Below are 72,089 nucleotides of genomic sequence, written 5' to 3'. Positions count from 1 at the left end.
GTCTCTTCTTTTAGAATTGTAAATCATTTAGGTTCCATATTTAAAATTATGATCAATTTACAGATAATTTCTTTGTGAAAGATGAAAAGTCTGTGTTTACTTTTTGTTTTGTTTGCAGATGGACTTCCAATTATATAGCACCATTTGTTAAAAAAAAAAACTAAGCTTTCTACACTGGATTGATTCTTCAACAAAAAATAAACTGACTCTATTTGTATGGCTCCATTTCTAGGCTATCTGTTCTAATAACCTATATGCCTGTTATTTTACCAATACCATGCTATTTTGATTACTATAGCCTTATCATACATACTGAAATCAAGTAATTTATATCATTCTATCATCCTACTTTGTTATTCTTCTTCAGTATTGTATTGGCTATTTTCTCTTCACAGTAACTTTGGAATCAATTTGTCAAATAATTGATAACAATATTATGTCTTACAATCAGTGAACATATACTATGTGCCTACTTATTTAGATTTTTGTTTTTTTATCAGAGTTCTTAGTTTTCACATATAGATTCTATGCATGTTTTAGACACACTTACTTTTTTTATCTTTTCCATTTACTTTTTCATAGTAATGCTTTATTTTTTGATGAAGCTGTGCTCATTTTTTAGTTCCAGGAGTTATTTGTAGATTTTTTGTAATTTTTTAAAATAACAAAATTATGTAATCCACGAAAAGGACAGTTTTAACTCTTCCTTTGCAATCTCTCTATGTTTTCTTTCCTTTAATTTTGTCTTATTATACTAGCTAGTATTTTAGTATAGTTTTGAATAGGAGTAGGGAAAGAACACACTTTCTGTGTTCTAAAATATTAGGGGAAAATTGTCAAATTTCTCACCATTACTTATAATTTTTGTGGATATTCTTTATCTAGTTGAAGAAGTTCCCCTGTTTTCCCAGTTTGATCATTGCTTTGATTATTAATGGGTGTTAAAATTGTCAAGTACTATTTTTTATGCATCAGTGGTTATAAGTATACAATTTTTGCCTCTTAATATGGTATACCATTGCATAGATTGATTTTTGAATGTTGAACGATCCTTGTATTCCAGGACTACATCTCATTTGGGTTTAGTATATAATGATTTTAGACATCATTGGATGCAATTTAGTAATAAGTTGAATCCAATTTATTAATAAATTTATTGATGGTTTTTGCATCTATGTTCATGTTCATTCCAGGGAATTCATCCATTTCATTTAGTTTATCAGTATTGGTCTCTACATTTCCATTCCTGTCATGTCTTTATCATGTTCTGTTTTTAGAAAAATGCTAGTTTCATAAAATACATTTGGAAGTGTTTCTTCTGCTATAATTTCTGGAAGAGATTGTGGAGAATTGGTATAATTTATTTCTTAAATGTTTGGTAGAATTCACCAATCCAGGCCTTGCATTATCTGTTTTGGAGTGGTATTAATTATTTATGCCATTTATTTAGTTGACATATATCTATTCAAATAATCTATTTTTCCATGTGTGGACTTTGCTAGGTTTTGTATTACAAGGAAATGGTCCAGAGTTTGTTCTATGGAAGGGCCATATATGCAAAGCAACCCCCAAATGCCAGAGGAGACAAGAAACCAAAGGAGGCAGGCAAATCCAGTTTGTTGGTATTGGTTGATTTATTAAGGGAACTTATAGACAAAAGCATGGTCTTGGGGCAGCCATCTGGCAGGTAGATCTCTGCACTGTCACTCCCCAGACAAGGCTCATATACCGTAGGAAAAGAGTATGTGCTCTAGAGTTACAATTAAAGGTGACCCTCCAGAACAGGCAAGAGTGCTATGAGCTTCATAGCCTTTAATTTGTGTGATAACATCAAGGTTGCTTTGTTCTTACACTAGGGACAGTAAATAATGTAGGAATCAGGAGGCATATATGGAATTAATTGGAGGTCAACATGGCATATTAACATCCAAGACAGAGTCACTTTTGTCTCCATGGAGTTCATAATATATATTTTTATTATGTTCTTAATACCAATGGTCTCAGTAATGATGACACTCTTTCTTTACTGGTATTATTAACCGTAATGTGTGCTTTCTCTCTTTTTTTTTCTTGGTTAGTCTGGCATAATTACTAATTTTATCAATCTTTTCAAAGAAGCAGCTTTTGGTTTCATTGACTTTCTTGAAATATTTTCTATTTTATTGATTTCTGCTTTCGTTTTTATTACTTGATTTCTTCTGCTTGCTTTAGGTTTAAATTGCTCTTCTTTATCTAGTTTCCTAAATTGAAAAATTAGCATATAGATTTTATATCTTTTCCCTTTTCTAATATATGCTCTTGGTGCTATACATTTCCCTCTAAACACTGTTTTTAATACATCCCACTATTATATCTTCTGAAACTGCCCCACAGTTCTTAGAAGCTTTTTTTCTTTTTGTTTTTCATTTTATTTTCATTTTGCATTTCTATTGGGGTAGATTCTGTGGACCTACTATCAAGCTCACTTATTATTTTATTTAACTTTGTCTAGCCCACTTATGAGCCATTAAAGCATTTCTTTCTGCTCTTAGAATTTTCCTCTGTTAAGGACTAAATGTGTGTTCCTTCAAAATTCATACTTTACAACCTTAACTCTTAATATGATAATATTCAGAAACAGGGCCTGTAGGAGATATAGAGTTGGATGAATTCATAAGAGTGGGTCCCTCATGCAGGAATTATTACTCTTATAAGCAAAGACACAAGAGAGCTTGTTAGTTCTCTCTCTCTCTCTGTCTCTCTTAACCATATGATAACACAGCACAGAGGACATTTGCAAGATAGAAATAACCCTCAACAGAAACTTAATTGGCTCCACATTTATCTTAGACTTCCAAGCCTCTGGAAGTGTAAGAAATTAAATTATATTGTGTAAATCACACAGTCTATGGTATTTTATTATGGCAGCCTGAACACACTAACACAGGTTTCTGTACTGGGAGCGAGTGCTGATGTATTAGAACAAATGCCTAAAAATTTGCAACTGTTTTTAGAGTGGATAATGACTAGAAACTAAAAGAGTTCTTAGGTACTAAGAATTCTAAAAATATGAATGTTAAGGGTGATTCTGCTGAGGTCTCAGATGGAAATAAATAAAATCTTATTGGGAACTTGAGGAAAGTCAATCCTTGTTATAACGTGGCAAAAAAAAACTTGACTGAACTGTGTTCTAATGTTTTGTGGAAGGTAGAATTTGCAAGTGATGAAATTAGATATTTAGCTAAGAAAATTTATAAGTAAAGTGTTGAAGGAGTGACTTGGTTCCTCCTGGACGGTTGTCATAAAGCGTGAGGGTAGTAAGATGGATTGAAGAAAAAACTGCTAAGCAAAAAAAGAACAGACCTTGAAGATTTCAAAAATAATCTGCCCATCAATATCATAAGCAAAAAAAAAAAAAAAAGAGAGAGAGAGAGAGAAAGCCTATCCTGAAGATCACCTAAGGATGTGGCTGCACTATTACTTGATAAATAATTTGTAGGATTATACGAGCAGAAACACTGCCAGTCTGAATTGGAGGGGATGGAGACAGAATGAAACAAATGAAGGCTGTTGGACTTCTTGGATTTTACAGGATGTGACAGTAGAGCCATTTGGCTGCAAATGTGCACTGTTCTTCAAGAGAGAAAAAAATGACTTCAAATGTGACTCAGAGATTACCACGGCCACTACCTTATGGTTAACAGGAGGTTTGGTTGTGGGACAGCCCTTCGCGGGTTTTGGATCTGGGCCACCCAGCATCTTGGGGCCTGGCCTCCACCTCATAGAGCCTTGGGGTTTTCACCCCTGCTTAACAAAGCCATGGAGGCAGGGCCATGGTCCCAGTGGGCACAGAAGTTGACACCACCTCTCAGCTGGACTACAGGACAGAATATCAAGCCAAAAGAATTATTCTCATGATTTAAGATATAATGTAATTTGCTTTGCTAGGTTTTGGACTTGCTTGACTCCTGTCACCCCTTCCTTCCTTCTTATATCTCCCTTTTGAAATGAGAATGTCTACCCAATGCATATCTCATCATGATATTTTGAAAGCATAAAATTCATCTGGTTTCACTGGTTCACATATGGAGACAAAACTTATGTCAGGATAAATTCTACCAGGAGCCTCACCCATACCCAATTTATATGATACTTAAATGAGAATTTGGACTTTAGGCTTTAAGGGTGCTACTGGAATGAGTTAAGAATTTGGGGGCTGTTAAGATGCAATATATGTATTTTGTATGTGAGAAGGACATGAATTTTGGGTGGCCAGGGGCAGAATGTTAGGGATTAAGAATTTGTGTCCCTAAAATTTCATAAGTTGGAGCCCTAACCTCCAGTGTGATGTATTTGGAAATTGAGTCTTCAGGAGATAACTAGGGTTAGACAAGCTCATGAGGATGGGGCACTCATGCTGGGATTAATAACCCAATAAGAAGACAGGCCAGAGGGTGCTCTCTTGCAAATGCATTTGCAAGACAGAAGAAAGCCCTCGCTAGTAACAAAATGGACCATCCCCTTTATTTTGGACTTCCCAGTGTCCATATCTCTTTTTAAAAAGTTAATTTCTGTGGTTTAAGGCACCCAGTGCATGGCATTTTTTTATGGCAGCCCAAGCTGAAAAACACATCTTCTCTTTGCTTACATTTTCTGCTTATGCCATTAGCACTGCTAACATGTTAATCACAGATCAATTCCCTCTTTGATATTTGCAATGTTGGTGTCATACACATGTCTGCTTTCGATTTTTGTTTTCTCTCTTCAGACTGTTTTCCCTTGCCATTGGATATCCTTTTAGGTTTTTGTTGTCAGCTAGACATGTTATGTAGGGTAAGAGAGGTAAAGTGATTTTAGAGTTTGAATTTATATAATTATTCCTAGGAGTTGGTCTTTACTCTTTGCTCTTGTTGTAGGTGCCAAAGGCGTCAAGTTTTACTATTGTTTTGTTTGCTTGTTTTTCCTCTCGACTTTGGGCAACTCTAAGTACTTCCCAGAGAGAGTCTGCTTACATCACTTTTTCAGTTTTAATTTACTATTACTATACTGAAGACCCGCTGGTGCGATGGTAAGGTGTGATGGAGGAGAAGCATTCTATAGTATTATTATTAAACCTCAGATTTTCAATCGGCCTGTGTTTCTGTGCTGCAGCCTTCATAAAAGTTTTTCTAGTGGTATAGCCCACACACATATAGACTTACACACACCCAGACACATGCACACATACACATGCATGCATGTGCACACACACCACTCTTTCTTGAGATGTGAAGGCAAAAATAAAAGAATTTCTTTCTTCTATATGAGGAAAGCTTCTGGTAAAGAATTTTTCCGGGAAGAGGCTTTTGTTTTGCAGAATGCTCTGAGCAAATTTCACAATGATGAAATTTTCATCACTTTTCTTCCCCTGCTTGAGCCAGAAGAAGAACTTTCTCAGCTCTTCTTCATGAGAACATGTTGGGATCTTGGACATAAAACCCATGAATAAGTGGTGCTCCTTTTAAGACAACAATCCCAGAAGCCTTTCTCTATCATGTTAGTCCACACTCAGCCTCCTCCAGCAGTTTGCCGAAATTCCCATTTGAATGCCTCCTCCTGCTAAGGTCCCAATATCTTCTAAGCCACAAAAGTAGCTCAGGATGCCACCCTTTGGAATTGGCTGCCTCTCCAGAGTTTAGAGTGACTGTTGGCTCTGCCAACTCGGGTGTCTGATGGATCCAAGAAAAGCTGCTGATTCTCATCTGTTCAGCATTTACTTATTACAGAAACAGGAGTGCTGACTTCTACACTATTTCTTGTCAGAGCAAAATTCAATTCCCTGTATTACTTTCTAAAAATATTTCCATTTTCTACATATTTTGCCTCAACTCATCATTTGTAGATTTCATAGAGGAATTCAACCTTCATTTGATTCAATGTTAGTGTATCGCTTGTTGATACTACTTCATAAACTCATCTGTGTACCAACTTCAAGCATAAACAAAATGTTTCCCATCAAATAGAGATACATACTTAAGTCTTGTCTTGTATACCTTATACCCCTCTTTGAAATAGTAATCAGAAGTCATTCACTAATATAGAGACTATATACACAAATAATTCTAGCATAATTAAAACAACAAAAACATATTTACAATCTAATAATCTTGTAGCAGTTTTTAATGTTATCTTTTGCTGCTAGTTTATCATTTGACAGCTTCTGTACAATTGGAGAAATTGCCTCTCATGCACACTTGAGTGTGTCATCCTTGTATGCGTCTCTTTTTCCAGGTGTTGCTCTAGTGCTCTTGGTGCTGCTGCTAGAAACCCCCTGCTAGGTTGCCATGCAATTGTAACTGGAGGAACCCCATGAGGAAAATGAGAGGTGGGGTGGTGAATAATTTTTTTCTCCCTTGCTTTTCTTCCTCATACAAGATCTGAAGATGACTGTAATGAGACTTCTCTGCAAATGTTCTGTAGAACAAAAATCAGTTGCACTTAGTTTTGACACACTTGATGATACATTCTAAGACAGCTGTCTCTCCTTTCCTGCTTCACTCTGCCTCTCTCTGTGTTCCTTGGGTATAATGCTGTCAATATTAGCATCAGTCTATGCTTTCCGGGGAGCCTAGGCTAAGCCAAGTGAAGCCCCAGGTGATGTCTTTGCAAAAATAGAAGTAACTGTCCCTGGATTCTATTGCCTACCTGTTCCTTCCTAAGGCCAAATTTCTGAACTTAAACCAAAGTGAAGTTGCGATGTAAAATACCAAAGCCAGATGCTGATTAAGGCATGAGATGCATTGTTTCCTCAGCTTTAAAATTTAAGAAAAATTCAGGTGCCTTCAATTCTCTTATTTGTTGCATGTAACTCATCATTTCACTAAAAATAAAAAACAAAACACATGCACAATGAGTGAGATGAAATGAAAGTCACCTCATCTCAACTAGTCTTCATAAAACACTTTCTCCCACGTGAAAGTCTGTTTTGCCAAACAGAGGCCTTTAGTTCCCTACAGATCTAACCTCAGTAAGCTAAGGATAAATGCACTCTTAACTGGTCATCTGATTTTTAAAAAATAGAAACCTGCCAGCCTTCTCTCCCAATTGAATAGAGATTATTTTATTCACACTAAAATGTATAGTAGTTTAATTCTTGATACATTTGCCATATAGGTGCTGAGGTCATAATTATCCACATGGAGTGGGAAAATCTGGGCATGGCTATTCCTCTACAGGCCATAGCTGTATGTCCTATCACTCTGTGAAGCATCTGTGTGATCAAAATGGTCATTCATCACTCAAACTCTAATTCTGTCCACACAAATCAATAAGGGAGAAGCTGTAGCAAATCTATATGATCTCCTAAATTATCTTTGTATAGACAAAGGACTTGTGTCTTAACAAAAATGGGTCAAAATACTTGAGTTAATATTTTAACATAATGCATTGTACCCTACTTTATAATTGTAATTATATTTATAATATTTTAATGGCCTAAGCCTACTTTAATGACTTAAACCCAGTTTTGAATGAATTTAAAGGGTCCTTCTTGCTATTAGGTAGAAAATTATATGCCTTCTTTCAGCACTAAGTATAAAGGTTTTATTTTTGTCTTGTATAAGTGGACTCAACAGACAATTAGCTCTGCAACCTCATTAATTGCAGAAAGAATGGTCCAGTGGCACAATGTCAAATATATTTACATTGTAATACTTATTTTGGCAGATGTCAGCCAATATTTAATTGGCTTTTTTCCAACAAGTGCATAAAATATATAAAATCCGTAAGTTATATGTAGGTGAATGTATCAAATAATTCATCTTGTAGTTCACCAAGAAGTGAAATTACTTAGCAACATTGTCCATAGGCTTAATTCAGTTTGCATGTATGTGGGTTTGACTGTAATGTGCAATTTCAATCAGAAGTCACCAATTGTAATATTAAAAATTCAATAATGCAAAAATTTAGTTCTTCAATTATCATTTGAAAATTACTAAAGACAATCTAAAATGAAATCCTCTTTCTTTCCACAGGCCCTTGTTTCATTCCTTGTAGAGGTAAAGTGGTTATTTAAGAATGTGTATATTTATGTATCTTAATTTTCTTAGGAATGTTCGAAATTTCCATTGTTGATTGGTTGACAATCCATGTTAATCTATCTGAAGTAGCTCTTTAGAGGAAATGTAATCTTAAGCCATCTGCTTATTAATCCTTATTAATAATAATTTCAGAGAAATAATATTTGTAGACAATGTTCTAACATAATGCATGGTGAAATATTTTCTCAAGTATTCTAAATTGTAGCCTTAGGTTAAATCTACAACATTCAAGAATGGTTCCTTTGGACAATAATTTAGTCCTTCATAGAATGTATGCTATTGAAATTTAATTTGGCATTATTCAATTAACCTATCTTAAGGGACATTACAATAAATAGCTCTAGAATCTCTTCATTACATCAATTTTAGCAGTCATGTCAAGAAACTTGTCCAATAAATTGTTACTCTTCACAATGTAGTCTGCACATAAGTTTAGATCTACGAAATTTTGTTACTGGTCCATGACTAGAAAAGGAAAGAAATTCAAGTAAAGCATTTACCAATGTTTGTGGAATAAAGTAATTTTATGTCTGTTGATTATAATAATAAAAATGACTTTATATATCTTTAATATTTTTACTTTCATCATCATTGTGTCTTGCAAAAAAAAAATCAGCTACAATGTATTGGAACTAAAAAATAACAGTGGAAAGGTCATTCACTCTAGCTAGTTTGAGAAGCACTGTACCACCTCTTGTGGTAGATGCCTCAGCAGAATCCATAGACACTTCTCAGGCTCCTCTTGAGGGAAAACTTTCCCAAAATAAAATTTCAGCATTATCATCTGTTTGTTCATTTCTCCTTTTACCTTTGTTGTTTGTGTTGACTTTATAATACTAGAATCTGAAGACCATGTAATTTTTTCACCCTTTTTTTTTTTTTTTTTGAGGTGGAGTTTTGTTTCTGTTGCCCAGGCTGGAGTGCAGTGGTGTGATCTCAGCTCACTGCAGCCTCCACCTTCCAGGCTCAAATGATTCTCCTGCCTCAGCCTCCCAAGTAGCTAGGATTACAGCCATGCACCAGCAAATCCAGCTAATTTTTTTTTTTTTTTTTTTTTTTTTTTTTTTTTTTTTTTTTTTTTTGTAGAGACGGGGTTTCTTGACTAGGGTTGCAATTATGCTTATGTTATGGGATGCCATAAGTACCAAATGAGACTATGAACAGAATTGGCCTTGCTATTAATGCCCTAGCCCAGAAGATGTATTTAACTTTTCACACTTATTATTATGATTTTGCACTATTAACTTCTGGTGGGCAAAGGCAGTATCAAAATCCTCATTTTATCACCAACATAATCAGAACATTGATGCTCTTAGAAGAGATAATGGTTCTTGGCAAGCTATTTGTGGCTTACCATTGCTTGGTGAAAGGAAAGCTGCAGAGTGAAATGTTGAGAATCAGCAGATGAATGAATAGCCAGTGGCTGGGGAATGCAGCAGGTAGCTCTCCTGATCTGCCCATAGTCACATAAATGCTTATAAGGATGTAACTAAAGGCCAGTCACCTGCATTCACAGGGGGCAAGAATCAGAGAAACACCCCTGTGCCTTCATAGTTTAACGTTTCTTCCTCTTATGTTTACAGTGCCACGTGCGTACTTTATCTAGTTCAGGTTTCAATGCTCAGCCGCAAAGAGAACAAGGGAGAAAAGGACTAATTTTACTTCACTGAAATTATTCCAGCTAAAACAAAATGTTCTTGTAACAGATGTAATTTGCATAGGCTTTTTTCCTTTTTCCTTTTTTTCCTTGAATTCATTTGTATTCCAATTAGTATTCTTCCACTGAATTCTGTTGGATGAACCCCAAGTAAGTGGATTGTCTCATGACCCCTATGTTCTTTTTGGTCTTCTAATAAATCTGGATAAATCATTTTACATTCATATCTAGTATGATGGTTAATATAAAAGAACTGTAATAAGCAAGATGGGTTGTCAGGAAATTTTTCAACCATTCTGAATCCACCATATCTTTGCTTTGAGACTTTTATTTCTTCAGATATAGAGATAAATCGAAAAGGGGGATCAGGTCATCAGAAAATCTTGGACATATATATAATGCAAATTACTCTGATATTATATTAAGGTGTGTCTGAAACTACGTTTAATATTTGATATGTGCAAATTGGATTATAATATAAAGTTCCAAATTGAGATTTGGAGGCTGTGCTAAGAATATGAGGGAAATAGATGTGTAAACCTATTTAACTTTTCTGGGTATGCTTAATAGCAATTAGAGCAACTGATTTGTTTGTTTCAGCTAAGACTCACTTCAGGACTTCTTGAACGCTTTCCTTTCTATTTTAAGTAATTTTTAATTCAAAGTATATTATTTCCAAAAAGTTGATGATTGATTCATTTCAGCCCAATACTTTCTTTTTCGTGACCATTTATTATTTACATTATTCTATATATTCAAGTCATATTCTACTTTGTTCATTTACTGTCATAAGATATACCTTTACTGTTGTGGCAGATGTACCCTCGGGTGACTCCCAGTGATCCATGTGTCGTGCCCTCCCATTGAATGATGGTAGTACTGCCACTTATTTCTAACCAATAGAATATAGTAACCAATAGGATATTCTAACCAATAGAACATAGTAAAGGTGACAAAATAGCACACATAACGTAGCATTTTTAGAAAATATAAGTCTTATCTTATCCAGAAAGAGAGACTTTGCTGCTGGCCTTGGAGAAGCAATGAAGGCCTACAGTTGGGGCCCCCTGGCTGAATTGTGGGCAGCATCTGGGACTGAGGAAGGTGCTCACCAGTAAGAAGTCAGGACCACAGGCACAGATTTGGAAGACAAGACTGGGTTCCAGAAAGAAACACAAACATAGTAACTACCTTGAGTTCAGCCTTGCAAGACCCTGACCACAGGACCCAGTCATGGACAGACTCCACACCCAGTACCACTAAGAAAAATGTGCATATTTTAAGCCATTAAATGTGATCATTTGCTGTGCAGCAATAGAAAAGTAATAAATGATGGTTTTAAAAGAAATCATCACAACCACTTTTTTTAAGGCTATATATTTTCCTGAGATTTTGAAAGATGGTAACTTTCATATTCAGTGTTTGAATGCTGGGCATTTAATTGGTTTCTAATATTTTCTCTAATGAATACTGTTATGTTAATATTACAGATTATAGATTTTACTCATAGAATAGAAACTCAGAAGTATGGTTTTTAGTAATATTGCACTGAGGTTATTAACAAACGTGTTGACACTTATTGTTTAATTGCTTTCCAACATGTTTTTCTAATTAAGAGTAAGAAGAAAGTATGAACGTGATGTAGCATTTTGTGGATTATATATATATATATGTATACACACACATATATATATATACATACATATAGTTTTAATTACAGCTTTCATTTCAAGAATGTGAAACTGTCTAATTATTAGTTATTTACATTATCTTAGTAGACATTTTTGGTATTTTGGTTCAAATTTTTGTTGTTAGCATTTTGTTTTCCATACATAGTTTCTTTTTTATGCCTATAGACTATGTTATTTATTAATGGGTTGTTTTACAAATATTATTAATAGTCTACTGAAAAATAGAAAAAAATACCTCAAGAATGAGTAACTATATTTTTAGAATCATTTAGGTTTAACATTGTTTCTAGAAAAAATGGAGAAGAGGAATGCATCATTTTCATCCTATTTTCCTTTATAGCTACTTAATTCTTTACTCTGTGTATGTAATGCTTATTGCATACAATAAAAGACAACTAAATGAATTTAATAGAGCATATGCATCTATTTTAAAATTAGACATACTGTGACCCCATAAGTATGAATTCAAATTTTCTATTCAACTTCAGTGCAGATAAAAAAAAAATTTACAGTGTGTAAATTTTTCCCTGACCTTGATCTTGACCCAACAAATCTACTTGGAAATCATGGCCATCAATTACTCCTTTCATTCACTTGTCTTTGGCTTTTTTTTAATTTTATTTTTTCATATGTTATTGGTGTAAAGGTGGTATTTGGTTACATGTCTTAAGTTCTTTAGTGGTGATTTGTGAGATTTTGGTGCATCCATCACCCAAGAAGCATACACTGCACCATATTTGTAGTTTTGTATCCCTCGCTTCCCCTCCACTCTTCCCCCCAAGTCCCCAGAGTCCATTGTATCGTTCTTATGCCTTTGCGTCCTCATAGCTTAGCTCCCACATATCATTGAGAATATATGATGTTTGGTTTTCCATTCCCGAGTTACATCACTTAGAATAATAGTCTCCAATCTCATCCAGGTCTCCACAAATGTTATTAATTCATTCATTTTTATGACTGTGTAGTATTCCATTGTGTGTAATATATATCACGGTTTCTTTATCCACTCATTGATTGGTGGGCATCTATCTGGGTTGCTTCCACTATTTTGCAGTTGTGAATTGTGCTGCTGTACACATGTGTGTGCAAGTATCTTTTTCGAATAATGACTTCTTTTCCTCTGGGTAGATACCCAGTAGTGGGATTCCTGGATCAAACGGTAGTTCTACTTTTACATCTTTAAGGAATCTCCACATTGTTTTCCACAGTTGCTGTACTAGTTTACATTCCCACCAGCATTGTAGAGGGGTTCCCTGTTCATCACAAATGGAATAAAAACTAAGATAAATATCTGGGATCTAATTAAACTAAAGAACTTTTGTACGGCAAAAGGAACCGTCAGCAGAGTAAACAGACAACCCACAGAGTGGGAGAAAATCTTTGCAATCTATACATCTGTCAAAGGACTAATATCCAGAATCTACAACGAACTCAAACAAATCAGTAAGAAATAAACAAACAACCCCATCAAAAAGTGGGCTAAGGACATGAATAGACAATTCTCAAAAGAAGAGATACAAATGGCCAACAAACACGAAAAAATGCTCAACATCACTAATGATCAGGGAAATGCAAATCAAAACCACAATGTGATACCACCTCACTCCTGCAAGCATGGCCATAATCAGAAAATCAAAAAGCAGTAAATGTTGGCATCTTTGGCTTTTTCAACCTTGTTGGCTTGTGCCACAAAGATGGTGAGCTTTTTTTACTTTCTTTCTTTTCTGGGGGGGTTGGGGAGGCCATGGGGGATATGGAGTCTTGCTCTGTCACCCAGGCTGGAGCACCACCTCCCTAATTCAAGTGATTCTTCTGCCTCAGCCTCCTGAGAAGTTGGGATTACAGGAGTCCGCCACTATGCCCAACTAATTTTTGTATATTTAGTAGAGACAGGGTTTTGCCATGTTGTCCAGGCTAGTCTCGAACTCCTGAGCTCAGGTGATCCACCTGCCTTGGACTCCCAAAGTGCTGGGATTACAGGCATGAGCCACTGTGCCCAGCCTAAGCTTTCTTAATTCTTTCTGATCAATAACAAAAACAATGTGTTGGTTCCTATTTCAGCAATAATCTTCATAAGGTTCTGAGAAATGATGCATAATAACTGCGATATCAGTAAGAGACAATTTTCCCATTTTTTAAAGACTTCATTTTGTAGAGCAATTTTTATATCATTTTTTAAAATTTCCAACTTTTAAGTTGATGGGTATATGTGTAGGATGTGCATGTTTGTTACATAAGTAAATGTATGCAATGGTAGTTTGCTGCACAGATCATCCCATCACTGAAGTATAAGCTCAGCATCCCACACCCCATCCTCTCACCCCCCCCCCACATCCTCCCTCAGGCCCCAGTGTGTGTTGTTCCCCCCAATATGTCCATGTGTCCTCATCAGTCATCTCCCACTTATAAGTAAGAACATGCAGTATTTGTTTTTCTGTTGCTGCGTTAGTTTGCTAAGAATAATGGCCTCCAGCTCCAGTCATGTCACTGCAAAGGACATACTCTCATTCCTTTTTATGGCTGCATAGTATTTCATGGTATATATGTACCACATTTTCTTTATCCAGTCTATCATTGAGGAGCATTTAGGTTGATTCTATGTCTTTGCTATTGTGAATAGTGCTGCAATGAACATACATGTGCATGTGTCTTTATAACAGAATAATTTATACTTGTTTGGGTATATACCCAGTAATGGGATTGTTGGGTCAAATGGCATTTCTGCCTCTAGTCTTTGAGGAATCACCACACCATCTTCCACAGTGGTTGAATTTCCACCAAAAGTATAAAAGCATTCCTTTTTCTTGACAACCTCGCCAGTATCTGTTATTTTTTGACTTTTTAATAGTCATCTGGTGGTATCTCATTGTGGTTTTGATATGCAATATTCTAATGACCAGTGACATTGGGCTTTATTTTATGTTTGTTGGCTGCATGTATGTCTTCATTTGAGAATTGTCTGTTCACGTCCTTTACCCACTTTTAGTGTAATTTTAGGTTCACAGCAAAACTGGGCAGAAAGTACATGAATATCTCACATAAACCCTCCCCCTACACATGCATAGACTCACTCATTATCAACTCCTTCCCAGGAGAGGTACATTTTTCCAAATTTATGACTTGTATTGATGCATCATTATCATCCAAAGTCCACAGGTTACATTAGGGTTCAGTCTTGGTGTTGAACATTCTGTGGGTTTGGACAAAGGTATAAGGTTGTGTACCCACCATTATTGTATTATACAGAGTATTTGCACTGCCCTAAAAATCCTCTGTTCTCTTGCCTATCCCTTTCTCTCTTCCTTTAACCCCTGGCATCACTAATATTTTTACTTTCTCCATAGTTTCACCGATTTCAGAATGTCATAAAGTTGGAGCATAGAGCATGTTGCCTTTTGGACTCTTAAACTTAACAATACACACTTACTTTTCCTCCATGTCTTTTTATGGCTTTCTTAGCTCATTTCTATTCAGCACTGAATAATATTCCATGGTCTGGATGTTCCACAGTTTATTCTTCCATTCACTGACTGAAGGACATCTTGGTTGCTTCCAAGTCTTGGAAATTATGTGTAAAACTTCCGTAAGCGTCCACGTGCCTGTTTTTCTGTGGGGACATACATTTTCAGCTCCACTGGGTAAATACCAAGGAGCACCGCTGGTAGATGGTATGGTAAATCCAAGTTTAGCTTTATAAGAAATCTCCAAGCTGTCTTCCAAAAGACTGTACCATTTTGCATTCCCATCAGCAATGAGAATTGCTCCACATCCTCAAGAGTATTTGGTGTCAGTGTTCTGGGTTTTGGTCATTCTAGGAGATGCATAGTGGTGTCTCATTGTTGTTTTAATTGCACTTTTCTGATGACATCTGACGTGCAGCATCTTTTTATATGTTTATTTCCTACCTGTCTATCATCTTTGGTGAGGTGTCTGTTAAGGTCTTTGGCCCATTTTTCAACCAAGTTGTTCATTTTCTTATTGTTGAGTGTTGAGTTCTTTGTCTATTTTGAAACTGAGAGGCAAAATAATGAAAGCAGCTCCTGAAGTGAGAATCCAATAAGGGCTCGGGGAGACTCTAGTAGCAACTTCAGTGCTCAGCTTCTGATATACATCTATATTCTTGTCTTGGGAGTCCATTGAATATTCTTGTTTCCTTCTAATTAAAGTTTCCTCTAAGTTAAAAAAAAAAGGAGTTATTTGTATATTTTGGACAAGAGTCTTTTGTCATATGTTTATTTTGCAAATATTTTTCCCAGTCTAGTCTTTTCATTCTAGTGACTGAATCTTTCACAGAGGAGAAACTTCCATCGTGTTTCTTTCTTTCATAGATTGGGCCATTGGTGTCATAGCTAAGAAGCCATCATTGAACTCAAGTCATCTAGAGTTTCTTCTATGCTATCGTCTAGGAGTTTTATAGTTTTGAATTTTACATTGAGTTCTGTGATCTATTTTGAATTAATTTTTGTGAAAGATGTAAGATGTAAGGTCTGTGTCTAGACTCCTTTTTTGCATATGAATGTCCAATTGTTTCAGCACTATTTGTTGAATAGACTGTATTTTCTCAACTGAATGTCTTTGCTCTTTTGTAAAAGATTGGTTAACTATATAGATATGTGACTTTCTGTTTTGTTCCTTTGATCTATTTGTCTATTATTTCACCAGTGCCACAAGGTCTTGATTACTATAGGTTTATAGTAAGTCTTGAAGCCAGATAGTGTCAGTCCTTTAAATTCATTGTTCTCATTCAAAATTGTGTTGGCTATTCTGAGTCTTTTGCTTTTCCACATAAACCTTAGAATCAGCTTGTCAATATTCACAAATGAACTTGACTGGGATTGTTGACTGGGATTGCATTGAATGTTGCAATGCAATGTTGACTGGGATTGCATTGAACCTATAGATCATGTTGGGGAGAATTAACATCTTGACAATATTGAACTTCCTATTCATAAACATAGAGTAAGTCTCCATTTATTTGGTTCTTCTTTGATCCAATTTTTATTGTAAGAAAATCCACATAACTTAAAATATACTATCTTAAGTATTTTATGTGTAAAATTCAGTGGCATTAAGTACACTTGTATTGTTTTGCACCCATCACCACCATCGGTCTCTAGAACTTTCATAATTCCAAACTGAAACTGTATACCCATTAAACAATGACTACCTATTCCCTTCTCCCCCAACCCCTGGTAACCACCATTCTATTTTCTGTCTCTATGAATGTGGCTACTATAAGTACTTTGTATTAGTGAAAACATACATACCATATTTTGTGTGTGTGTTTGTGTGTATATGTGAGTGTGTGTATGGGAGGGTGTGTGTGTGTGTGTGTCTGGCTGGCTGTTTCACTTAGTGTAATGTCATTGAAGTTCATTTCTGTTGTAGCATGTTTTAAGATTACCTTCTTTCTTAAGGTTGAAAAACTAAAAATGCATCACATTTTTTTTAATCCAACCTTCTGTCTGTCTACAGACACTTCAGGTAGTTTTCACGTTTTAGTGATTATGAATAGCTGCTATGAACATAGGTGAACAAACATCTTGTTAAGACACTGCTTTCAGTTCTTTACGGTATATATTCAAAAGTGGAATTGCAGGATCATATGGCAATTCTATCTTTAATTGTTTTGAGAAACTGCCAAATTATTTTCACAGTAGCTGTACCATTTTACATTCCTACCATCAGTGCACAAGGGTTCCAATTTTTCCACAGTCTTGCCAACAATTTTTTCCCTGCTTTTGTCTGTTTGGTTTTGTTGTCATCCTAGTGGGTGTGAGGGATTATATTTTTAAAAGTAATATTAAAATAATTAGTAAAATAAAAATTAATTTTCACAAATCTTTTGTCATTTATTCATCTAAAACACCTATACTTTTGCTATGTGTTTTTATGTCCCCATTTTAAAATTGTGAAAATTAACTTCTCTTATGTAGAAACTTATGGAACAAATACTGCAATCCAAGTCTTCTGACCTGAAATCAAGGATTCTCTCCATCATGCTATTTTACTATTTCCCCTAGCAGTGCATTTCACAGAAGGACCTAGATAACCAATAATTTGGCTGAGTGGCAGTGTTTTAATTGTAATTTTGATGAATATCAAATGATAATGTTTCAATAAAATAAAGAAATGCCTGCTTGAGTAGCATATACCACTTTTCATGTTTCTCTCCACATTTTGAAGGCAGCCAGTCCTTTTCAACTGCTTTTCAGAGAAATGTAGCAGGAAGCAAAAACACATCTTCAGTGCTCTGAGTAATAACTTGACACATTGCTTAAAAAGAATCCCAGCTGTGCTGTTTCATAACTCATATGTTTGAAAGCTTCTGCTGATTTTTCTACATGTGGGGAATGGTTTTGCCTTATTTGCCACTTCAGTTTGCATGATTTCAAACATTCTGCTCAAAGAAAATTTCAAGCACTCAGCTCTTTTCAGAAACAAGGTATGCCTCTCTGCATAGAAAAAAAAATGTCACCACAAGCAAGTATTTCCTTGGACAAGTTCACCTTCATGACAGTATGTGCTCAACTCTTGCTCACTCCTGCTGCTAGCCACTTACCATCACTCAGCTCTGGGGCCTCTGAGGCATATTCTAGGAATGGTGGGTGCCACGATTAGGAACATGTCTTTGTACTACACAAGACACCTCTCTGCCTTGCAAACTACTTGACAGGCAGGGGCAGACCTTCACCACTCTGAGGGGGAATGAAGCTTTACAATTTCAGAAGGATTTTCTGTTTTCTGAGGAGCTACATTCTCTAGCTGCTTTTTAAGCCTCCATTCTCTGATGTGTGCAGATCACAGTACAGAGCTGGCAGCACTTTATTAGGAAAAACAAACACTTTTAGGTTTTATAGCTCTCCAATTTATGCAATCCAATGATATGGTAGCAAATTTTAAAATGCACAGTCCACAAAATGGTGTCTACCATATTTTCTTACTTTTTCTCAATTGCTTTAAGCTCACCAAATGCATCATTTCTCACCAGATTTAGCAGCAGAATATACTTTGTGTTAGATTAAGTTTTCCAAAGAAATAATCACATGGTATTTATTATTCTCTGATTATATAATAGATAATCAATTGAAGATAAAATATATAGTTTGAACTAGAAAGCTAGTGTTGACAGAAGTAATGCATGACAGTAAATATTCAAACTCAGTCCCACTTATATACTTAGGGTATTCACTGGTAAACATGACAGTTGGAAATGCTGCACTTAGCAAAAATTATTACAAGGTTATTGAACACTTAAAATATTATTTGAAGGTAAATGTAGTTTAAAAAAAAGGACTGTGAAATCAAGAAGAATGTCTTAATCTACTTTACTTCCCATGTACACCTCCCATTGTGTCTTTTTTTTTTTTTTTGCAATGAGATGAAGTTGAACTGTGGCTCCCCTCCTGCTTCCCTGATCCAGGTTTTTCCTTCTCTCCCTAATACCAAACTTCTGTTGAAGAAATACTTACTGACAGCAGAATCCATATCTCAGTCTCAGACATCTCCCTGAGGTACTGCCCTCAAATATTTAACTTGCTTGAAACTCCCATTGGGATGTCTACTTGACACCTCAAACCTCACAGGAGCAAACAAAAAACCCTGATTTTACCCCAACACTCCCTCTTCTACCCCCTTACTTGCTCCAGCAGCAGCTTTTCCCGATCTCAGGCATAGAAATTTCATTCTTACTTGTTCATGCCTGCAACCTCAACCTCAACCTTGACTCGTCAGTTTGTCTTCTTCTCCAAATCCAAATGTAGGATATGCAGTTGCTTCTTTCATCAAAACAATATCCATAGTCTGACTATTTTCCCTACTCCACCTGGTCTGTGATCCTGGCTGCCACTACAGTTGTGGTCATCAATAACTCACCTGTATTACTGACAGCCTCCTAGGGATCTCCATTTCTTTCCCCTTTTCTACCTCTATCCACACACAGATTAGTCTCAAGTATTTTCAAACGTAAATCCAAATTATATCATTCTTGTATTAGTTTGTTTTCATGCTGCTGATAAAACATACCTGAGAATGGGGAATTTACAAAAGAAAGAGGTTTAATTACAGTTCCACATGGCTGGGGAAGCCTCACAATCATGGCAGAAGTCAAGCAGGAGCAAAATTCACATCTTACATGCATGGCAGCAGGCAAAGAGAGAATGAATGCCAAGCGAAACAAGTTTCTCCTTATCAAACCATCAGATCTCATGAGGCTTATTCACTACCATGACAACGGTATGGGAAAGACTGGCTCCCATAATTCAATCATCTCCCACTGGGTCCCTCTCACAACATGTGGGAATTAAGAGAGCTACAAGGTGAGATTTGGGTGGGGACACAGAGCCAAACCACATCAACGCTTTTTTCTTTTTATTGAGACAGGACCTCATTCTGTTGCCCAGACTGGAGTGTGGTGGTGATCTCAGCTCACTGCAGGCTCCACTTTCCAGAGCTCAAGTGATCCTCCCACCTCAGCATCCTGATTAGCTGGAACTATTTGCATGTGCCACCACGCCCATGCATTTTTGTATTTTTGGTAGAAACGAGGTTTCACCCTGTTGCACAGGCTGGTCTAAAACTCCTGGGCTCAAGTGATCTGCCTGTCTCGGCCTCCCATAGTGCTGGGATGCTAGGCATGAGCCACTGGACACAGCCATCACTCTTTTTTCAAATCCTGCAATAAATTTCCATTTGACTCAGAGTAGATGCCATATCCTTGCAATGGCTTGTGAAGCCACATGTCATCTGGACCTCATCAGCCCTCCAATGTCCTGTGCCATTCTCCTGGCAGCTCAGCTCTCCTCTGCCACCTCCCCTTCCTCATTATTCCTGGCAAGTGCCAGGCACACCTCCATTTACAGCTTTAGCACTGATGGTCCTGGCAGGAATGCACATTCCCCAGAGAGTATCTGTGCTTGCCCCTTCACCTTCTTCAAGTGTGTCATCTCCTCTCTGTGAGGCCCACCATCCCCACTTCATTTAAGATCTCAGTTGGCCTTCTCATCTCTCTTCCTTGCTCGGCACTTTTATTTTTCATTTTCGTGGCATTTATATTGTTCAAATATACCATATAATATTTATTTTATTGTCTGTTGCTCATGTCCCTCTGCTAGAGAGTAAAACCCACAAGAGTAGAGATCTCCTTATGGAAGACAAGCCCCTTTCTAGCTGCTCAATCAACAAGTTCTTAATGAACACAGGTTCTTCTGGGCTTGGTGCTAATCAATGAGGATAAAAATGCAAATTAAACCCCATTCTCAGTGAGCCCACAAATTAATTTTTACTCATGTTTTAATACTCCTCCCTAAAAAAAACTGGAAGAATTTAAAATATCATCTGCATATATGAGTAATGACAGGGCTTGTATGACCAGCTAAGGATTACATTTTGACTTACGGTCGCCATGCCTGGGAAAGAATGCCAAAGCAGGGCAGACACAGCTGCTCTCGAGAACCCTTTTGGGAGTATCCAGCGATGGTAGAAGTCACCGTGATCCCTAATCCTGGTATCTGTCTTGCTTGCAGTTTCTGTTTTTCTCAGAGCACTTTTTTCAAAAATACCTGGTGGGCTAAAAAAGAAAGCAGCCTAATAGCATTCATTTTGAGCAGCAATTCACTGCTACCGACCAGAGCCAAAGCCAGAAAAAAGAAATGTCTATCTTTATCTTAAATCACACAGAAAACTTGAAGGGATAATGGAAATATATGTGAATAAAATGTTTGCCTTTCAAATGCTTTTTGCTAAAAGTACTTAGTGTTAAAAGTCCAGTGGTCGTTACATGATGGATTGCATTCCGTCAGGTCCTGTGACAGGACCCAGGTCAGGTCCCAACCTCAGGTGCGGTTAGAAAAAAGCTTGGTAGCAGGGCCTCCTCTCTCTCTCAGTCATCACTTCTGATTTTAAGCGCTTTACCCATGAAGGTGCTAATGGCCTGAACCAGGTTTCTGATTGACATATTGTTTTAATAGTGGGTTTTAAATAGAATTACTTGTAAATGTATAACTGATATGTGGGGCAAGGGGCACAGTGACAGTTGTGACAACTCCTCCTGTTAATTTTACTGTGAGGCATCCACATTTCCAGGAGAAATACCAGAAATCAGATGACCATACTGTCAGTTAAAACTAGGTACCTTCAAAAACTTTGCCTTGTGGAAAATTGAAGTCAATTAGGGCCTCAAAGATATCTTGTTTAAATTTCGGTTAAAATATGTTTATCCAAACATGAAACTATCGTGATGGCTTGCATATTTATATGTATCTATATCTATTTATCTATATCTATGTATGTATTTATATCTTTCTCATATGGATATCATAGGTATCATATCTATATCACATAGATAGCATATCTATATATCATAGATGTATCAGAGAGAGAGGGAGAGAGAGGGAGAGATGGAGATTTTTTCTGTAAGTTGATTTGAGTCTTTTCTGATAAACTGGCATGACTTCATTTGACCATTATGATTTTCTCAGGGAATGTATTTTTAACTAACAATTCTCAAGAGCAAGAGTTCAGATATTTTACAACCTTATCAAGTTAGAAGTCAATCTATATAAACATGGATGTCATCCTAGTTTTACAGTCTGCTAGAGAAAATGACCTTAATAGCTAGAGTTTTAGTACCCTGGAGAACAAGAACCAGTTTTGGAATTTAGATAGTAATGGCATTTCGACATCCCTTGCCAGCCCCACTCCTTTAATTCTCTTTGAACTTTGTCTTTCTCATGATTAGTTCACAATGAGCTACATAACCTTTGGCATGTGCTCACAAACATATTTGTTTGCTTCTTGTAGTTCTGCTCTTCGCATCCACACCCCTTAGCATAGCCAGCTGATGGTAGAAAGCTCCCAGCTCTCCTGGGCTTGTAACCCTCCTGAGGAAACAATGTCAGTTTCCTTTTGTTTTTGGGACCCTCCAGCCAGTGCAAGGGAACCTAGCCTATCCTTGAGACCCTTTCAAGCAGAGGAGAGCCATCCTTCACCCTGGATCTCACACTTCACACCACCTTCCCTGAAATATCTGAGAATGCTCTCCTGCTTTCTAGCTTTCTTGATTGTATGCCAAATTTAATGATACACATTTCTTCTTGTGCATAGAAGCTTAGAAAAATATTCTGATTTCCATGTCCTATGCACACCCTCAATGATCTTTTTGCTTTCCCCCAAGAGCAAAGGACCCATTGTTTATAAACATCAGAGTGATTCCCATCCCTGGAAGCAGGAATCTTCAGGAGAAAGTAGGTGGAGGCCACAGTATACTTGTAAAAACTGCAGGAGAGGAATGTCTTTCCCAGCTTTAAAAATATTCCTGCAGTGGGGAAAATTAGTTACGATTATTTTGGAGCAGATATTATTCAAGATACCACGTTTAAGAGAAACAGCAAATAAAAGATCATAGATCTCTTTCTCATACTGACTATATTCCAGCATGAGCCACAAACATGAAGTGAAAATGTCCAAATTCATTCCTAAGGGACACTCCATGGCAAATGCTACACCGGAAGTTGCCAGGAAGGAGAGTAAGAGTCCTTCCTTGCCTGGTCTAAAGGGTACTGGAGAGATTCTTTGAAACCCTGGAAATGAGATTTGAAGAATGAGTAGAGCATCACTGTTGAAAGAATGTTCATGGATGGCTTATTTCAGAGAATGAGGCAGTATTCTCCATTCCAAGAGGCTACCAAGAGCCTTATGGAAACAGGAGAATATCTTCTTCCCCCAAATGTCCCTCTCCAGCTACGAATCTATGCTTCACTGTTTACAACTGGTACCGTCAGAGGAAAAACCAAGATGCTTCAAAAAGACACTTTCTAAGGGCACACCTTCCTCCACAGGCATGGACACTGTTAGTGTGGATCTGTCTTGTTTTCTTCTGCTTGGGGTTTTAGGCAAGTAGTGTGAAGCTCTTGCTTGCTTTTCTCTCATTCTTTGAAGTTAGAGTGAGGAACACCTCTTTAAAAGAAAGATTTTCAACAGAATATACAAGGAAATTTAAATGGAAAGACAGATTAAAGTAAGTAATCAGCCCTTTTTTTTTTAAAGCACAGAAAGGGTAAAAATGAAATTAACAGCTTGAAAAAGAAATAAGCAAATTTAAAAATTTATTCTGTGTCTTTCCAATGCAGTTAAGCTTCTCATTGACTTCTTACAAAGTCGTTTCACACCAGCCTCCAAGATCGCCCTCCGCTCATTCTCACCATAATGCAGAGACTGCAGGGATTTTACCATTTCCCTTCATATTAACAACCTGGCTGTTACACAGGCTGCTGGAGGCAGAGGAAAGAAGGCACCTTTCTATGCATTTCTCACCTCTTCATTGACCAGCCTTCCTTTTGTTGGAATTAGTGATTACACAGGTCAGCACTAGTAAATTTTCTCTGCATGTAGATATGATAAACTCCACAAGTAACATATTCAATGAGCAGATGTGAGGTTAGCTGCACAACTTTTGTAAAACTAAAAGGACATTGCTCATTCATATTTCCATACAATCCATCTTAAATGAAATTGAAAGATGAACCAGGCTGTGGAGGGATTAAGGCCTTAGTCAGAATTTTGTGAATTCTAGAGAAAAAATCATCAAGAATTTACTTCTGCATAACTATTCATGTGCTACTCTTTGCAAACACTTCATTAAAAAATCCAATACTTTCAAGAAAGGTTGAACAAATCAAACCATTTTTACCTATGACCTCCTTCCCTTAAAAATCACCAAAACAAAAATACATCACTGTGAATATTTGTGTCCTTTTCAAAATTCATGTTGCAACTTAATCCCCAATGCAATGGTATTAAAAGTGAGGCCTTTAGAAGGTGATTAGCCCATGAAGGCTCTGCACTCAGGACAACAGTAGTGCTCCCATAAAAGGGTGCGATGGAGCAAGTTTGGCACTTTTTGCACTCCAGCCTTGTGAGGACACAACATTCTCTCTTTCTGCCAGGTGAGGATGCAGGAACAAGGCACCATCTGTGAAGCAGGGAGCTCTCATTGGACACCAGATCCGCTGGCACCTTGATCTTGAACTTCTCAGCCTCCAGAATTATAAGCAGTAGATTTCTATTACTTATAATTTACCCAATCTAAGGAATTTTGTTACAGCGGCATGAATCAACTAAGACACTAATATATATATATATCTTCAATTAAATAAGGAAAGAGCCAAAAAAAGCACACTGTAAATAATGTACTTGATAGTGTAAACTTTGGCCTAAAATAAGGGAGGATGTTAGGAGTCATCATAGATCTCCCTAAATATCTAACAATGTGAATATCTCTCCCAAACTTAGTTATATGATATGAATGAGCCAAATCAGAATGTCATTTATGAATAAAAGGGAAACAAAAGAATTTAAGCATGTCAACATAGATCTAGATGTGCACTACAGAATATCAGAGACTTGGACAATGACAGATGCACATTCAGCTATTGAGACACCCTACTTTTTCCCCCTGAAACTCAGATATTGTTGTTTTATTTTGTTTTGTTTCCCACAGAATCATCCTGAAGGTAAAAAAAGAAGCAGGAGAGAACAAAATTTAGAGTTAATTAGGCTATCACTGACCAGAGTCAGTTAAATAAACACAAATAAGCCTTTTCTGAAAAGAAAGAATTGGCATTCCAGCTTGAATTTTAGGTATGCAAACCTTTGGAGTAAAATATGCTGTATGCTAACATAGAGAATTTCCAAAAAGCAAAGGGGAATAAGTCCAACAATGGGCATAGATTAGAGCAAATTCATATTAAATTTCTTTTGAAATACTGAAGTTCATTTTTGTTCCAGTTCATTGTCTCAAATTCTTACCAAATGATTTTGGAGAGAATTGAATTGATAGAATTGATTATTAGAAAAATGAGTTGAAAACAAACTATTTAGAACCTACCTCTGTTTTTTATGCATAAAAAACAAGATCAGAATATAATGAATATAAGGCTAATGAAGAATGCATGTGTAAGACTTGCTTCAGCAAAGCTAAGGAATGTTAAGACAAAATTTCTCCTACCAAGTCTGAGGAGCAAGAGATTAAAGGATCTGAGGAGCAAGAGATTAAAGGATCTGAGGTGCAAGAGATTAAAGGAGAGAATCCCTTCTAGGTCTTTTGGCTAAGATCAAGTGTAGAATCTGTTTTTATCAGTTTAATATCTGGTACTTCCTCTATCCCAGGACAATATATTAAGTGGATTTTTGGAGCAGGGAGATGGTTGAAAATAATATACACATGCTTAATGTTGACCGTTTGATCCTGCTAATCAGATGTTCTGCATAAAACTGGTAACTGGGTAACAATTTTCCTTAAATTGAAATGAGAAATGTTAGAAACACACAACCAGTTAACAGTAAGTGGCACAACAAAAACAGCAAAAGCCCACATCTAAGCAGCAAGCTGCCATGCTGGGGTGTAACAAGCTTTGCCTATGAGCTCCTTTTCACTTACCAACTAACACAGCTGTTACCAGGTGCTTGTTTGCAATAACGTCTCTCCACTTACTGCTGTCCTTCCTTCTGGACAGTTTGCTTTAGCATTTGCTCTGCCTTTATGTAACTCATTTTATAATACTGGGCAAAAACAAGGGCTCTGTCAGAAAGTCATAGTGGAAGCAGTTTTAGGACTAGTGCAGTAAACAGTAGAGAATGGCTCCTAAAAAGTGGGCACAGCAAAGCCTCTCCTAGTGAAAGCCACTGTCCAAAAACATTTTCTATTTGCCTGCACTTGGTGCACACATTTTTTTCAGTATCTAGGTGAGATCGTGATGTTCCGTGAATCATATTCAGAATATCAATGTAAGTTTTCTGACATTTTTGCTTTTAGTTTGGTAAAACAACATAAAATTTAGAATCCTAACCATTTTCAAGTGTACAATTCAGTGACACCAAACACACTCACAATGCTGCACAATCACCACCATCATCCATCTCCAGAACACTTTCACATCCCAAACAAAAGCCCCCACCAAGGAATGATAACTCCCCTTTCCCCTTTCCCTTGGCCCCTGCAACCTCCATTCTGCTTCTGTCTCTAGGAATTCACTCAATCTAGGTGCTGATAGAAGGCAAACCATACAAAACAGACGTTTTTGTGCATAACTTATTTTACCCAGCACAATGTTCTCAAAATTCATCGGTATTGTAGCATGTATCAGAACATCACTACTTTTAAAAGGAAAAAGTATTCATTGCATGCATATACCACACTGCATCTATCCATCCAACTGTCTGCTGAAGGAAACCTGGGCAGCCTCCACCCTTTGGCTACTGTGAACAATGCTGCTATGAACACGAGTGTACACATGTTTGTGTGAATGCTTGTTTTCAATTCTTTCCACTGTACACCTAGAAGTGAAACCACTGGATTTCATAGCAATTCTATGTTTAAGTTTTTGAGAAAACACCAAATTGCAGCAGCTGCCCCATTTGATATTGCTACCAGCAATACAGCAGGATTCCAATTTCTCCACATCCCCACCAACACTGATTTTCTATATTTTTTAAGTAATAGTCATTCTAATAGATATGCAGTAGTCTTTTATTATGGTTTTGATCTCTATTTTTCTAATAACTAGTGATGTTGAACATATTTTTATGTGTTTATTGTCATGTCTATTCAGTCTTTTGCTCACTTTTAAGTTGCGTTTTTGTTGTTGTTGTTGTTATCCTTGAGCTGTAGGAGTTCCATCTATAATCTGGATATTAATTCCATGTCATTTGTATATGGTTTACAAATATTTTCTCCTATTTGTGGAATGTCTTTTCACTCTTTTGATAGCATCCCATGATAATTAGAAGGGATTTTTTTTTAATTAGAAAGTCCAATTTAATTAATTTTTTATTTCAGTTTTAAGTGTCAAATCTAATTTAAAAAGACTGAATCAAATGTCATGAAGATTACCTCTCATATTATTTTCTAAGAGTTTTAGCATCTTAGATCTTAAACTTGAGTGTTTGATGCATTTGGAGTTAAATCTTGTATATGGTTGTAAAAGTTTGGGTTCCAGGTTTACTCTTTTGTATGACTACATGTGATTTTTGTATAAAATGCTTTGAAAAGTGTGTATTGCCTATAAGTCTCCCTATATCAACACTGGTTGAAAAGCATATTTATAGTTTCTAACATTCTATCATGTTTGAATTAAGAGTTCAGGAGGCATTCTGAGAAAATCAATAGCTTGGGAGATGTTCTGTGAAGCCCCCCTGTTACAAATGGTATTAATTTGATGGCAAGAGTATGTTTTATTCAAAATTACTTACATTGTTTCTTTTTTCTTTTTGCAAAGACTATGTTAGGTCACTAGGAACACCACAATACATTCCATAAAGTATGATGCAAGTGACACTTGTTTTACAACAGTGTAGTAATATTTTTTATAACTACAAAAATGGAAACAAAAATTTAGTCTGGGCATGGTGGCTCACGTCTATAATCCCAGCACTTCGGGAGGCTGAGGTGGGTGGATCTCTTGAAGTTTGGAGTTCAAGATCTGCCTGGCCAACATGGTGAAACCTCGTCTCTACTAAAAATACAAAAATTAGCCAGGCATGGTGATGTGCACCTGTAATCCCAGCTACTTGGGAGGCAGAGGAGGGAGAATCGCTTGAACCCAGGAGGCAGAGGTTGCAGTGAGCCCAGATCACGTCATTGCACTCCAGCCTGGGTGACAGAGCGAGACTCTGTCTCAAAACAAAATAAAACAACAACAACAGACAAACAACAACAACAAAAAATGAAAGTGCTTGGCAAATCACTGCCATCTTAATATTTTTGTTGCTTTGAAAAACAAAATCAATACCCCAAATGCAGCATATCTGGAAAATAATTAAGAAGAAAATAGTGCATATCAGGTTTTATAGCATGTAAGTTCCACCTGGTTCAGAGGACTCCTTCAACAGAAGATGCTTTACTCAACTGCACAGTTGAGGCCAACATGTATTGAACCAGCTGCATCCCCAAGACAGCTGCTTGGCTCGGGATGTAAGGCTGCACTGGTCACACTTGACTGAGGCCCAGAGAGCAGACCAGAGCAGCCCGTGCCCATGGAGCTCAAGAACTGTGCAAGGAGAAGTCCGCACAAATAGGATGCCCACTGTCCCCCATTTCCACAGAGCAGTTGCCCTGGCACACAAAGAGGAGAGGGTCATTTATCAGAAGAGACAATCACTTGAAATAGGGTGAGTGAAGTGACTGATATGCCCTCCATATAATCTGCTGGCCTTATGTTTCACCACCAAACTCCAATCGCATCTTCATTGCTTGTCAGAGTATGATCGGGACCACTTGTGTCAGGGTGACTCAGGGTGCTTGGAAACCCCATTCCTGCATCCATGCAAGACCTACTGAGTCAACATTTCTTTTGGTAGATCTCAACAATCCTTGTTGCTACAAGAGACCTGGACTTGAAAATTAAAGTTTGAGATTCCCAACTCTCTTTTTATTTATGTTTTGCATGCTTGAGATATCAAGCTTACCATGCAGTTATTAGTATAATTTTATGTTTTCAATAAGTTTCTCATTATTTATTTTCTAGGCATGCTTTTCAGTGTTCTAATATTCACAGCTATTTTCTTTATTTTCTCCATTTTTTTCTCCAGAATTCTGTATTGGCTGCTTCATGGCCTTTGCTTCTGGTCAACTCAGGGCTAAATGGTATGGCCAGTGGCCCCAGCAATCTACACCTGATGATGGAGACCACGAAGTGTGTGATCTTAGGAGGTAAAATTCTGTTGATGATCAGCAACAACTGATGTAGCTCCCAGAAAACATAGCCCTGCCATCTTTGACAACTATTCCTCCAAAGTTATAGTAGATGGTCCAGTGAAAATTAGCTTGTGGGATGCAAGGTGGACAAGAAGACTATCCTACCAAGTAGGTGTCTTACCTTGAGAGTCTTCCATGATTTGAAAGTGTCCATGTATTTCGCGGTGTTCTGATGTGTCACAACATTTCTTCAACACTCTTGTAATCCCAGGGGGACTAAATTCAGAGAGAGAAATAACAAAAACACAATTTAGAAACCAAAAGAGAAAATGCTGACTCCAATCATCTACCCACAGGGTTTAACCCTAGCTAAGAAATCAGTGTTATTAAATACCTGAATATTTGGCTTTCAGCCATGAAGTACTTGGCAGTGTTTGAGGAATTTCCTAGAGTAGTTCTATGTCCATCCCTGTCAAGAAGAAGAAGCAATGTTTGTTGTCGAGTATGCCAGAGTCCTGAATCCTATCCACCAAATCAGTTTAGCCTTTGTTAGAGATGCTAGATCCTATGCCCTGACAAGCTTTGTTACAGACTTTTTTTCACTGAATTATTTTTAATCTCCTAGTAATTTTAAGATTATTTTGATAAAAGGGAAGAGTTCATACTTTCATATTCCATTAAAATTTGGTCCTAAAATGACAACCTTCATAAAGCCTTTTCAAAAGAAACTACTCTTAAGCAGATTGTAAGCCAAATATTTTCCAAATTTGCTTACCTTATTGTGCTGTGGGCACTAAACACTAAGCTGCTTAAAAGACCTTTGTCTTTAAAATGACATATCTTCTGAATTTAGGAAATTTTCTAAGTGATTTTCAGACCTATTAAAAGTACATTTTCTTGTCTAAACATGTCCCCAAAATGCCATAACTAAAAGACTCCAAGCTCATTCCAGGGCTGATGTGAAACTTCTTCCAGATCCATTTAACCTAGGTTGGACCACAGTACCACTTACCGATCCATAGATCAAGGGAGCTGTTGGCATGGGTGTGGACAGAGCTGGAGTGCCTGTACTGCTGAGTCCTAAATTTCAGCGTTGGATAGAGCTAGAGGTAGAAAGATTTGGTGTCCTGGCTGTGGCAATACAGGGAGTCCAAAAATGTAAATTGTAGCCTAACCCTTAGGTTATTATGAAGAAACATTTGTCATACATTACAGATCATTCTGTTCCATGTTCTAATTTCTCCTTTTTAGTTAGATGTAGTGGCAATAAAAGGTTACTCAAAGGAATGCTGGGAAAATTAAAATAGATATTATATATACAACAAAGCGTAAAGTTTAGAAAAAAATCTCAAGTGATACCATGTATTAGTGCTAAATATTATTATATAGAAAATATTACACCCATTCAAAAATGCCAAAACCTGAGACCTCCAGAAATAGCGTATAGGTATAAGGGAATCCCTATTGAGAAGGAGGGAAGAAGAGAATTGCAGAAATAAAGTCATGTTTTCAGGAATAAGATTAAAAAAGAATTATTTTATTTTTAAGGATACAAAAATTACCACTTGAGTTTTCTTATTTAGGAAACAAATAAATTTTGGCTTTAAAAATGAAAAGGCATTCATGAAGACATAGGGATAGCTTTGTTTTATAAAAGCTAAGAGTAATAGCATGTTGAGTGGTCCTGCAGATAAATTTCTGTTCCACATAAGGAAAGTTCTTTTATTAATTTGAGCCCAGGAATTGAAGCAGTGTGTTGTCCACAACCTAAGAGCCCCTATTTTCCTGGTGGAGGGACTTCAAACTTTGTAGATAGCAGCTGACATTGGAAGTGGCTTCACAACTTGAGTGACTCTAATTCTAAGAAAACTCAAGAGAATTGTTCCATGTTAAATCAGTCAATGCCTTTGGATCAGGATGCATCACTTTCAATAATAAGAAGGGTCCTTTCAGACAAACTCAAGTGGGATTGTGAGACTGAAGGATTTTAAGGAATTAAAGAGAATTTGTAATGTATTAGAATATTAGAAAATGAAATGGTGATTTTTTTAAAAAAGGAAATGTGCTTGCTACAAATCTATAAATAAGTTAGCTTGAATAATTTTGGGGCAACATCTAAAGAAATTTTCAATATTTTGAGTACTTCAACAGAAAATTTCTGATGTGGGAGAAAGTGAAGCAGTCTCAATAAAATCTGCACCAGGTAGAATATTATTTTATCAAATAATCACTACATAGTAAAATGAGAGCCATAGTATATGTAAATATTAATCATGTGTATATGTTTCCATGTGTGTGTGCATACACTTGAAAAAAACTCTTCCTAATAATTAATCACAGGCTCATATCTTCCCAGAGAAAACCATTTCAATAATAAAATAATTATCAATAATTATAGGGAAAATGTTGGCATGCCATTTCCAGAACTACTGATTCCTTTAATGTGACATTGGCAATTTAAAAGCTATAATTGTGTGGCTTCTAAGAAGCCACTGAAATGCTTAAAGAGAGGAGTCAGCAACAAATCTTACACAAGGAAGGTGAATCTCCATTACTTCTCATAGGGGGGAAGCTGTTCTAAACTTCTCCATTAGATTTTTCTGAGAAAGGCAGGAATCTCATGGCAGTTTTAGAATTAATTTTAATGCACATTAAGAACAACAAAAATATACATTCTTAGACTCTGAGTGAAAGAAAGGCTTTTTTCTTTCTTTTTTTTTTTTTTTTTTTTTTTTGACTGAGTCTTGCTGTGTCACCCAGGCTGGAGTGTAGTGGCACAATCTTGGCTCACTGCAACCTCCGCCCCCTGGATTCAAGCAATTCTCCTGCTTCAGCCTCCTGAGTAGCTGCAACTACAGGTGTGTGCCACCACGCCCGACTAATTTTTTGTGTTTTTAGTAGAGACGGGGTTTCACCACGTGGATCAAGCTGGTCTCGAACTCCTGACCTTAAGCCGTCCACCTACCTCAGCCTCCCAAGTGTTGGGATTACAGGCATGAGTCACTGCACCTGGCTGAAAGGCAGAATCTTTAAAGAAGGATACAGACTTGAAACATGGAAAGTATTGCTTCAAATAACAGTTCCACCACTTATTAGTCTTGTGAATTGGATAGGACGGTTAACTTTTCTCAATATTTTTCTAATCTTGAAGATACTAATATTACCACTCTAAAATGGCTATAGTAAGGATTAAGTACAATAAAGTTGATGGTGCTCCTGACGGAAAGGTGGGATCGCAGTGCTAGTTGCTCTTTTCTCACCTTCAGATTTTCTCTGAGAATGAAGAACATGCATTATGGTTTTGTTCCATAGAGAGCAACCCACATTTCCCTCTGCATTTTAAATTTCAGCAAAACTCCAAGATCAAGAGCCTGTCTTAAATATTCAAAAAATATATCATAAATAATGAAAATAAAATGAAATTGTCTTGGACTTCAATGAGCAAAGCTCCCTGCCTTCCACAATAGTGTTAAATAGACGGATGTCTTCTTTCATGTCAACGAGAAATAGTTTTCAAAGTGGATAACTTATTTTAATATAATGAATTAAAAATTGAAGAAGCATCTGCACCTGTCATTTCATTGTCATTAGAAGGAAAAAGTAGATTTTACAACACCAAAGTCAAAACTACTAGAAAATTGAAGAATATATCCTACATCAACACTAAAAGACTCCATCCTGTATGTTAATTCAGTGTCTTATTTGGAATCATGTTTCATTGATAAAGTATCTTGGTGGACCCCTAAAGCAGAGCAAATTAAAACAAGATATTTCTCCTGGTATAGAAGATAAATGAATAGCACTAATAAAAATAATCTAAGACCAAACCATCCATGATGTCATGGTATAGATTCTGTGGAATTAAAAGTAAACTAACTGTTTGGGTATGAACATAACTGATTGTTTAGCTAAAAAAAAAAGGTAATATTTCTGTTCATACTAACATAGGCCTTTGGTTGGTATTGATTGGTCGATAAGAGGTAAAAAATCACTATATTAAGTCTATTGCCAACTTTGTTCCAGAGTGAGGCATGGTAAATCATTTGTAATGAATCTAGTGGTGATGGCTTTCTAGGGGTTTTACTGTTTACCACATAATGTAAAGTAAATTCTAGAATGATTGGACTAATTTTAATAGCTATAATCTACCCAAAATTCAGTATAAAAGAGAAAATATTAAGGACCTAAGAGGTACTAATCCACTTAAATGAATTTACATAATAAAAAATAAACTGAGAAAAATTCAGATGAGTCTTCCTTAAATAAGGAAGATTATATCATCTATTAGAAAATAACATATAGTAAAAGACAAAACAATGAGTTGAAGATTAAAAATAATTTCTTCTAGTGAGCATTTTTAAAATATATGGTTTTTTAACATATAACCTTTATATGTACAGTTGAGATTTAATATAATACATAAATGTTTATATCCACACATGTATACTATAGTAAAGATTTTAAAAATGAAGATTTAAAAACATGCTTGTAAATAATTTATGAAAAAAGAAGATGTCATATTGGAAAACTAAATAATTCTCAGAAATGAATAATAAACAAAACACTACATATCAATTCTAGTAGAATTCTAGCAATTCTGGTAGCAATGAAACTATTGAAAGAGTAAAGTATATTCTGTAAATATTTTTTTATCAGAAAACAATAAAATCTGAAAATAAACAAGCCCAGAAACCTACTTAAGCACAAAGAAATGGAATGGAGAATATAGGAGCAAGAAAATAAATAAAATATTTGCAGAAATTAATAAAATAGACTACAAACCTACAATAGAAAGCATGGAAAGTCAGAAGTTTATTATTTGATAACTCTAATTCAAAATGCATATAAATACTTTTAAATGAATGAATGAATAAGTATAAAGAAATAAAATAACACTGGCAAATTTAATCAGAGATAAATTAAAAAGTGAGGAAGGCACAAATAAAAATTAAAAATTAAAATAGGAATACAGTTGAGGATAAAACAGATTATAAAGTTAATTAGAAAATTCCAATTACAAAATTAATTTATAAACTTGAAAATTTATATATAATAAACCATCTATATAAAATTAACCATGTAACTTCTCACAATTGGCTCATAAATATCTGAAGAATCCTATATTTTAAAATTTCAACCAGTAATTTAAAAATCTTGTAATACCAGACTAAAAAAAGATAATTTACATTCCAACTCTTCCTATGAAGCTAATGTAACCTAAACATATAAAAGAGACATGACTCATGTAAGAAAGGAACATACACCCTCAGAAATAATACCACACATCTACAACCATCTGATCTTTGACAAACCTGACAAAAACAAGAAATGGGGAAAGGATTCCCTATTTAATAAATGGTGCTGGGAAAACTGGCTAGCCATATGTAGAAAGCTGAAACTGGATCCCTTCCTTACACCTTATACAAAAATTGATTCAAGATGGATTAAAGACTTAAATGTTAGACCTAAAACCATAAAAACCCTAGAAGAAAATCTAGGCAATACCATTCAGGACACAGGCATGGGCAAGGACTTCATGTCTAAAACACCAAAAGCAATGGCAACAAAAGCCAAAATTGACAAATGGGATCTAAGTAAACTAAAGAGCTTCTGCACAGCAAAAGAAACTACCATCAGAGTGAACAGGTAACCTACAGAATGGGAGAAAATTTTTGCAATCTACTCTTCTGACAAAAGGCTAATATCCAGAATCTATAAAGAACTCAAACAAATTTACAAGAAAAAACACAAACCCCATCAAAAAGTGGGCAAAGGATATGAACAGACACTTCTCAAAAGAAGACATTTATGCAGCCAAAAGACACATGAAAAAATGCTCATCATCACTGGCCATCAGAGAAATGCAAATCAAAACCACAATGAGATACCATCTCATGCCAGTTAGAATGGCGATCATTAAAAAGTCAGGAAACAACAGGTGCTGAAGAGGATGTGGAGAAATAGGAATGATTTTATACTGTTGGTGGGACTGTAAACTAGTTCAACCATTGTGGAAGACAGTGTGGCAATTCCTCAAGATCTAGAACTAGAAATACCATTTGACCCAGCCATCCCATTACTGGGTATATACCCAAAGGATTATAAATCATGCTGCTATAAAGACACATGCACACATATGTTTATTGCGGCACTATTCACAATAGCAAAGACTAGGAACCAATCCAAATGTCCATCAATGATGGACTGGATTAAGAAAATGTGGCACATATACACCATGGAATACTATGCAGCCATAAAAAAGGATGATTTCATGTCCTTTTTAGGGACATGAATGAAGCTGGAAACCATCATTCTCAGCAAACTATCACAAGGGCAAAACACCAAACACCGCATGTTCTCACTCATAGGTGGGAATTGAACAATGAGAACACTTGGACATAGGAAGGGGAACATCACACACCAGGGCCTGTTGTGCGCTTGGGGGAGGGAGGAGGGATAGCATTAGGAGATATACCTAATGCAAATGATGAGTGAATGGGTGCAGCACATGAACATGGCACATGTATACATATGTAACAAACCTGCAAGTTGTGCACATGTACCCTAGAACTTAAAGTATAATAATAAAATAAATAATAAATAAATAGAAAAAAAATTAACACTGGAAATTTTTTAAATATGGGATGTAAGTGCCAGATCAGAAGTTGTACTTAAGGATTTTATGTGACTCTCCTGTGTTAGCTGGAAACGTCACCACAATAAGAAAGAGGCGACTCTAGAATTAGGAAGCAATACTTCTGAATCATTATCAGTAATGTGATAAGGGTTACCATAAATTGCTTGATTTTATTGTGCTTCACTCACCACACTGAAAATGGGGTGACTAAAATTACCTTCTCTTTAAAAAAAAAAGAAAGGAACATACAATTAAATTTTACTCATTAACATAAGTGTACAAATCCTAAACATTATATGAATAAACCAAGTAAATTAACATGTAAAACAAATCATCATGCACATAGCTAATTTTCTGCTGTTAAAAAATGTGTGGATGAAAAACAGAATAAGCATTAATCAAATTGATATAATTCACCACTTATGAATTAATATGATTATTTCAATAATATGTAGAGTAACTATAAGATGAAAATTAACACTCATTCACTGTAAAATTTAAAAATAATTAAGTGGCTAGAAGAGAACTTCCTGAACTTGAAAACATGTTCCATATGTTTGAAAATCTATCCAACCCTACAGAACATATCTTTCTCATAGGTTACCTGTAACAATAATTATTTAACAAATCAAGGAAAAGACAAGGATGCCAACTATCACAGCTTCTTGAAACATGTTATAGAATTTCCTAGCCAATGGCAGTAAATTTGTCTTAAATAATGAGGTGAGCTTTAAAAGAAATAAACATGATGACTGTATTTTCCCTTAACTCAGTTAGGGATTTGGATCCTGCTCCTAATCCACCTCAGTTTCCATCGCATGTGATTAAAGCAACATTTGCCTATATCAGCAATTGTCATAAAACCAAGTTAAAAAGCATTTTAGAAATTCTTTCCAAAAGCCCTGTAAGTATACATGATGAGTTTAATAATAGAGCATTCCTTCTTTTTTAGCTAAAAAAAATCTTTGTAAGTTCATCTTAAAGAGGAAAAGTAAACAAATGAAACATTTATCTCATAATTAAAAAGGAAAACATTCATTTACAAGTTTAAATGGTATTTTACTTGTCAGCATTAATTGAAATATGTTACATATGAGAACAGAATCTTGTGACACTTTAGTCATATATTAGCTCAGGGAATATATCTACTTTTTCATAGGAATATACTATTTTATTGTAGTTTACTTTCTGAAAATTAAATAAAATACAGTCATCATTTGAAAAAGTTTTGTTCATAGATCAGTGAACTTCCAAAATGAAAATGTAGATTTTAATAACCCCCAAAATCAAAAACTATTTTTCTACTGAAAAACTATACTTTCAATAAAATCACAAATGACGTATCAGTCCAGATATATAAATCAGATTATCTAAATACCTTTCACCCTCAATAACTTAAATAATCTTAAATGATCTTATAATGATTTTCTTTAAAAATCTAATAAAGTTAAAAGGCAGTTCCATACATAAGCCTCAGTATTACTTCAGATCAGAATCAAAGCTCTATGCCAGTACTGTAAAAGCAGTATTTTAAGACATGGCAATCAACACTTATTTAGACAGCGTGAAATTACATATGTGAAAGTACTTTCTCAGATATTATTACTATTTTATATGCCCAGCATAGTAGGGCACATTAAAAAAAAAAAGGAAAGCATAATTTCAAGTAGCTTACAATCAAGCCAGGAAAACAATTCTAATGTTCATATACAACTCAGATACATTCACATCCAAATTAAGTTGTACAGATAATAAAGCACAATAAAGAAAAGGTGAGGCTGGGTATGGTGGCTCATGCTTGTAAACCCAGCACTTTGGTTGGCCAACATGGGGGAATCACTTGAGGCCAGAAGTTCAAGACCAGCATGTGCAAAAAAAAAAAAAAGAAATAAACATAATGAAAATAGCTGATTATATAATTGTCTAGAATGAAAATTCAAGAGAATCTATAGAAAATGTATTATATTTCATTAAAATATGTAGACAGAGCAATATATAAAGGTATAGATACAGGATTAATATATAAGAATGAACTGCACTTTTATATACAATCAGGAGTTAGGTAATTAAACTTTTTAAAATAACAATCGTAGTGGCCATAAGTTACATGATGCCTAGGAACAAATTTAACCAGGATAATCCAAAATATTTATAGCAAAAAATTTAGGCCTTTTTTCTACGGCATTATATAAAGCTAGGCATTTTTTCCAATAGAGAAAGACAGACAAGGAGGAAGAGAGTGAGGGCAGTTGAGAGAGACAGTGAGAGAGACAGAGAGAGATAGACAAATTGGAAGACTTTTGACCTCATGTTACTAGATGCAGAAGATTATTTAACATAGTACTATATCCATTTATAGTATAAAAATATACATAGATATTGATAGAGACATGATAGATGATAGATGATGATGATGATGTAGACAGAGAGAGAGAGAGTGAGATAGATAGACGATAGATAGATAGATAGATAGATATAGATAGATAGATAGATAGATAGACAGACCGAAATCTTCCTTAACTTAATAAAAAATACTCATTCTAAACCTCCAGAGTATGATTACACTGGATTTGCAAAGTTAAGGATTTGTCATAGCACGTTTTGGCAAAAATTTGAAGAGATGAGCAGTCACTTGCTGTTGTACTTGCTGGTATCTTCGGGAAAAAAATTAGAGTTTATTTTGCAAACAAACATGCCTGTTCTTAGAATCCTGCAGCAATTTGACTTCTCTAGATATAGTTTCTGTACAAACCATTACACATAACTGTCAAGGAATGGGCACATGAATGCTTATAGCAACACTATTTTGACAGCAAAACTTGGAAATATCCCAAATGCTCATCAGGAAGATTAGGAATATAGAATGGGCATGTAGTATACATGAAATACTCATAGTGTAGGTGAAACAATATGGATGTATGGTAGAAGCATAATATTGAAAAAATATTTTAAGAGATGTATATATATATATATGCTTTTTTGCATAAATCTCTAGTATAAGAAAAACTTTTGAAATAACATATACATTGGTGTGGTAACATTGTATTTTTTGAAAAGCAAAGCAATGATGAATGCACCCAAGAGGAGAGGAGGCAAGGGCAGTGTTTGCTGAGAAGCACTAAAGGTTTTCTCAGTGCCTTTTATGTTATGCATGTACTGAAGTAATATGTTGAAGACCTTGCACTTTCTCTTTTGTATCAACTACTAGACAACATAATCACAAAGAAAGAAAGAATGTCAGGTTTAAAATACAGCTAACTAGAAACATTAAATATGTAAAATATAGTCATTAAAAAAGCTCAATGCATAGATTAAACAATAGATTAGATAGTGAAGAAAGAATTATTGAAATCAGTGATTACTGAACTGGAGGATATATTGTGGAGATTACAGAATTCAGCAAAGAGAAGAGCAAGTCAAAAAAAGAAAGATATGCAGACACACATTGCACGTGCTCTGAAAACACAAGCAGTAGTATACTTGTCATAATATTCAGGTCTTGTATATCTAATAATATTTTTAATAATGTGTATGATTTCTTAAAACATATCTATTATGCTGAGGTTTCAAATTTGAGCAAAGTTGTTACGTTTTTACATTTTCTACTATGATTAATACATTTTTATATGTATGTATTTTTTCTTCATGGTTCATGTATTTTTTTGTATGTTTGTTTCTTTCCAGAAACTTAAGGTTTGATTTTGCCAGTTTTTTCATTATTTTCCAACATTTAAATTAAATTTTTTCCTTCAATTAAAAAAAGTTATTCTTACTTTTTCTGAATTCCTGTATTGAACACTTAACAAAATTATGTATTTCTTGTTTGTTTCTAGGTGAACACCCTGAGGTAAATATATTTCCCTTCCAAGTACCATGTTAAATAAACTCCATAGGTTTGCTTTTGGTTTATTTTATTTTTTGGTTAATTTAAAAAATTTGTAATATTCATTATTATGTCCTCTTAAACCGATTAGTTATTTAGATTTTTTTAATTTCCAGTTTTGCTTGTTTATTTGCTTTACTACTACTTAGTTTTTTATTTTAAATATGATTGGTTATGGTTAGAAAATACATTCTTTATATATTCTTAGACATTTGTTGACATGCATTGAGACCTACACAGGCTCGATTTTTCTAAATAGGTGCTTTAAAAATGTATATTATCACTTTGTTGAGTGCTGAATTATATAAGCAGGTAAGTCTTCGTATAAAAGGGGCATACTGAGTCCAAGCAAAATTTAAAAAAATAAATCCACAACTTGGCACCTCCATATCTCAAAAAAAAAGGCAATCTTACCACCACCAAAAAATATAGATTGCCTGGAAAAAAATAACAATTAGGCTGACAACATATCATATAACTCAGCATCCTATTGTTTGATTACTTCATACATATGGTTTGGGTAATTTAATGCTTCCTGAATATCAATATTCATATCCTTCAACTATTAAAAGAATTCTCAGCCACTCTCTTCAAATATTGCTTGTCTTCTAGTCACTCTACTTTATCTTTCTCAAATTAGGAATATGTTTTACTGTCTCATCCTGTCACAAATGTATCTTTTCCCTTCTTTTACATATTATCTTTTTTTTTCTTTTTATTATACTTTAAGTTCTAGGGTACATGTACACAACAGGTTTGTTACATAGGTATACATGTGCCATGTTGGTTTGCTGCACCCATCAACTCATCATTTACATTAGGTATTTCTCCTAATGCTATCCCTCCCCCAGTCCCCCACCTGCCGACCGGCCCCAGTGTGTGATGTTCCCCACCCTGTGTGCATGTGTTCTCATCATTCAACTCCCACTTATGAATGAGAATATGTGGTGTTTGGTTTTCTGCCCTTGTGATAGTTTGCTGAGAATGATGCTTTCTAGCTTCATCCATGTCCCTAAAAAGGACATGAACTCATCCTTTTTTATGGCTACATAGTATTCCATGTTGTAAATGTGCCACATTTTCTTAATCCAGTCTATCATTGATGGACATTTGGACTGGTTCCAAGTCTTTGCTATTGTGAGTAGTGCTGCAATAAACATATGTGTGCATGTGTCTTTATCATAGAATGATTTATAATCCTTTGGGTATATACCCAGTAATGGGATTGCTCGATCAAATGGTATTTCTAGTTCTAGATCCTTGAGGAATCGCCACACTGTCTTCCACAATGGTTGAACTAATTTACACTCCCACCAACAGTGTAAAAGCATTCCTATTTCTCCACATCTTCTCCAACATCTATTGTTTCCTGACTTTTTAATGATTACCATTCTAACTGGCATGAGATGGTATCTCATTGTGGTTTTGATTTGCATTTCTCTGATGGCCAGTGATGATGAGCATTTTTTCATACTTCTGTTGGCTGCATAAACGTCTTCTTTTGAGAAGTGTCTGTTTATATCCTTTTACATATTTTCTATCTCATATTTCTGTGGTGCATTCTAGATAGTTTCTGCATCTCTATCTTATAATTTAATAACTCATCTTCAAGTTGTACATGATCTAAACTTTTAGGCTATTGGTTTTGACAGACATATGGCTTCTGTTTGGTTCTTTCTCAAATATGCCTGCTTCTTATTCACTGTTCATGTCTTTTTATTATTTCCTTTTGTAATGCCTTTAATCATTTCAGATGTTTTTGTAATTTTCACCTACAGTTTGACTATCTTAAATTATCCAAATTCTAATCTGTTGTTACTTTGCCTGCTCACTGTTTACCCATGACATGCTGGCACTAGACCCATGTGCTGTGTGCTTGTGTATTTGATCATTTTTAATGGATGTATAATTTACACACAGTAAAAGGAATAGAACTTACACAGTTTTCTGAGTAATAAATCAGCAAACCTGCAACCATCATTATTTAAGAAATTTTCTTTACAAACAGCCCCAATTAACTGCTACCCAGAGGTAAGTACTGTTTTGATTTCTTTTACCATACATTAGTTTTCCCTGTATTTGTGATTTACATAAATATACACCTTAAGCACGTACTCTTTTGTCTTTGCTTTGTTTCTGTTCAACATAATTTTTAGCTTCATTCATGTTGCTGCATGTGTCCATATTTTCTTTACCTTAATTTCTATGTATTAATTTAATTGTATGAGTACACTTCAATATGCTTATTCATAACACCCAGATTTGGCTAAAGTGAATAAACTGTGATGATCATTCTAATATAATTCTGTAAGGACATTTGCTTTAATTCATTTTTTTGTAAACACCTATCAAGTGAATTGCTGGATGTTTGAGTAGGCCTTTTTAAATATTATAAGAGACTGCCAAACTGTTTTCCCAAGTAGCTGTACTATTTTCTGTTTCACAGACAATGTGCAAGAGTATCAGTTGCTCATGGTTCTCACCAGCATTTGATATTGTTTGGTCCATTTAATTTTCATCATTGTAATGCATGTGTCCTTGTATTTTAATTGCTAATTTTGTATTAGGAGCACATCTTTGAAAAAGATCTTATCGTGAAGAATCCTATGTTTGGTGCTGGACATTTATTTCAGGTATTCCAGTTGCAAAACCAGCCTCCAACTACATTTTACCCTAATATCTGCTTGAAAGTGACTGGGCTGTGCAGGTATTAAAAGCGTGAACATCAAATTTCTTAGAAAGAGCATCATTTAAGGACTTTTACTGAAGAATATTTTTCTTGCCAAACCCAGACTGAGATAGAAAAGACTCTGCATGATCTCCTTTTGCCAGTGGGTGGATTTATTTTTTTTCTAGTTCTCATTTATGATGTAGTAATGTACTCATTTTCAAATAACAGGAAAACTGGTCCAAAATGACCTAAACACAGAGGGGTTTATTTGTTCATTATGTCAAAAATTCAGAGGTTAGAATTCCAGGGTTGACTGGTTGCATGTTTCATCTGCATGGCTAGCAGATACCTGTGGCTTCTCCAAGTATCACAAAAAAACTCAAAGCTGGGCGAAGGAGACTGGGAAAATGACCAAAAAAAAAAAATTACTATTAGTAGGGTTTTGCTTTTTGTTCCTAAAGAGACAGACACATACCTGACCCACAAAAACTCCCTTGATAGATGTATATGACATAGTTACCTTTATTTGCAAGAAAAACTTGGGAAAAGTGGATTGTGATGGGAGTTGCATTTCAATTTGTCTGTCATAGTCCAGAAAACATGCTAACAGTTGCCATGAACAATCTCAGTCCCTCCACATGGAACATACTCACATCTTTAAGGAAGAAGTAACATCAAAAGTCACCTAGATTACCATCAGTTTGTAATCTATTATCTGTGATTTGAGCCAGTCTCAAGCTCAATGATAACCGATCTGTCTCTGCAGTGTTGGAGCACACATAGAAGAGTTACAACAAAATTCTCATTAAGAATAAAAAATGGAAAACAGGTATCCATGGCACATGATAATCCTGCTGGTCAGGAAAAGAAAAACTCTAACCCCTAACAGGAGATCCAGTGCTTTGTTATTATCATGGTATCCTTAGGGAGTCACTTCACCAGCCAGAAATCTCTGTGCCTGGAGGCACTTTCTGCCTGATTATTAGCTGCTGGGCTCGTTCCACCCACTCAGAATGGTAGCTGCGTCCAGCTCACACTACTGCCCTGGATCTCACACCTGCCAAGGGCAAGCGAGGTGTACAGCAGGAAGGAGTGTGTGGGTGAGTGAGCATGGGGTCTGTCCACTGTAGACAGCCAGGTACACTAGCTGCTGTGGTGGGGGAGGCAGCTGCAGGTGCCAGCACAGGTGTCAGCACTATGTGAGGCTGCAGCAGGACCAGATGTACTGCACATGGCTTCCGCTGCAGGCATCTGCCTCTGGAAGAGGGGATGCAATGGTACCCGGAAGCCTGGAGATGCCAGGAGCCACAGAGCCCCAAAGAGGGTGACATAGCCCTAGCTCAGGGAACCCCTAGGTCTGAGATCTCTGAAGGACTGCAGCTCTTCTGTCCTTCTCATCGCCCACAATATGGCAAGTGGCGGGGGCATGTTTCAGCCCTGTTTGTGTTACAGCTTTTACAGTCCTGCCATTTGGAGGTTCCAAAGTTCTTGTCCCACATCCAGAAAGAATGAGCTATGTGGAGGGTTAGCAAGGTGGAGAGGAGCTTCATTCAGCAACAGAACAGCTCTCAGCAGACCCAAAGTGGGTAGCTCCTTTCCACAGGCAGGTGGTCCCGATGATGGTCTAGCTCTCAGCAGAGAGGAGAACTGGAGTGAGAAGCTCCTATCTGCAGGCAGGTCATCTCACAGAGTCAAGGATACCTGAAGTGGGTAGCTCCTTTCTGCAGTTGGTAGTCCTGATATCTGAGTCTGGCTGAGTCCCGGGTTTTTATGGGCTCAGAAGGAGGAAAGTATATACCATGGGCAGGCCCAGAGAAAGCACCACAAGTTCTCACTCTGGACTGCAGACTCTACTCATAACTGGCAGCCTGGCCCCCAGTCTTCAGGCTGTCCCTGACTTGAAGGTGGGGTTTTACCAGGGACCTGTCCCTTTCCACCAAGGAGTCTGTCTACCTCCTGCCACCATCAACATGTCATCTATGGTGCCCAGGCAGTTCATGCCAAGGGGCACCTGCAGACCCGAACTGAATCGCTCTCACCCCCACTCAGCCTCCCTCCTGTGCTTGTTGGCACCCAAAGTCTGGAGAGGGCTGAGGCAGCAGGCAGCTGGCATGTCAGTGCCATCCCAAGCATGTGCACAACCAGCTGGGTAGTGACAGCACCCAAGTTTGGCCTTAACTTTGCTCCATAGCAGGTGCGAAGAGTGAGGAGGAATGGGAGCAGACATTTCTGAGCCTGGCTGGGCAGGGGGATTCCTGGGCTCCCAAGAATGCAGGGATGCCTGGGGGCAGAACCATGGCTGGGTGGAGGCAGCTGCACCTGGGAGTGCAGGGCTCCTGACCTGCCAACTCAGAAGAGGGCAGGGCTCCCTCCTGTCCCTGGCCCCTGCCTGCTCCGTGGAGTGCACAGTCCCAGCCACACCTCCGCTGCTGCAGCTGGCATCCCCACTGTGGCTGCTCCAGATGGGCTGCTGAGGCCATAAGTATCTATTCTGGGAGACTCAGGCTCTGTGCTCTGAGAGGAGTTCCCTTATCCACTATCAACCATAACTACAACTTCATTGAGCTCTAGGGCAAAAAACCCTGTATGAGCTGTTCAGTTTCCACACCAAGTTCTGTGTGCATGGCTTCATTAACAATCAGATTTCTTTAAATTTTAATAATCATTGAAGGCAAGTCTTATTTTTTTAATCCACTGATTGATTTTCATAAGAATTTGCCAAAGTCTAATCTATTTGCTTCTTGTCGATTTCATGTGTGAACTACTAGGACTAAGACCACAGAGAGGCCTAGCTATTTGTTCCTTTGCCACCTCAATTTCCCAGTGATGGGTGTTTCCAGATGAAGGAAATATTAGCAAGAGGACACATCATTCCTCTTCTACAGCTTTCTGTAAGACAGACACTTTCTTTCCCACTGATATTTTTGATGCTGCTTTTTAAAATACATCAAACTTAGCCTTTCTCTCCCTGTGTGTTTGATCAGTGTTTCACAAGTATCAAAAGCTTTAGTTCATTTTTTCTCTCATTTTATACTCAAATAAACATCTGAGGTAGACAGGCCTGGCATTATTTGTGCAAGTAACAGCTGAAGACTTCAAGGCTGGAGGTATTTAAGTCATGCTGCAAGGCAGCACAGCTGGGTGTGTGCTGGCCTTGGTGCAAAACCACTGGTGTTTTGATTCGTAGTCCAGAATTGGTGTGCTGCACCATGAAGAGTACTAATACTATAGCTTAATGACAGTCCTCACAACTTCCTGTTAGTAGCATATTAAATGTACACCTTGAAAACTATCCTTACCATATCTGGCCCCATGATGTAATGGTTATGTGCCCCATCCCCAGAGTTTCTGAGGCAGCAGAACTAGGTTAGCACTTCAAAATGTGCATGTCTAGCAATTCCCAGATAGTGTTTATCTGTCAATCCCAGGACCACATTCTGAGAACCACCTGTGATAGCTGATTTCAAATGTCAACTTGAGTGGGCCATGGGGTGACCAAATATTTTGTCAAACACTAATCTGGATGTTTCTCTGGGGATGTCTTTGGATAAGAAGACTGAATGAAGCAGATTGCCTTCCTTAATGTAGGAAGGCCTAATCCAGTCAGGTAAAGGCACCGAGTAGAACAAAAAGTTCAACTCCACCTAAGTAAGGGAAAATTCCTCCTGTCTGAGTACCTTGAAGCTGGGATATCAGCTTCTTCCTGCCCTTAGACTAGAACTGAAACATCAGATTTTCCTTGGAATGAAACTCATGCCATGTTCCACAGTGGGCATGTCTATGTAAACCTACTCCCAAAGGCTGAGGAAGCTGAGAGGCCAGAGACAGAGTCTGAGATATCCAGTTTCTCAGAAACACTAAATGGGGACTTACAAACAGAACCATGCCCTGGACAGCCACAAGATGGGATGGTGGATTCCATGGAGTTACCCCCAAGACCTAGGGCTTATGCACCATGGGGACAGAATGTCCATGCTTCAGCAGGGATGTGTAGAACAATTGCTTAAGGGCAAGATTTATGGTAAGTACATGTTTACACAAGGAACAGTGGATAGCACAGAAATCTTAGAAGCATGCCCAAAACCAGAGTTAATCAGAAGTCAACATGTTGGATGAGCATCCGGGATAGCGTTACTTTAGCCTCCACACACCATCAGCTCTCCTGGGTCTCCAGCTTGCCACTTGCCAAGCCAGCCTGAAGATCTTGGACTTGCCATGCTCCGTAATCCTGTGAGCCAATTCCTATGATCTCTCTCTCTCTACATATATGTATATAAACACACATCCTATATACATATAAACACACACACATTTACAGGATATATGCATATCCTATAAGTTCTGCTTCTTTGGAGAACCCTGACGTATACACCACCACTGTAGGAACTTCACCAGGTGATAATGAATATTGGATATTTGATGGCTGATGTTCTAAAGAAGCATGACAGTTAGATAAAATAATAATTACAATAATAATAATGAGGCCAAGTTAGCAACCAGAGCCAAGGCTGAGAAATCCATACACTTTCCATTTACAAACAAACAGTCGATTTTTTTTTCCTTTAGCTCTTGGTAAAGTAATCAAAATGACCATTCACAAAATGTATTTGTCTACCCAGCTGTATTTGAGGAATTTTTTTTTTTTTTTTGGTCAGAGAATGAATTTCTCTCTTTACACAGGCCTCTTCCCAGTTCCAATCCTCAAATCTTTGAAAAGCATATTGATTACACAGCAAGCAGCTGCAAGCCCAGATTTCCCTGCCCGCCTTGCTGGGGGTCCGATCCTCTCATGCTGCACTGCACCTCAGCCTCCCCCTCCCCGTGGCTCTGGCCATGTCAGCCACGTTATGAGTTTTGCGTGTGTCTCCCTCTGAGAAACGAAGGGCAGAATCTGTGTTTCTTCATATTTGTGCCCCTCTGGCTCTCCACATGACAATTATTCCTGGTAGATTGCTCGTGAGCAGTGGATACTGCTGAAAACCTGCAAGAATGGATGCTGGGTGAAGAGCAGAGGTGCCCCAATAACTGATCATGCTAAACTTAGTGAGTGAACAAGTAAAAGCCTGAACACAAGAAGAAATTAGTGAGTAAACCAAGACGATGGAAGTGTTATTGTTTAAATTTAAAATTTAAGCCAAGGGAATCACGATGGGATCATGAGTATAATCCTGAGCTTTAGATTAGTCTAAGTGAGAACTTACAAAAGTTGCATAAACTCTTTCAACCTCAGTGTCCTCAAATATAAAGTTAAAGTCATACCAGTGCTTCCCTCATAGAAATAGTGTATGCGAGGGGAGGTAAAACACATAAATCCCTGGGACTAGAATCTAACCAAACTTTAAATATTAGCAAGTGTTATTTTATTATTTTGTTTATTTTTTGTGACCTGTAATTTGCTTTGTAAGCCTCTTCTGAGATACAAACTTTCCTTCATACTCTGATCAAGGATTAGGTTAGAAGTTTAAAGTAGCAAAATTTATTGTCAGAAGGTGAGACTGTCTTAATGAATTCAGAATATGTTAACATCTGTGGTAGGTGTGCCTAGGCTTTGGAATAAATCTAAAATTATCATAGCAAAATATTTTTATAGCTTATAATCCCCTCTTTCTTCCTATGGGCAAAACATTCAGTATTAGGTGGGGATGTGACTGATGGGAACTTTTGGGATGACTGTGAAAAACGCAGTTCTCAACATGTGCTACAGATGAGTTAATAAATGTTGTTAAACCTCATCAAATGTAAAGACCCCCCCACATCCCACAAAACAGGGAACATTAAACAGTGTCACTGCAAGCATCATTTTGAAGGTCTTCTCCTTGGCATCTGTGTATCTCCAAGTCAGTGGACAGACCATAGGGAGTAAAGGCCTGGGCATAGCATGGAACTTCAGCTTCCATGCATCCTGATTTCCATCTGGCTGATCAGGAGCCATCCAATCAATTTCATCTCTCCCATATGGCCCAGTACTTGCCAAGGAGATGTTTCATGATGTAGAATTTCTAACGACCATTCAAATACCTCACAGAAACCCAGACATCTAGTGAGTCAGTTGGTCTGCGCAGAAGATTCCTCCATATCACTAAGGAAACTCGAGATGCTGTGGTTTATTCAGAGGAATAAACAAAGATTTGATAAAACAGAAACAGTTCAGAAGAAAAAGGTAAGCACCAGACTTGAATGTTAAGGTTGTGCCCTAGGGACAAGTTTTAGGCATTCAGTGGTAGAATCTGACTCTGGGGACAGATAATGAGATTTTTATGTAGTCCTGGGATATATATACTCATTCTTAGCTCCTAGACCAAGCATTGAGAAACACAGGAGCGAATTTTGAAGTGCATTTAACTCTGGATTCCACCCGAAGTGCCATTACTTCATGCCCCTAAGGCCTCATCTCAGCTAAGGGCACTCCATAATGACAATTAAATATTTGAACATGAACCTTTACTTGCTTAGCATAAAAATAAACCAAAATTGAAAGTAAGGAAAACACTTCTAAGGCAATGCACTCAGTATCAGTAATACCACTGCAATACTGATATAAAACGAAGCTCAATCAATCCACTTCATACTCTCCAAACTCTGGAAGTCTGCACCTGCCATGCTTTTATGCATAAAACACTGAACAGCACTCCACCACCACCACTAATATGCTAAAACCTGTTCATCCATCTCATCTTAGGTTATTTCGTTCCACGATGGAAAACCTTATTTGACTTTCAAAAGATATTTGCTGCCTCTTTATGTTAATCTTCTATTTTCTCTACATTACACAGTGTTTGACTTTCCTATGCACTCATTTGTATCTCTGAGTGGGCTGGAAGTTCCTGGAGGACAATGCTCATGTCTTGGTCCCTGTTAGTCTCCAGCTGAATGATGTACCTGGCAAATAGTAGATTTTTCAATAAGTATTTCTTGACTGGTTGACTGAGTGACTGTCTAACAAACATTTTAGAGAATTACCTTGTACTAAACCTATGCTTAATACTGGCATGAAAGGTATCTGCTGAGTTTATTTCAAAGTGCTAACTCCTGAATGGCACCTGTTATCTCAGGGTCAGTTGGCTTAGTGAGTTCATTGAAATGTATCTACAACTTCATCAAAATAGTTGTATGTCTCAGAAATTTGCTGCAATGGGTATGTGCAGCCACAATATAGAGCAGAATCTTCATTGTCAAATGGTCTTTTTGACATTAGGCCCTTCCTCTGGGTACTTTGGGTTTTAATTTGTGGACGGGACACTCCTTTTTATGTTCCAAGTATATAGGTAAATAAAATATAAACCTTAGGCTTGTTCACACACATGAGGTACAGAAAGATCTGATTTCCCCAAGCTTACACTAAAATTAGAAAAAACAAACAAGAATTCGAGAGGTGAAGTGACATAAATCATTAATAGATTAGTGGCTTTAAAACAGAAAACAGCTGATTGAATGTTTTTAAAGGTTCTAAATAACAGCAATTAAATCAAAGTAATGACTGAAGACAAAATTAAATGGTTTGAAATTGTAGCAAATGAGTGTAAAACTTTTAGAATGTGGTTTTTACATTCCTTTAATATGTTTCTTTAAAATGTCCTCTTTCTGAGGAATGAGGCTAAAGAAATTTAAAATATTCATTGGACTGTACTCTTTTGTGAGAACTTCCTCCCACAAAAAAATTTATTAAATTGGACTAAAAATGAAGAGCTTTATATTAGGGATGATTTTCATCCCTAACAACTGCTTTTCCTTGATAACTTGAAAATAAAATGCCCACATAGAATGCTTCAATTGGCTAGAATTTGGAAGCTTGGACACTCCCTATTTTAACAAGTGTTAGTGAAAACTCAGAAATAAGTTTGGTGCAAATGAAATGTACAAGATAAACACATCCATTTCTCCTTATTCTCCTGAATTCTTCCACAATGTATAGGTATAATTTTAGCGAGCTCCCTGCAGGACTGAAACTTTGTGTCATCACAGAGTTTATGTGTTGAAATCCTAACCCCCAGGGTGATGGTATTGGGAGGTGGGACTTGTGGGAGGTGATTCATTCATGGGGATGGAGCCCATGTGAATGGTATTAGCATCTGCATAAAAAAAATCCCAGAGAGCTCCTTCCCTGCTTCCAGCATGTGGGGATACAGCTAAAAGGAATTGTCTGGGAACCAAGAACACGGCCTCACAAGACACCAAATTTGCTGGTGACTTAATCTTGGATTTCCCAACCTCCCAAACTGTGAGAAACAAATTCCTGTTGTTTCTAAGTTACCCAGTCTATGGTATTTTGTTACAGCAGCATGACCAGATTGGGACAGACCTGTGCCTTTTATTTTCACATGTGAATGAACTTCCTTTCACCGACTTTCAGAGTATGTAGATCTGACCTAAGCCCTAATAAGTATAAAAAATATCAAATGTTTTGTTATAAAAATACTACTGGCTGGGCACGGTGGCTCATGCCTATAATCCCAGCACTTTGGGAGGCTGAGGTGTGTGGATCACCTGGGGTCAGGAGTTCTAGACCAGCCTGGCCGACATGGTGAAACCCCATCCCTACCAAAAATACAAAAATTAGCCGGGCATGGTAGCGGGTGCCTGTAATCTCAGCTACTCGGGAGGCTGAGGCAGGAGAATTGCTGGAACCTGGGAGGTGGAGGTTGCAGTGAGCCGAGATCGTGCTATTGCACTCCAACCCCAGGCTGACAACAAGGAGACTCCATTTGAAAAAAAAAGAAAAGAAAAGAAAAGAAAAGCTACTAAAGTTCAGATGGTATGTCTAATCGTTACTAATTTTAGCTATGGATCAAACCAGATTATCTGAAGCATGTATATTTCAACCTTTTATAATAACTCATAATGAATTAACTATCAGTGGTATGGTACAGGCCTTTAAAGAAAACCATCATTAAATAAAAAATACCTTTCATATTTTCTTATTTAAGAATGCATTGGGTGCATTAAGGGCATCTCCTGTATCCCGCAGGCCACAGTCCTCCCCCTGGCCCCAGGCTCTTTAAGTGAATGAAGTTGGAAAAATGCATTTTCATTCATCAGTTTCTGAAATCACCATATATATTTTATCAAACAGATTCCATATTGCAAGTTGTCTAGTAATGCAATGGACTGGGGAAGTGATTCTTAAATGTTAGTATATATAAGAATCACCTGGATATCTTATAAACTGTTGATTTCCAACCCTTGTCCTCAAAATTGCTTATCCCAGCAAACCTCATCAAAGGAATTTACATTGCTAATTGGCACTGAAGGTGATTCTGACATAAGTTGTATTTCGCCTTTGATTCTACATTCCCACCCCATACTACAATGCTTTTGACAAGCTTGAAAGAGGATGTTCTTTAAAGTTGACTTTATATTCCTTAATTTCTCAACTTCGATCTTAAAATATGTTTCTGGGGCCTCATTAAATTTGTTTAAAGTGTGTAACTATTCTTATTTTAATATTTCTAGTATGAAATAACTCTATAGGGCTTTTATTTGCCAACAATATCCTATTGTTTGCTAGTATAAACAATGAAGGCAGATATAGCTCCTAAACGTATTCATATATATTCTATTTATTTAACAAAGTTTTTAAAATCTAAGTATCTAATATCACATGTCTTTCACTGACTTCGGCTTTATAGCTGTAGGCAATCAGTCTTGCAGTGCATTAGCTACTGTATAGCCCTAATCTTCTTTCTGAACAGTTCCATTTCTTTTTCATCATCATTGCTCCTTCCCTATATTTCAGACCATGATATTTTCTACACTTATTCCATCAATTACAATAACCTGTCATCATTAGCTTATAGCTTATTTTTGTCCCAAAATTGAATTTTTAAATTTAAAATATAAAAATATTTTCATCAGATTCCCATTGACTCAATGTTTCTTTCTCTTTTTTTTTTCTTTGAGACGCAGTCATGCTCTGTCACCCAGGCTAGAGTGCAGTGGCGCAATCTTGGCTCACTGCAACCTCTGCCTCCCAGGTTCAAGCAATTCTCCTGCCTCAGCCTCCTGAGTAGCTGGGATTGGGGGCACCCACTACCATGCCTAGCTAATTTTTGTATTTTTAGTAGAGAAGCGGTTTCACCATATTGGTCAGGCTGTCTCGAACTCCTGACCTCATGATCCGCCCTCCTTGGCCTCCCAAAGTGCTGGGATTACAGGCGTGAGCCACTGGGCCCGGCCGACTCAATGTTTCAAATCACTTAATCAGAAATTAACATCTCTTGTTATTTTGTTTAGCCATGGAATAGTGATTCTTGCAGCAATTCAAGAGTTTATAAAACAAACATATTTTGGTTAAATGCAATATCCCCAAACTGCCAAGCCAGTCAAAAACCACAGCTAATCACCCTACCCTGTCATCATATCTGTATTTTACCTACAGATTTAAAATAAATGTATACCAATTCGAATGAGTTAAAATAACAAAAAATAAACAAACCTATTATAGCATACTGAATTTCCCCCAAATATGAATTACAAATCAATAATCATAAATGAAAGACATTTTATGGCATTTATAAAAACTTACCTGGTACGTTAAAACTCTTCATCACTTAATATTATCTTCTTTTCTCCAACTAGAGAAGCATTAGGCTTAAATTATCATTTCTAGTGCAGTATTCTTTACGTGGTAGAAAAACCAAAAATAATGTTCATTACACCAGAATGAATGTAAAAGAACTAAAAGATTATCTACCAGAATGAATGTAAAAGAACTAAAAAATTATCTATCACATTTCTTCTACTCCTTTTTCCCTTTGTTTTAAACTCCAGAGAGTTGAAAGAATAGAGAGAAGGTAGGTGTTGTTTTCCTGGACCACATTAAAAAAAAAATTAAATACCAAGGAACCTGTGGTTATTTTACATGAATAACAAATAAAAAGGAGTGTTGATAGGCACTGTATATTCAGTAGTGATCATCTTAAGAATACATGAATAAATGCTTGTAAATCTATTTGTAAAAAATACAAAAAGACTTCTTCTAGCCTTCTTTTATCTTGTATCAGTGGATAGGTCATCTGCCTGCCATTCCGTTTTCTCTAACTCCTTTCCCTGAAGCTGAGTTCTGAAAATTATTATAAGGGTTTGAACTGTAGTGAAGTACTCATCTGTAATTACTATATTTAGACTTGAAGTTTTTGTTGATGCTTCAGTTTATGTGTTACCATAGATTGAAAGAAGACAGTACAAAAAGATTTTGGAATGATGGCATGAGAAACTCTACAGAACCTTTTTCCCAGCCGAATGATCATAGCTGATAAAAATTATTTTTTTTAAAAAAAGAACTACTTAAAGTCTCTAGAAACTGTCTTATGGGTAAGTAGGAATGGAGGACAAGAAAACTTAAGAAATTTACCAAATCTTAGTATGAACAGTGAAAGTTAGTGGCATGTGAACCATAGCTTGCTCTGTCTCCCTGCCTCATGGCTCAGAATGATGGAAGCTCAAATCCCAGTGGCTATAGCCAAGAACACAGGACTCCCTTTCCCTCTACCTTTTATTCTAAAATTATGGCATCTCTCCAGGAAGTGCAGAATACCATCATTTCTCATCCTCCACCCCTGCTTTGTTTTGCATAAGCTCTATTCCAGACAAGGCTGGCTAAGAAGCACAGGACTTTCTTCTTCCATCCAGGCCTCATTTAGAGAGGGGAAGCCCTAACAAAGGAACAGGAGGCCAGGAACACTGAACCCTTATCAGCCTCACCCCAGATCACTTGTAGGTTGCCTGTTCCATGCTGGTCAGGCAGCCCAAGAAGACTAGAAGTGATCACCACTTGTCAGTGCCCTATTCATAAAGCAAGGGAGTAACTCGAATAAGAGAAGCATCTCATCCCTACCCATGTTTTGGAGTAGGGTTCAGAGTTGCTTCTCGGAAGGAGAGTGAAAACATAAGAGCAGAGAGCTCCATGGGCTTCATTGCCTCTGTTTGGAACAGATTGTGAAGAAGTTCAACCCTAAAGGTGCTTTCAAAAACAATGGAGACTTCAGTAGTAAACAGTAAAGAAGAGGCTGGTAGCTCCTTATTAGCAACAAGCTAAACATTGGACTAGCTAGAAATTTATCAGAGAAAATCAAGAAAGAGAAAGATGAAAAGAGACCACCTAGCATGTCAGTGAAAGCCTCAAAGACCAATCTTAAAGTCTATAAAAGGGCCCAACATCAATTATATCACAAGTGAAACAATTTATGCCCCACCCAGGCATTGTTAAAAGCAATAGAATCAGCTGGCAATTAGTGGAGCCTAACTTCTGGGTGTGATATCAGCAGATGTAGGCAGCATAACCGAGATATCAAGGAAAGCAACTTTTGAGTCCCCTCTTTCATAGTGAAAGCCCACATGCCAAAGGCTGACCCATCTGAGGAGAAACATTAGATGTTTCACACTGTGGTTGAAATATACTTCACTAGAAGACACTTACAGGCTTTTATTATAAGCCCCAGCCTGTGCTCCACACAAGGTTATTGCACAGATAACTTTTCTATACTAGCACTCTTGCTTCTATTCTTTCTTGCTTGGGCTCACACAATCTTATTAACTCCTATTTAGCAGGTCCAATTAATATAGCTTTAAAGGCAGATGTCCATGTTTCTGTTTTATAACACTACATAGAGGAAATGTCCCCTAGTCAGACACCCTAATTATCTCCATAATACATTTAGGTAAATTAAATAAAACTAGTTTACACATTCAAACACCAGTTTTACTCTAAACTTATTTTTTTTCTATTTTACATTTTCTTATACACCCAGTAATGCACCTCTCTGAGAGAAGAATCAATCATACCTGAATTTCACTGGTAACCTTTACTTTCAGTAACTGACTACAGCATATCTGCTATTTTATACCATGGGGAACCTCATGGCCACTTGTAAATCAAGCTTCCCTATCTCCTTCCCTTTCATTACTTCTCTTCTCAAAGCACTGATTTCAATGAGCCAGGGTCATGCTAGTGACTCCCATATCTGACACCAACTATTCTGACACCAACCCTAACTGAGGTAGTACAATTCAATTCTGGCATGAACTACCCAGAGTTAGCACAGACTCAAGAAGTTAAAGGGCACAGTCCACAACAAGATTGTCTTCAGTTCAGATCAACTGACTACAAATCGAGAATATTTCCACCACCCTCCTCAGGTCTTATAATTTCACTAGAACCACTCATAAGACTGAGGAAAACACTATACTTAGCATTACAATTTTATTAAAAAGGACTCCACTCAGAAATAGCAAAACAAAGAGATACACAGGGTGAGGTTCCCAGGGGTCTGGAATATAGAATTCATATGCCTTCTTAGGTTGCATCATTCTCCTTGCACGTCAGTGTGTTCACCAATCAGGAAAGTACACTGAGCATTAGTGTCCAGGGTTTTTGTTGAAATGTAATTACATAGGCATGGTCAATGTAATCCATTGGCCACATAATTGAACTCAATGTACAGCCTCCCTCCCTTCCACAGAGGTTAAGGGTAAGGCTGATATTGTTGGCACAAAACCGCAAGCCTCTAAATCATATGAGTGGCCTTTCTGACATTAGCAGCCTCAATCTTAAAAGCTATTTAAGGTCTTACCATGAGTCACCTCATTAGTACAATTTCAAGTGTATTTCAAGGGGGCGTTGAATAACCAAGATACTTCCATCATTGGAAAGTTATAAGAGTTTTTAGAATTTTAGTGGCAAGAAAGTGAAAGAAAGGCCAGACAATTTTTAAATTATACAACAGGAACTTCAAAGTTGAAAAGCTTATATAAAAAAAAGAACTCATATGAGTAACCAGAACCACCTTCTTAAAACACTGAGAAAAGTAAACACACACATACACACAGCAAATATTAAAGGGTAATAAATATTAGAGCAGAAAGTAATAAAATAAAGACTGGGAAAATAAGAGAGATAATTAATGATACCAAGATTTGGTTCTTGGAATAGACCAAAATATTGACAAACCATTAGTTATATTAGTAAAGAAAAAAAAACGGAGACAGGATGCAACTTAATATCAAGAGTGGAAGAAGAGGAGATATGGCTACCATATCTTATAAAGAGGCTTATAAGAAAACACTATAAACAACTTATGCCAAAAAATTTGGTCACTTAGACAAAGTGAACAAATTCTGAGAAAGTACCAAAACTGACTCACAAAATTATAGCAAATGAGAATAGATCTATAACAAGAAGCTGAATTAAAAAATTAAACATTTCTAATTAAAAAAACTCAGTCCTAGCTGGGGAAGGTTACTTATGCCAGTAATCCCAGCACTTCAGAAGGCAAAGGAGGGTGATCATGAGGTCAAGAGATGGAGATCATCCTGGCCAACAAGGTAAAATCCCATCTCTACTAAAAATACAAAAATTAGCCAGGCATGGTGGTGTGCACCTGTAGTCCCAGCTACTCAGGATGCTGAGGCAGGAGAATTGCTTGAATCTGGGAGGCAGAGGTTGCAGTGAGCCGAGGTTGCAGTGAGCCGAGATTGCACCACTGCATTCCAGCCTGGGCGACAGAACGAGACTCCATTTCAAAAAAAAAAAAAAACCCAGTTCCAAAACCCAGTTCCAAATTGCTCAATGATTTCTACAAAACATTGAAATACTACATATAAATTATTCACTAACTTTTACAAAAATATTAGAAGAGGAGAGAGCACTTTCCAAGTAATTCGATGACGCAAGTATTATGCTGTATCAAAACAAGAAAAAGATAGAGAAAAATAAAACTAGAGGCCAGTATCTCTTACAAAAATATATGTAAAAACTGTCAGGAAAATACTAGCAATTGAATCCAGAAACATAAAAAGATTACACACAAAGATCAAGTGCAATTTCTTCCAAGGATGCAAGAGTGCCATAACATCTTAAAGTTAATTGATGTAACACACACTATCTCAAAAGACACAGAAAAAATCATTTGACAAAATTCACACCTCATTTATATCAATTATATAAAGTGTCCAGAACAAGCAAATCTATAGAGGCAGAATTTTTATCAGTGGTTGTCTAGAGTTGAGGGTGGGGGTGGCTGTAAAAGTAGAGCGACTGCGGCCAGGCACAGTGGCTCACGCCTGTAATCGCAGCGCTTTGGGAGGCCGAGGCGGACAGATCACAAGGTCAGGAGTTTGAGACCAGCCTGGCCAATATGGTGAAATCCCGTCTCCACTAAAAATACAAAAATTAGTTGGGTGTGGTGGTGGACACCTATAGTCCCAGCTACTTGGGAGGCTGAGGCAGAAGAATCACCTGAACCTGGGAGGCAGAGGTTGCAGTGAGCTGAGATCACGCTACTGCACTCCAGCCTGGGCAACAGAGTGAGACACTGTCTCAAAAAAAAAAAAAAAAGAAAAGAAAAGAAGAGAAAAGAAAAAATTTAAAAAGCAGAGTGACTGCTAATTGGAGATGGAGTTTCTTTTACAGGGACTGCTGTTAAAATGCTCTAAAACTGATTGTGGTGATAGCTATGCAACATTGTTTATATACTAAGATGCAATGAATTGTACACTAAGCGGCTAAATTGTATGATATATTCATTATATTACCATACAGCTTTTGAAGAGAAAAATTGCAAAAGTGTAAACGTAAAGTCAAGTGGAAATGACACTCCAAGGTATATGAATAGAATAAAAGGAAAGAAAAATATACAAGTATATACAGTAATGAGACCTACTTAATTAGATGCATAGAATTATAAGATCTATTTCAGTCACTATATTAAATTTGGCATAATACAGAAGACATGTAAGAAAACTAATAAATCTCTTAGATTCTCATTTGAGCAGACCCCCAAATGAGATGTTTTTTATGTCCCAATTTTAAAGATTATTTTGCTCTGGAGGATTTAGGATCTATTTTTTTCATTAGTTTTCAGAAGAAAAAATCATTTACTTAAATCAGAGCTGGCTTTAGTAACCACAAATTTTATGCAGTCATATTAATATTTGAGAAAAAATATATTTAAATCTAAATATTTCACCCCGGAAAATATTATAAATTATGGTATTTCTACCTTTGGCTTTACAAAAATTAAAACAAGAAAAGCCCTGAGTGTTTATTGAAATAAATACTAAATATATTGTTAACAAAAAAAAAAATCTCAGCAGAGTCCTGCTTCGTGTTATATTAATGTTATATTAATGTTACAGCTACTATTTTTTCCTTTTTAATGTTTAATAAATTCATGAATTATCAGAAATCTAAGAATAATTCTCTAAAACTGCACTGCTTTCTCACAATGTGTAATTCATATAAATACAAAGAAAAAAATAACTTACACCCATACACCAAAAAATTAGTATCCTCTAGACACTTTGATCTCATATACAATACATATTTTTGCTATTGTGTACTTATTATCCTGAAAAATAAGTCTCTAGAACTTAACAAATATAAAGTAGTCAGTAAAATGTAACTTCATTGTAATTAGATTTGCAGTAATAAAGTAGTATGGAGTTTACAAAATTTAAAGAAAGTGAACATATTATATGATGCATTGTACTAATTAGGTTTGTTTTTATTTTTATATTTTTTGAATTATGCATTTACTATAATTCTGCTGGGTGAAAGCAAAACAAAATTCACCTTTTATTTTTTGAAAGAGTGAAATGAAAAGGTCAAGTTCAAGCCACCTAAAATTTATAAATGTTCAACTTTTGTATCTTCTAACAAAATTAATTCAATCTATCCCTTTATTATTTTATTGATTTATATATTGTTGCTGAACACATTTATTAGCTGCCTAGCTTGGCACAATAAATATGTGTGTGTGTGTGTGTGTGTGTGTGTCTGTATACACACGTTAGAGAGATATGTTTTCTACATATTGGGACAGTTGCTGTGACAGTCTCCTCAACTAATAAATACAACAATTTTTCAGTGTGCTTTATTATGGAACAATTTTACCTGTAATATGGCATACTTTGAATTTAATTTAAACTTCCTTACCATAGTTTTGTAAATAAGACTAAAGGAAATTTGTGCTGGAGGAAGAGCAATGTTGCAATTATTGCCAATATTTCCAAATAACTAAAAGAACGAAATTGTAATGTTTCCCAAACAAAGAAATAATAAGTGCTTGAAGTAATGGAAACCTAATTAGCCTTACTTGACCATTTCACATTGTATGCTTGTATCAAAATTTCACATGTGCCCCAGAAATATATACAACTTTTATATATACATATTAAAAATTTTAAATTGATTAATAAATAAAAATGTTGGGAATATTAAAGAATGGACCTATAAACTCACTCTTATTACAGTGGTTCCTATTTATTTATTTATTTATTTATTTTTTTTTTGAGGTGGAGTCTCCTTTGTCACCCAGGCTGGAGTGCAGGGGCGCAATATTGGCTCACTGCAACTTCCACCTCCCTGGTTCAAGAGATTCTCCTGTCTCAGCCTCCTGAGTAGCTGAGATTACAGGTGCCCATCGCCTCGCCAGGCTAATTTTTTTGCATTTTCTTTAGTAGAGACAAGTTTTCACTATGTTGGCCAGGCTGGTCTCGAACTCCTGACCTTAGGTAATCCGGCTGCCTCAGCCTCCCAAAGTGCTGGGATTACAGGCATGAGCCACTGCGCCCAATCCCTGTGGTTCCTATTTAAATAAAGACTTTTTTTCCCCGTCATTCCACTCTTTTTGGTTGTATAAATCTAGCACATAGCATAATGTCCTGAAATTACTCACTTATCATAGGTTTTGAAACGATTGCTTGCTCAAATGTCTTTCCTTCTAAATTGATAGCACAAACTGTGATTTTTCACCATTAAATCTCAATTACTTGGTACAATGTTTGACAGATACTTCGTTTTCAATAATGTTTATTAAAAGAATAAATTATGAATATGTTTAACACCTACGTTAAGGTTCCAGAGAGACAGAACCATATATATTTTATCTCTCATTTTATATATAGATATGTGAGATTATATATATTAAAGAGATTATATATTATATATGAGATTATATATGAGATTATATATAATATATAAGAGATTATATATTATAGATAATATTTTTACTAATTATTAATTAGCAAGAGATCTCATTTTCTTAATTGCTTAGAAAATGGTGAACTCTGTATTTAGGTTAAATCACTGGTAGCTTGGAAAACGTTATTATGTCTCTGATAGTTTGTCTAGTTGCCTTTTTTTAATCTTCAAAAATGCCTATCATTTTAAGAAAACAGATATCAGGTATGAAGTCTTGGTTAAAATGTGACTTACTCTTTATAAATCCTTATCCAATTTTGATTCAATTTTGTAAAAAACATTATAAATTTTGTTTAAATGATGTTTGACTATTAATGACCTTCAGATATCCTGTCACTCTTCAAATAAATATTATGTGGCACAATTATCCATATTTCATAGATGGGAAAACAGAGTTCCCCAAATGGGTGATGAGTTTTAAAAATCACGAAACTGGTGTCAGAACTATAATTGAAGCCCAAATTTGAAAGCCGAGGTACGAATTCTGGGCTGCCCACCTTCCCTCTGTACCACATGCTTAAAGATGCTGGACATAAAATCACATTTATGCACATATGCAAACGGTTTCAGGCAATCCTCGTAATCCGCAGGATGAGAATGTTCTTGGAGTGGACTGCTTCATCTCTCCCGTATGCTCTTTCTGCTGTGTGTGAGTTAGAGAGCGGTAGTGAAAATCCCGCAGAAGGACGGAACCAACAGGCTATCAGGCGTGTGTGCAGGGAGCTTACTTGAGGAACTGGCTGGCGTTTCACCGCGACGCCCAGAACAGGCCGCACAGAAGCTGCAGGGCTCCGCCACGTCCCAGGCCCCCAAACCAGAGAGGCCCACAGTGTGTGCTCCTAGTCAGTCCTCCAAGGCCCGAGAGCCCCAGGGGCCGCAGGCTGAAGAACCTGGAGTCTGACTCCCAAGGGCAGCAGGAGAGGAAGCAACCGCCCAGCACAGTAAGAGAGAGTGAGCCATAGGGAGAAAACCCTGCATGCTGCTCATCCGCCATCTTCTGTCCGCCTGTTTCTAGCCGCGCTGGCACCGGATTGGCTGGCCCCCCACACTGAGGGCAGGTCTTCTTCTCCCAGTCACCCACTCAGCTGTCAATCTCCTCTGGCAACACCCTCACAGTCTCTTGAGAAAGAACTCTGCCCAGCCATGTAGGCACCCTCCTCCAGCCACGCTGACCCCTAGGATTAGCCATCACAGATGGTATTTGTCTGCGTGAATATTTATTTTTTATTGAGTCTCACTCTGTTGTCCAGGCTGGGGTGCAGTGGTGGGATTTCGGCTCACTGCAACCTCCGTCTTTCTGGTTCAAGCGACTCTCCTGTCTCAGCCTCCCGAGTAGCTGGGATTATCGGCCTGTGCCACCACGCCCGGGTAATTTTTGCATTTTTTGGTAGAGACAGGGTTTCGCCATGTTGGCCAGGCTGGTCTCAAACTCCTGACCTCAAGTGATCCACCTGCCTCCGCCTCCCAAAGTGCTGGGATTACAGGCACGAGCCACCGCGCAGGCCTGCCTTGTAGATTTCAACTGTGATTACAGCACACTATGGTTGACAAAAATGGAAGCCTTTTGATTAACTTAATGTATGTAGACAGATTATGTTTAACTAATTTAAAAATCTTTCTTCAACCATTTGGGTTACATTTCCCAATAGCCGGGGCGTCTTTTAGCATCAATGACCAAAATTTCTGAATTAAAAAAAAAAAGAATCATTGGTTTGAAATGTCTCAAAAGCAATACTCTTTTCTTTTCTGGGTTGATAAAGGATGGAGTATTGTCACAAAATATTAAAATTTATGAGACATCTTGGAAATGATGGGTAAATGTGAAGAAAATACTATAAAGAAATTTTCTGGAAAACCCAGGATTATGATTTTTTAATATATTTGGGAAGCACTGAATTATAGTTTAAAAATCACAAAATTTGATTTTGCAATAAGCCTTCTAAAATTCATATTTCCTACTAAATATAATTTATAAATCCATTTATATCATCCTGACTTTTGCAATGAAACAAAATTGGCTCTAGACTTTCTGCCTGTCTTTTGTGTGAAGTCCATCACCTTCCCAAGATTTCTGCGAATAGACCTGACATTGCTATGGTCTGCCAAATCGGAGTTTCTGCTGTCACTGAATTTACTTATTTCCAACAAGATTGCTATGAAATCAAAACGATATTGTGTTTTGTTTGTTTGTTATGTTTTGGGAGGTCGTTGTATTGTATAAATCAATCTCATCATTTGCAGGGATTTACAACTCTATAGATAGCAACGATTGAACATACCGTTTCCTCTAATTTCCTAATTTAGAATGTTTTCCTTGCATCTTTGATACAGATTTCCATGACTACAATCATAATACTGCTCCATTCCTCCATCTTTTTGTGAGTATACCATTTCTTTAAATACATCTGAAATGTAGTATGTAGTGTGCAATAAAAGAAAGAGAATCTAATCTATTCTGCTGGCAGGTTCAGGGTCTTTTCCAACTTACGACTTCTTTAACCCACACCTACATCCACCATTGGGAGCCCAAGGAACGTTTATATCCATAAATCCTCAAGAGCGTTACACAGCACTTTGACATTTGCCTTCATGACATCATAATAACTCATTACCTATTAAAAAGTGACTTTTTTTAAACTATTGAATTACATACAGTTCATTGCTGTAACAATACCCAAAACACAATGGTTTCATAAAATAAACATTTACATCTTGCTCACTAGACAGCCATCTAGGGATCTCACAAATGCTAATGCTTAGAATATAGTGAAAACCTGTATAGGAGACTATAAAAATATCTTTCATTGGTCCCTGATTCCACCTGTTATAGTTCCTTGGGTAACTTGAGAATCACCACTACACCCTAACTTCTTCTGAAGGGATCATTGATATGCACACTTTATGCAGAACTCTAAAGCATTCTCAGCTGTTCTCTTGTTAGAGCTTCTAGATAAAAAGCTATAAAGCTGTTTTAAAACTTGAACAAGCAAAGAATTTTTAGTCTAAAACTTTGCTATATTTAATTATAGTCAGATATCTATGTTGATTAAAACAACCAAAATTATATCAAGACATAATTACAGTTCCTGATTTTATTTCTTTGTTTTTGTTTTGTTTTTTGACACATGCTCTTGCTCTGTTGCTCAGGCTGGAGTGCAGTAGCACAATCGTGGCTTACTCTAACCTCCACCTACTGGGCTTAAGCGATCCTCCCACCCCAGCTTCTCGAGTAGCTGGGACTACAAGTGTGCACCACCATACCTGGCTAACTTTGTTTGTACTTTTGTAGAGAAAGGGTTTCACCATGTTGCCCAGGCTGGTCTCCAACTCGTAGGCTCAAGTAATTTGCCTGCCTCAGTCTCCCAGAGTGCTGGGATAGCAGGTGCGAGCCACCATGCTTGGCCTGTTCCTTTGTTTCCTTACCATGGTGTGTTTGTTTGTCTGTTTCTCTCTCTTCTACTAACCCCCAACCCACCTTGTCCCTCTCAACTCAATGGAGACTTCCAAAAGTAGGCTTTTTAACCCTGTAATGCCATGCATTCCAAACTTAACTCCCTTTCATTCATACTTTGTTACCTCGTCAATTCTGTCCTATGTACATATGTTTATTTATAATCTTGTCAAATAAGAATCCAAAAGTTTTCCCAGTATATCATGAGACTCCATTGATTCAAACTGGTCTATCTGTTTTCTGGTGCCTGCTGTCCTACAAAATAGGTGGTGTTACATATTTTAGGTGTTTTTGTAAATAATATGATTAGTGGGACATTCTGGAAACCACAATATGGATCTCAGAAATAAGAAAGGGTACAAGTCCATACACTGTTATAATAAACCAAGAGTTTCCATAGTTTGGAATTTAATGATGAAAACGGAAGGAAGGAAGGAAGGAAGGAGGGAAGGAAGGAAGGAAGGAAGACAGGCAGGCAGGCTAAAAGAATCTAAGAATAATCAAATTTATACAATAACATAATAATAATGATGATATTTGTAATTTTGGAGCCCAACTCTGTGCCCATGCTATGGTAAGCTCTTAAAACATACTTTCTCCCTTCACCCTACATATTTTAGCATGTGTACTATTACACTTATTTCACAGTTAGAAAAACTAAACTTCAGAATAATAAAGATGCTTGCTGAAGATGATATACTGCTAAATTTTTTATTCTTTGTTTATAATCTTTTCATTAAACATTGTTGGGTCCCTTCAGTTATAATAACAAACTCTTATGAATTTGATTTCAATTTATGGTAGGTAGAATTCTAAGATGATTCACATGACCTTGTATTAATCATGTTTTTTCCCCTGTATTTTATGATGGTTTCACATCTTGAGAACCTTCCTGCCTATGGAGAGATTGCCCCTTCCAGTGTAATTCAAGCTAACTCCTGGGAGTTTTTAGAGATAAAACACAACTTGCCTTTGAACATACTTTTCATATAGAAATCAAATAGTACAGCCTATGCCTCAAATCACCTTCATTATCTAACTCTCACACACAATGCCAATTCTTTCCCTATCCTAAATCACCCCAGGGCCAGGAGCAAGCTAGAGACTACCCTTATGTTCCAGAGCCCGTTAAAATTATTCCAATGATCCCATCTTCCCTTCTTTCCCATAGAAAACACAATACAGCCTCTGGGGTAGGCTTTCTCTTGCACCTTCTGCCTCCTGGCTGATCATGGTGCTTCCTCAGATGCCCTTGCATGATGCAGCCTGGCTCCCTTGTCTTGGACACTTTCAGTAATATTCTTTCAATGGCATTGACCTGTCACCGCTGTAAATTAAAATCCCATGGGTTTTAGACAGCCCTCTTTCTTCTGCAGCCTCCTTCTCCTTGAGTGTGGATGAAACCCATGGCTAAGATGACACATCGCTCCCTTAATTGTATTATGTACTATGGCAATGGGGGAGGTTATACTGGGCATGTGCTAATCAAGTGTGCACTTTAAAGGTGCCACTTTTTTCCAGCTGGTTATAGGAAATTATTTGATTAGCCTGGAAAATGACAAACATCATGTTGTTCATTGCTTAAGGGAGTCAAGTCGTAAGAAATTGTGGTGGCCTCGAAGTGCTGAGGGTTTTCTCAGCCAATAGCAGAAACACAGTGTACCTAGCCCTGAATCCCCTTGGAATGAATTCTGCAAAAAAAAAAAAAAAAATTCAAGACTGGTAAAAGGATCTTGAACCTCCAGTAGGAACTGCAGCCCCAGTGGATACCTTTATTTCAGCCCAGTGAGACTCTGAACAGAGAATCCAATCACCCTGAGGAGGAATTCTGACCACCATATACGGTGGACCCTTGAACAACACCAGTTTAAACTGCATGGGATCACATACACACAAATTTCTTTTCAACAAATATATTAAAATACTTTTTTAGGGAATATGTGACTATTTGAAAAAAAACTTGCAAATAGCATAGCTTAGAAATATAATAAAAATTTAAGAAAAAATTAGATATGTCATGAAGACAGAAAATATGTGTAGCTACTAGTCTATTTCACTATCACTACCATAAAATGCACACAGATCTGTTATAAAAATTAAAATTTATCAAAATTACACACACAAACACAAAACATACATGGTACCATTCAGTCCAGAGAAATGTAAACAAACATGAAGATGGAATATTAAATAATAACTGCATAAAATTAACTGTAGTAATGCTGTACTACTCTAATAATTTCAGAGCCATCCCCTGTTGCTATTGCAGGGAACCCAAGCGTTGCTAAGATCCACTTAAAATGCCCTGGGAAGATAATCATCTCCATGTGAGCCTCTCATCTCTTCAGTAAATTGCTTGTCCCAATAAAAAGCAATCTCTCATGGCTCTTGCATATTTTTTCATTGTGTTCCATGCAACATGGTAAATCTTGAATAACCTATACAAAGTACCACTAGTTAAGCTGGAAGTGTTCACAAGAAGGAGAGAAAAGTCATGGCATTACGAGAAAAAGTTGAATTGCTTGGGATGTACCATAGACAGAGGTCTGCAGCTGCCATTGCCCACCATTTTAAGATATATGAACTCAGCATAAATATCATTGTGCAAAAGAAAAGAAAATTCAGGAAGTCATAGCTGCACCTCTTCCAGCAGTCATGAAAATCTTACACTGTTTGGGAAATACCTTTTTATCTCATATTGAAGATGCAGCTTTTATGTGGGTGCAGGCTGGCTACATAAAAGGCATAACTATAGACTCATATGATTTGAGAAAAAGTAAAGTCATTATATGACAACTTAAAGCAAAAGGAAGGAGAAGAATCTAAAGCTGAAGAATTTAATACCAGCATAAAAATGGTTTGATAATTTTACCAAAAGTTTTGGCTTAAAAAAATGTCAAGATTACTGGAGAAGCAGCTTCTGCCAACCAAGAGGCAGCAGAAAAGTTCCCAGATGCCATTAAGAAAATCATTAAGAAGGCAGAATATCTGCCTGAACAGGTTTTTAATGCAGACAAAAGTGCCCCATTCTTGGGGAAAAAAAAAAGCCACAAAGGACATTGATTAGCAAGAAAGAGTAACGAGCATCATGATTTAGGCCAGGAAGGGATAGGCTAACTCTTCTGTTTTGTGCAAATGGCAGTCCAATTTATGATCAGGATTGCTCTTATCTATAAAGCTGCTAACCCCAGAGACTTCAACGAAAAAGACAAACACCAGCTGCCAGCTTTTTGTTTGTACAACAAGAAGCCCTGGACAATGAGAACCCCTTTTCTATATTGGTTCTATCAATGGTTTATCCCTGAAATCAGTAAGTGTCTTGCCAGTAAGGGACTGCCTTTAAAGTTATTTTAATATGGGACAACGCTGCTGTTCTCCAAGAAACTCATTAGTTCAACACCAGAGGTGTCAAAGTGGTCTACCTGCTCCCAAACACAACATCTCTAATTCAGCCTTTATATCAGGAAGTCATAAGTTGGGTTCTTATGCACAGTAAGAGGAGGATTGTCAATCATCTATGGAGAGGATGGTCAAGGCTATAGAAGAGCATCTTGATAGAACATCATAGAAGTCTGGAAGGATTACACCATTGAAGATGCCATTGTTGTTACAGAAAAGCCTGGAAGGATTACACTATTGAGGATGCCATTGTTGTTACAGAAAAAGGTGTGAAATCCATCAAGCCAGAAGCAATAAATTTCTATTGGAGAAAACTATGTTTAGATGTTATACATGACTCCACATGATTAAAGACAGAGCCAAATCAAGGAAATCATGAAAGAGATTGTACATATGGAAAAAATATGGGAGTGGTGGTGTTGTAAATGGTTTCAAGTTACAAATCTTGGAAAAATCAGGAACTAATAGACACCACACCAGAGGGATTAACAGAAGATGACTTGATGGAGATGAGTGCATTCAAACCAGTGCCAGATAATGAGGAGGACATAGAATAAGTAGTGCCAGAAAACAAATTGACAGTAGACAATGTGGCACAAGGGTTGTCATTATCCAAGAGTGCTTGCTTTTGACTTCTTTACAACATGTATCCTTTTATGAGAACTGAGCCCTGACACTAAAGCAAATGGTGGAAGAAGACTTTGTGGAAGAAGAAATATATAGAAACATTTTTTTAGAGAAACAAAAAAGCAAAAAAAGTTACACAAAAATTACAATATATCTGCATGGTTTTGGGGAGTCAAAAGTTATACTTGGATTTTCAACTGCACAGGGGGTTGGTGCCCATAACCCTCACATTGTTACATGGAATGTTCCTGCCTCTCCTGCTTCCCCTTCCTCATCTACCACCTCTTCTTCCACTTCCTTTCCAGGATAGTGGGACCAGCTCCCCCTCTCCCTCCTCCTCTTCAGCCTACTCAACATGATGATCATGAGGATGAAGACCTCTATGATGACCCACTTCCACTAAATGATTATTAAATATATTTTCTCTTTCTTATGATTTCCTGAATAACATTTCCTTTTCTCAGACCTATTTTAATGGAAGAATAGGCAGTTCCCTTTTTTTGTTTTGCTTTTTTTGTTTGTTTGTTTTTTGTTTCTTGTTTTTTTTTTTTTTTTTTTTTTTTTTGAGACAGAGTCATTCTGTGGCCCAGGCTGGCGTGCAGTGGCACGGCATGCTCTTGGCTCACTGCAACCTCTGCCTCCCAGTTTTAAGCAATTCTCTGCCTCAGCCTCCCGAGTAGCTGGGATTACAGGCACCTGCCACCATGCCTGGTTAATTTTTGTATTTTTAGTAGAGATGGGGTTTCACCATGTTGGCCAGGCTGGTCTTGAACACCCGACCTTGTGATACACCCACCTCAGCGTCCCAAAGTGCTGAGATTACAGGTGTGAGCCACCACACCCAGCCTAGGCAGTTCATGTTATTAATAAGGCTTCCAGTCAACAGTAGGCCATTAGTAGCTATGTTTTTGGGAAGCCAAAAGTTATACTGAGATTTTCAACCACTCGGGCATTGTTGCCCAGATGGTCTGCATTGTTCAGGGATCCACTGTGAATATGAAACTGCCAATTGTGTGGTAGTTTGATACACAGAAACATAAAACTAATACAGGAATTCTACTATATTGAGTTATTTATTTTTTATTTTGGCTCCCTCCCTCTATGATTTAATAATATATTATCCAATGATTCCAATATAATTGCTATTGGTATATGTTAAAAATCTTTCAAGTACATAGAGAAATTTACAATTGCTCTTTAAAACGTTTTCCTTTTTACATTCCTTGAGAGGTAGGCATATGAGCGCATTTCTGCATGATTTTAAAATATATTTTATTATCTGAGTTTTTGTTATTTTTGTTGGCTGCTCAAATTAAATTAGGTCTGTCAGAAAGTAGTCATGCTACCATTTAGAGAAGGATCTAGCAGTGTACAATGATTAAGTTACAAAGTTTAGTAATTTTAAAGTATGCCAATCATTCACAAAATATCAAGTCAAAATCACTTTTGATTTTTATCTTATTCTCCAAGCTTTAAACATATACTACATAATATTCTATACAAAAAATCATTCCCTTTTTCAAGTATATGTATATACATATATATGTATATAATATGTGTATATATACATATTATATACATATATAATATTATATACATATTATATACATATATAATATGTATATATACACATACATATGTGTATATATACACATTATATACATACATATATGTGTATATACATACATTACATACATACATAATATGTGTATATATACACATACATATATATGTGTGTGTATATATATATATATATTTTTTGAGACGGAGTCTCGCTCTGCCGCCGAGGCTGAACTGCAGTGGTGTGATCTTGGCTCACTGCAACCTCTGCTTCCCAGAGTCAAGCAATTATCTGCCTAAGCCTCCCAAGTAGCTGGGATTACAGGCGCCCATCACCATGCCCAGCTAATTTTTGTATTTTTAGTAGAGATGGGGTTTCACCATCTTGGCCAGGGTGGTCTTGAACTCCTGACCTCATGATCCATCTGCCTTGGCCTCCCAAAGTGCTGGGATTACAGGCATGAGACACCACACCCAGCCTCAAGTATATTTCTAATACATTTAGGCCCTGTGTAGATATTTGAAGATTAAAGCCAAGCACTGAGAAAAAGAATTAAACTTGATTTTCCTAAAATCATGAAATGACTGCAATTTACAATAAGAAGATATATTACATTATTTCATGATTTAAAGCATTTGAACACTTTTACATTAGCTTTCTTTGAAAAAGCCTTCCAATTATCAGATTAAAAGAATTTAAAAAAACACACAGCTGTATATAAGCACATATACCTTCATGAATGCTGAAAAAAGCTTTATAGTAAATTTTTTAAAAATATAGCAATAAAAACAAATTATGGCATAACATATGATAAAGGAATTAAATAAAGCATGGCTGTTATATCAATACAAGTAAAAATATTAACCTCAAGTATTAAATGGGGAATCTAAAACAAAAGTTACTTTTCAGTCTCAAATCAAGAAACATTAGAAATGGAATAAAAGAGAGCAACTTGTAATGATATAAAAACAATTTGATAGTAACAAATAAATTCTGTAAATACATATTGATTTGCAAAACTAAAGGTAACTTAAAGAAGCATTGGAACATCATTTTGATAGTATGAAAATGTTACTCATCTCTTCCACTCTACTTGATAATAGATTATTATTTTAGCTATTTATTGATAAGGAGAAAACAAATATTAATTAATTAGACCTTAGTATTATTACATACACAGGAACACATGTGCAAACTCGGTGTTATGAAATCCTAGATAACACCATGAAACAGTCACAGAAGCTGACACTGAGGATAATGTAATATTTTGCGAGAAATGAAAATGCTTCAGGAAATATCCTATTTTTACAATAAATTTAACTCAATGTTAATGACAAAACTAGAAACAAAAATATCTCTAGTGCATAGAAAGTTAAACCTTTCTTAAATGTAAGTAGGATTAAAGAAGAAATAAAAACAAAATAATGCGATATATAGAATAATAATAAAGATGATGTCAACAATAATAAACCATTCACATAGATTCAATGGAAAGCAGTTAAAATTCTCTTCAGGAAAATGTATTGTTTTATACATTGATAAAAATGAAAGTAAAATGATTAATTTGAGATATTAATGAGGAATAAGAAATAGTTCAAAAAGAAAAAAGAAAGAATTTGAGTATAAATTAATGAAAATATTAAAAATTTATTTCTTAGATATATAAAAATTCATTTAAAAATATAGATTGAGGCCAGGAGTGGTGGCTCATGCCTGTAATCCCAGAACTTTGGGAGGCCGAGGCAGGTGGATTACCTGAGGTCGGGAGTTCAAGATCAGCCTGGCCAACATGGTGAAACCCCATCTTTACTAAAAATACAAAAAAAGATTCGTGGGTGTGGTGTTGCACGCCTGTAGTCCCAGCTACTTGGGAGGCAGAGGCAGAAGGATTGCTTGAGCCCAGGAGGCAGAGGTTGCAGTGAGCGGAGACTGTGCCAATGCACTCCAGTCTGGGCAACAGAGCAAGACACCATCTCAAATATATATATATATATATATATACACACAGAGAGAGAGATCAAATGATAATGTTATGGTAAAATATAAAGTGATGCAAATGAAATGAAAAAAACTCTGTAGAATACAAAACTTTAATGTACATCTCCCAAGAAAAGATCATGCCTAGAAAATTTTTCAGAAAAGGTTTTCCAAATATTCATAAAACTAGTTATGAAAAAGCTAATAAATATATCATAGCCTATCAAAAGCTGCAAAACTTGAAAATTATTTTTATGAAACAAACATGACATTGGTCATAAACTCAAGATAGATTTAACATAGAAAACAATACTACAGATCAATCTAAGTAAGTACATGATTGTATAAGTTCTAATAAAACAGCAAGATGAACTAACTGCATTATAGAAAGATATACCATGACCAAATAAAATTGTTCCAGGAATACACAGATGATTCAATATTATAAATTATGTAAATTATTTCATGTTATTAATAAAATTTTTTTCTATAAAAGCTAAAAAGATAGGTGATGAGTCATATCTCAGTTTTGTTTAAAAAATTATATATGGGAATATAATGGAAATACAAAATATATATTATTCTGTTTTTACAATGTATGAAACAGCATGATATTTACCGATATTCCAATTAAGTCTGGGAATTAAAAAAAATCCTTTAATGATATTGTGAATATACTACTTAATGGAATTAACCAAGAAAAAGCTATAATCATTATAAAAATTATAATGTAGGTTAAAAATGGGAATATGATGGCTAAATTGATTTCAGTTTTTAAAACAATAAAATAATTCAACAACTTGAAAATA

The 72,089-nt window shown here is 36.5% G+C and overlaps 1 non-coding gene and 1 pseudogene across 1 annotated transcript; one reads left to right on the top strand and one right to left on the bottom strand.

Moving 5' to 3' along the window:
* Window positions 1–25,490: 25,490 nt before the first annotated feature.
* Window positions 25,491–25,679, top strand: LOC112440631 (U2 spliceosomal RNA). Its single transcript, XR_003028643.1, has one exon. It is a non-coding gene; the product is annotated as a U2 spliceosomal RNA (small nuclear RNA).
* Window positions 25,680–28,300: 2,621 nt separating this feature from the next.
* Window positions 28,301–61,413, bottom strand: LOC100978013 (uncharacterized; annotated as a pseudogene).
* Between the last annotated feature and the right edge of the window lie 10,676 nt (window positions 61,414–72,089).

Source organism: Pan paniscus, chromosome 6 (genome assembly GCF_029289425.2).
Source record: "Pan paniscus chromosome 6, NHGRI_mPanPan1-v2.0_pri, whole genome shotgun sequence".
Classification (NCBI taxonomy): domain Eukaryota; kingdom Metazoa; phylum Chordata; class Mammalia; order Primates; family Hominidae; genus Pan; species Pan paniscus.
This window is presented reverse-complemented; position numbering and strand designations above follow the sequence as displayed.